We start from the raw sequence: 72,089 nt of genomic DNA, 5'->3' as shown, positions 1-72,089 counted from the left end.
TTTTATGAACGATGTCCTCAGAGAGCTCATAGATGTGTGTGTTGTTGTTTACATTGACGACATCCTCGTTTATTCTTCATCGGAAACTGAACATTGGAAACACGTGAAAATGGTCCTCGAGAGATTGCGTCAACACAAACTTTTCGCTAAGTTGGAAAAATGTGTTTTCAACGTGACTGAAGTTGAATTCTTGGGATTCATATTATCACCTAGCGGAGTGCATATGGATTCAAAGAAGGTCGATGCAATTCTCAAATGGCCATCGCCATCCTCCGTAAAAGGTGTTCAAAGCATGTTAAGCTTCGCTAACTTTTACCGCAGGTTTATCCCCGAATTCTCTCGAATAGTCCAGCCCATCACCGCCTTGTTAAAGAAAAACAAACGTTTTGAATGGTCTACCGAGGCGGAACAAGCTTTCCAGAATTTGAAGACTAGATTTATCTCTGCACCGATCTTAAAACATCCTCGCCCAGAACTCCCCTACATCGTTGAAACTGATGCTTCGAGCCTTGCCATGGGGGCAGTTCTATCACAAAAGGATCCAGTAACCAATCAGTTGCATCCCGTGGCATTTTGGTCCCGCAAATTCTCGCCTCCTGAAATCAATTACACTATTAGTGATAAGGAACTTCTAGCTATCAAGTCCGCCTTTAAGGCTTGGCGGCATTATCTTCTGGGGGCCCGACACACCGTTACTGTGATTACAGATCACCGAAACCTGCAATATTTGAAAACCGCAAAAGCTCAATCCTCTAGCCAACTCCGTTGGGCACTATTCTTTGCCGAGTTTGACTTCATAATTACCTATCGACCTGGTACAAAAAACGGTAAAGCTGATGCCCTTTCTCGGATGGGAGTGGAAGAACATTTGATCAATCCTAAACCTGTACCTATCATTCCCGAACAAAGAATACTAGGTGTAATCGCCACACAATCCATAGAGGAAGTTAAGGATAAAGCCAGGCTACTGGTAACTCCAGCAGACATACATAATTGGCATCTGCAGGGAAAGGACTTTACGGTGAAGGACAACCTATTATATTTCCAAGAACGGTTATACCTGCCCAGCACAGATTTACAGAAAAAGGTAATCTCTTGTTATCACGATTCTTTAATGGAAGAACATCCCGGTATGACCAAGACCTCGGAAAAGATCAAGCGCTACTTCTGGTGGCCGTCTTGGAAAAAAGATATCAGAGACTTTATAATGTCCTGTGGAGTATGCGCCCAAAACAAGAGTCAAAAGGAAAAACCAGCCGGCCTCTTACGCCCTATTGACATCCCGCCTTGCCCTTGGCATACGCTTTCTATGGACTTCATCACCGATCTACCTCCATGCTCCGGATACAATACGATCCTAGTAATCGTGGACCTATTCTCCAAGATGGCGCATTTCATTCCACTCAAAGGCTTACCAACAGCAGCAACTCTGGCCCGAGAATTTCTCGAAAACATCATCCGACTGCACGGTTTTCCTTCAGTTCTAATTTCGGATCGAGGTAGTCAATTTATTTCTCATTTTTGGCGAAGTTGCTGTCGGTCGGCTCAAATTGATGTGAGACTTTCGACCAGCCACCACCCTCAAACCGACGGACAAACCGAGAGGACCAATCAAACTCTGGAACAGTATTTGCGCTGCATGCTACAACACACTGAAAAAACTTGGAAAGATATCCTTTGGATAGCCGAATATGCCTACAATAACTCTGTCCACTCGGGAACTGGGAAGACCCCGTTTTTTCTTTTATACGGTAGTCACCCTCGAACCTCGGAGTTGGATCCACTCCAAGATCTTGGAACACCAGCAGTAGACCACCTGCATTCTACAATCACCCAAGCCTTTAAGGAAGCCGTTTCTCACCTTCAAAGGGCTAAAGAACAATACAAGAAAGGAGCAGACCAACATCGGAAGGAAGCCCCCCAATATCAAGTAGGAGATCAAGTCTGGTTATCCACCAAATATCTACCTCTAAAAGGACCACGCACATTCAACCCAAGATACCTTGGTCCCTATTCCATCACTACCATAGTAAATCCAGTAGCGGTCAAGTTGGACTTGCCCCCTCACATGAAGATACATCCGGTCTTCCACGTCTCTCTATTAAAACCCGTGCAACCTCAAACCCGACTAACTACATCTCCAAAACCTATTCTAGTTGATGGAGAACTCGAGTTTGAAGTCAAAAGCATCCTGGATTCCAAGATCTCCAAATCTAAACTATTTTACCTGATTGACTGGAAAGGCTACGGTCCCCAAGAAAGATCCTGGGAACCTGCAGAATATGTCCACGCGCCTCGTCTAATCAAAAGATTTCATTGAACATTTCCTAACAAGCCCAAACCCCCGGAGAAGCCCGGTTTGGGAGGGGCCTTGAGGGGGGGGTGCTGTCATGATCTCTGCTTCCAAAAGATCAGGACTTGCCCGACTCCCTTGGAAGCAGACCCATAACCCCGGTTCCGAGTGCCAGCCAGTCCCAATTGGGACCTTTTGGACCCTGTCCTGGCGCCAGTGGCACCAGGCTCATAAAGATGCCCAGTCCCAGCGCTGGAAGCGCCGGGCTCATAATGCTTGGGTGGACTTACCTGCAGCAGACCATGCTGCTTACTTACCTGCCAGTTGAACCCCTAATCCTCTTCTGTTTGGGACTACTTTTCCTGTTGGGTGGGGCAGGAGCCACTCCCTAGGTTCAGAACACTGGAACTCTTCTGGAAAGCAGGAACTCTTTTCTTACCTAGGCGTGGCTGTGGAAGGAGACACCTAAGCACTACAGGAGGCTATTTAAACCACACCCGATGGATGAATCTTGCTTTGCGTTATTCTGCATTCTCTGCAGCAGAACGCTCATCGTGTCTTCTGCTTCTGATCCTGGGCCTAAGGGAACAAAGGCTTACCATCCTGGAATCCAGTCTTCAGCAGCACCTGTAAAGACAAAGAAAGAACAGGTTAGCACTACGGTCTTCAGTGGCAGCGCATCTCTTACCTGGTCCATCGGCTGTCACCAACGCCTCGCGCTGCATTCCGGCATCTGAAAGACAAAGGCTTACCTACTCTTCGCATGCTCCGGAGGTCTTCGCACTGCATTCCGGCATCTGAAAGACAAAAGCTTACCAGCTCTTCGCACGCTCCGGAGGCCTTCGGCGCTGCATCCCGCATCTGAAAGACAAAAGAAGGTGCGTTTAAAGACATTGGGCAACTTTATTACTCACGTGCCATTACTCCTTCCCACGCCGAATCCAGTGGGTATTCCAGCACCCTTCAGCTTCTCTAAAGCTCCGAACTTGCAAGATAAAAGGGACAGTTAGTGCGCATCGTGAAGCAGGCTACAAGCGCTTACTTACGTGCTTCCAGGCGCTTCTATTCCTCACGCGGGTTCGATCCTCAACTCTCATCAGCCCGCCATCCGCCATCGCCGGAACCCTGCAAAACAAGAGATATCATTACAAAAGACTTTTAAGACATTTGAAGTGCCCAGAACTTACCGTTCATGCAGTTAACGACGGACAGCAGTCCTCTGAGGTCAAGAGGCCTGCACCCTTATCCAGTGAAGAAACTGGTTACGGCACCCTGCCCCGAGGCAGATGGAGAGCTCGGCATTCACTTACCTAAGGTGAGGGTGTTAACCTTTGGGGTTCTACAGGAGAAGAGAAAGGGAAGAGGAGAGAGACACCCAATAACCCCAGTTCATTAATCCCATATTTTCTATCTGCAGACATCTTACTCTTCGAGTCAGACATACAGTGCACAGAGGTCCAGCCCAAAGAGCCAACCGTGTGTTACACATCACCTTTGAAGATACAGCATTCACCCAGTCAAGACCGGCGCCTCTGCGGGAATCAGGTGAGCGTTACATGATTGCCATTTTGCATGTTTTGAAAGCCTCCCTGATTACTCTTCCATCCTTTTCCCCTAAATCCTCTCCCTCTGGGGTAGAACCTATTATTGCCCCGATTAGCCTGCTGTGGATTATTGACCTGCTGCATGGTCGATCCGTCTGTGCTAGTTATCATTGCCCCTTCAATGGCATACTTTGACAACTTTTTCTGCACTAATTTTGCTTCTTCGCTTTTCCGTGCAGCCTCCTTTTTGCAATTCTTTTCCTGCAGAAGGCTGCAATAGTGTGCTATGCTCAACTGCATTTCAGACCATGGTTTGGCTTCGATTCCTACCAATTTCTTGAACTGCTTCTGCACTTGATCTGGCAGCCCTTGGCATAATATATGGTAAAAGACAGGTATAGATTTCCCCCAAGATTCCTGTGTTTCCAGTGCCCACGCATTCTGGATGTAAAGCAAAGGGTCCTCTGACTCCTTCATCTTACGTGTCATTATAGCTCCCATGTCGAAAGTATACGGATATAGCAATCGTAATGCTTTCCATACCGTGGCTCTGCAATTGTTAAATGGTGCTGTGTTGTGCGCAGTATTAACTGTGGTTACACCAGGGTAACCTGCACGTGTCCACAAATCGTCAGCTCTGTCACCAAGTATGGCGATTAAAAGACCCTTGATATCCCCTATAGCTAATGTGTTTCCTCCCGTCATTTTCTCTAGCTCATATATCCATTTTCCGGTTCCCGATGTTAACATTCGAAGCTTATTTTTCAGGTTTTCCTGATCCATGTGTGACCATGGAATATACTGTGGTCTTGTTCCTCCTTTTTCGAGCAATGGAACTTGTGATGCATAGCCCACCCCCTCTCTTCTCTCATCATTTTTCTTTCTATTGCAGGAGTAATATTCCTGCATCGCCGCCTACCTGGTTATGTCCTTAGTCGGCTCACATAGGGTGGTGGAGACACCCCCCTCTGACCGTCAGATACTTCTTTGTGTCGGTCTGACCGTGTGGTTGACTCTGATGCCCTAGGTGCAGACCCACTAGAACCTGACCATCTTATCCCTTTTCCCCCTGAGAAGTGTTTATCGCGTCTCCTCTCTTCCTCCTTTTCCTCGTGTTCCTCTCTTTCGGCATCTGATATCGTCTGTGTCCAACTCGTGCAACTTCTCTCGTCCTCCTTGTTCTTACTGATTTCCAACATGTCTAGGGACAGCTCTCTATTTCTACTACTTCGGGAGACGTCCTCCGCATCATACAGCTGAGTGCTCTCCAGGCGCTCGTCCTCCCCTTCCTCTTGCGGTACTTGTTCTAGCCCCCATCTCATCATATATTCTATCGATTGTCTCTCCGATGCTTTGGGTGTTGAAGTCATCCTCGATATTTGCCCTAGATGTACCTGGTACTGAATCATACTCAGGAAAGAATTTTTTGATGTCTTCCCAATCTACTACTGGATCAGGTTTTTTAACCTCTCTTTCCAGATATTCAAGATCATGTGCTCTCTGTCTTCGTTTACGTTCTACATCATCATCAAATTCTCTGCACTTCCTCGCTTCCTCTCTGACCCTATCTTCTTCCATTTTCTTTGCATCTCTACGTTCATTTGCCCTTTGTATTTCCTCATCCCTTCATCTCTTTATTATCTTCTCCTGTATCTTTTGCTCTTCCTCTTCTATTCACCTTTGTTCCTGTCTGTCCTGATCATTAGCTGTTCTTTGTTTATGATCGCGTTTCCTTTCTTGCTACTCGTGGTACAACTTCTCTCGTCTCTGCCTATCTTTTTTCCTGACCCTTTCGTCTCTCAATTCTTTTTCCTTTTCCTTCTCTTTTCTCTGTAAATCGTCTAGCTTCCCTTTTTGTCTTACGTCATCAATGCCTTTACCATCGAGTTTCAATAAAATCTGACCTCCCATCCCTTCGTTCTGTGTGAATGCTATCTCATCAGTTCTATCCTCATTTCCTTTCTATCTTTTGCCCTCTCTCTCTGTATCGAGAGATGTACTTGCTTGTGCCTGGTCTTTTCTCTCGTTCTCGCATCTCTCCTTGTCCCTCGGGACCTTGGAGGCAATATCCCTATCTCTGTCTTTGTCTGGATTTTCGTCACTACTTTGTGTAGGTGACTCATATGCCGGGTTGCTATATCCCGTGGCTGCTTTAAGTTCCCTCAGCGGGCATAATCCTTTGTCTTTACTGGCTTCGATTATTGTTTCAGACGGGGCGGGTGGCGCAGAAGGTGTCTCACCCCCCTCTGTACATACGTTAAGTATCCAGTCTACTGGCGGCTCCTCCTCCTTATCCTCTTGGTACATCTTCCAAAGCTCTAAACTAGCTAGGCGTTTGTCCAACTTGTTCCCAATGTACGTAGCGTGCAACTATGTCGTCATGTGCTGTAGGACCGTTTTAGACAGCGATCCACCATGGGGCCATGGCATAAACATTTTGTTTGCGGTTCCTTTAACCCATTCTGCATTGTACTTTTTCAGCTTAGGTGCATGTTTTGGCAACTGCTTGCACAAGTGTATTAATGGAGTCATGTCTTCCATGTTTAACTCTGTTCACCTTCTCATTATATAACACCTGTTGTGCTTTCCCATTCCTTTAAACAACTTCAACAATATGAGCGAGCACCAATCGTTGCAAGCTCCAATCCCGTTTTATTTTATTTTCCAAAAATGATACTTTCTTTTTCAACCAACAAACATCAATTCGTATCCTACAATATTTCAGCTAAACAATCACGTAATTTTTATGCTAGTTCCTCGAAGGAAAAATGTCATCCTATGACATCACAACAAACAACACATAAGACAGACGTTAACAGACTAGAAAAACTCCAGCTGGCTACACAGATCTCTGCCCCTAAATTTTACCCCAACATGGGGTGTAAGCCCATCCCTTCCAAAGAAAGCGTCTTTAACCACTTTGGTCTCTAGTTATTCCTATTTTATTCAGGGCTTTGGATGCAGGTTTCTTCTAACTGCTATATTAAGCGTAGGAATTTGGGCGTATCCTCTTTTCTCGGGTGTCCCCCCCCTGCTATCTCGCTCATCTCAGGTATCCTCCTGGTATCCTCCTCTATGCTCGGTCACCCTCGAGTCACTATTTCCTTCCCATATATATATATATATATATATATATATATATATATATATATATATATATATATATATATATATATATATATATTCTACTCTACTTCTAACTGTATTTTTGTTTCCCGCCTCCCTCCGTTACCTTCCTTACTTGTTCTAAGGCATGCACTTCTTGCCAAAGCATTCAGTCTTTTTCACTCACCGTTCACATGTTTCCTCTCTGGATGCTCAGGATCACCGCCTTCGTCACCGCCTCTCCTGCCGTTCACCCGATCAGCTGTTTGTAGAAGTGGGAAGAGGTTTGTGGGGGAAAGCACAGGTCCCTTCAGACCTTGACCTGCAGGTTTTGCACTTTATTCTAGCCACTATCTACGGGGAGCTTCAGGGTCTACTTAGCCAGATGGCAAAAGATTTGTGATATTGCCGAGGACCTAGAGTTACTTTATGTCGACAGTCAATGGGTGTCTTATCTAATCGATAAACCATCCTATCTCTGCTACCAAGTGTGCACCAGGACCCCAACCGGCTCATAAAGCTGGGGTTGCCCAATAGCACTGTAAGATGGAATCGCAGCACCCGTGAGATGGATGGGGATGCAGATTTATACTCTAGCATCAAATCAATAATGACAACTCAATAGTTTGGCAAAGGAAGTCAGTTTAATGACAAGTACAAAAAACAGGGAGTTTCATGAATATCAGCGGTTGTGTGATCTTCCTTCTCGCTTCACAACTCCAACGAACTTCATAAAAAACACATCATTTATACTAAAAACTCATCATAACTGACGCGTAATGCTTAAAAATGCTACATGCAATTCTATTGGTTCTAGGAAGGTAACTTTAATATAGGTGTTATATCTGTATATGGTAACGGAATAAGGGGATTGGGTAAACACTGTCAGGTGGGGCGTCTAAGCCCTACCTTAAAAATGGCTACTGTAGACGTCATTAAAAGTACGACGTCCCATTGGCTCTACTAACTATAGGACCCTAGATTACTTGGTCCACTATGATTGGGTTGGTACCAACCCCACTCATACTTTTCCACTTTGTCTAGCAGCATGCAGAACGGTCGGCCAGGTGCAGGGTGCTCGGCAGAACACCCGGCCTTCCTCCAATTGTTGCTACAATTAATCATCACTTCAGTGGTCATGTGCCAATTATTTCACTGTGGTTTGCCTCGAGACTGCATCTCTGTCTGGAAAAGTTCTGATATCTTTGCATAGCCCACCGCCATGCGTAGGTGTGAAAGTCTCACTTCTTCTCATTCGACTGGTCACGTGATTCAGACACCGTAAAGTCACCTCATTCTTCATGTAATTCGTGTATTTGATTTCGTTTTGTCCACCACCTGCCTTCTGCTCCTTATCTTGACCTTTCTGAGCAGGACATTCTGTTCCTTGCTTCATTAATTGTAACTACTGTTCGGCTATTTTAGCTGATATGACCTTGGCCTTTTTGGCACGATTTGTCTCTGTCTGAGTTTCGCTTCTGTCTTTTATTCTTGATTTGTTAACTATGAAACTCTCTGCATGCGACCTCTAGTAATCTTTGGTTGATTCTGCCTTTGTGCATAGTGGAAGTATACTGATATAAAGTGCTTCTATTGAGGTAGATATGTATAGGTGGCGCTTGCCGCAATCTATCTTGCTACTAAGCATATCAAGCTGCATGCTTTTCTTAGCTTTCTTGCGGTTCCAAGCATAAGTACATGAGTAAACTAACTTAATATCTTCATCGTGCTTATGGCATAAGCTTCTTACATTTGACATCGTCCTTTCACTTTAGGTTCATGATGTCCTTTATTCATGGCGTTTTGTCTCTTTTTCGTCATTCGCAGGTCGTCATATCTTCTATATGTGAGTCAGTCCAGATTCTTGTGACGTCACCATTCGTCTTCCATTAAGACCTTTTTGGCTTCTTCAGGTACTGTACTTAGACGATCTTCATTTCGTTTCATTTGTTGATATGGCTTTCTCAATGGGTACCTTACTGTCCACGTTTTCTTAGGTGTCGGTACCTCGATGGGTGCGGTTCTTCTGATAGGTACTGGACAGAGCCCCACTGTGGCTCTCTGCTGGTTTATTTGCTCATCGTACGTCACATACTTCGGTGTGAACGTTCCTGGTACTTAAAAATGGACGGCTGGAGTGTGGGCCGTACTTGGGACCTCCGCTACAGCGTGTACTTACCCAATAACATTCCGTAGATTGTAGAACACTGTACTTTTCTGCTGTCAGAGGGTGCGGATCATGTCCACGAAATAAGGGCCTACGCGCAGCTTGGGTGCAGTGGCATGGTGACGTTGTGAATGTTCTCTATTGGTAGGGCTGTTTGTTGGATGCATTTTGGGCAGAATAGTTTGTGCACATGTGCATAGGTGTCGTATGCACACCGTTGGGTTCTCTGGCCTGATTAAAATTGCAACACACATGCGCCAACCATTTTGGGACAAGCTGGGGGTTTATAGGGTAGAGCAGGTGGCATGTTTATGTGTGCAGCTACCTTTAGGACGTGGTTTGGCAGCTCAAACTAATTAAAGGTTGTTACAACTTTGTTCGCATATGGTGGACAGGGGCAGTGTCACCAGGAGACAGAGGAAGAGATACGCATGCGTGTATTTGTGCAACTGACAAACATCCACTGCCACAACTAATTGTAGGTGGTTCACAAGATGCGGCCATGCGGATCGTACTGGCATCCCACGGATGCCTCCGTTGTCATTGCGGATAGACTGGCCAGGTGCGGTGTCAGTAGGACACCTCCCTTTTCCTTAATTGTGGCCATTCCCAACAGTACTGTGCTCTGCTGAGTCATAACAGCATTTTAAAAACAAAGGAAAAGCCACATGCATACTGAACAACAATTTAAATATGAACTTTCACAACTGCACATTCATGCATACTGTTCGGAAAGAGAAAGGGTAGCAGAAGTGGATACTTCTTGTGGGGAAGTGGGGATTTGTGCAAGTTGGTCGAGAGGGAAGGAAGGGATTGAGTTCTCATTGTACCATCTCTGATAACACGGATTTTGAGGTGATGTCGTCTTTGAAACGGGGAAGGGGTACATGTGCAGATCGGGCGGAGGTGTTTTATTTTGTCCATAATATGCCCTTGTACGTAATCTTTTAAGGCGGCAAAATTATTCACCAATTCTTCCAATTCACCTTCCAGGCTCTCCCGATTGCTATTTATAGAGTTTCTTTCCTTTCCTCTGCCCGTATGCTTTTGTGGAAGGGGTGCCGCTTGTGCTGCCTTGCTTTCCTTTCCAATAGGCTCCTTCCCCTCCTCTCTGAAACACTCCCTTGTGCATCCTCTGCTCAAGAAACTCACAGCGGATCCCTCCTGTCCTGCTAACTATCGCCCAATCTCCATTACTCCCTTTCTGGGCAAACTCCTGGAAAAGCTGGCCATCTCTCAGCTTAACCTTCATTCTGATTCTGTTGGCTGTCTCCATGACCAACAGTCTGGTTTCAGAGCAGCCAGAAGCATGGAAACTGCTCTCCTGAACATCCGCGAACAGGCTTGGACTGGCCGCATCGGCCGATCGGCCACTGGCCGATGAACTTTGAGGACCTGGGGGGCCGGTTTTTCATGAAGCCACCCTGGGCCGGTTTTTTGTGTTTAAGAAATAATTTATATAACTCACACAGCTTGCAGGCAGCCACTGTGGCAGTGCCGTGGCACTGCGCTGCATGTGTGAGTGTGCCAGCAGTGCCACACACGTGGGCACGGGTGGCCCCAGCTGGCCCGTGTTTTTTCTTTTTTTTTTTTTAAATTCAAAATTTATTGATTTTATGCAAAGTCAACAATCATCTTCATACAGAGTTTATCAATAAGATATTAGAAATGGCTTGTAAGGTGAATACCGTCTCTGTATGGAATGCACATTAGTTCCTGAGAATTAATCATTGTTGCAAGTAAAAATCTGTAATACCCAATCTCGCTCCCTCCCTCCCCCCTCCCCTCCCTTCTCTAACATTTCTAAATATGGGATTGAAAAACAACATTAAACAGTGAGACCACATCAAAAAGCTTTGAGTACAAATATAGTATCCGACCAGGACACATGACACGGCCCGTGGAGCCGCCACAACGAGAGTCATCGTTCATTGGTAGTATTGGCACAGATCGCAGCAGTAGTCTGCACACATTATGTTTACAAGGCATGTTTGGCTCTGAACTCAGACCAGGCACTTTCGACATCCGTAAGGTCTCCGCGTAGGACAGCAGTCAGGCGTTCCATTCTATAGAGATTTTGGGCAACCCCAAGCCACTCGGTTTTACTAGGGAGCTTTGGCCTCTTCCATACCATAGTGAGACAGGCTCGTGCAGCCATCAGAAGACCACATACCATCGTAGGTGCCTTTATAACTTTGTCTCCTGTTTCGATCAGACCAAACAGGATGAGCATTGGGTGCTGTACCCTTCCTTCATTGTCCAGGTCCCTAATCCAGCTAAGAACCTCCGACCAGTAAGTCTGAACCATTGTGCACCCCCACCACATGTGCCAGTAATCAGCCCGCATCCCACAGCCCCTCCAACAGTATGGGCTGACCCCTTGATACATCTTGGCGAGCCTAATCGGGTCATACTGCCACCTATACAATAACTTTATAGCATGCAGTTTATACTGGCAGGATATAGAGGATTTCGCAGTACGTCTGCAGATTTGTAGCCACAATTTTTGCGAGATTGGTCTACCCATATCTGTTTCCCATCTGCTCTTAAGCACCAGGGAGGAGGAAATATCGGCCTCGATCAAAGCCGAGTACATAGCACTTATCAGGCCACTGGAGCCCGTACATCGATCAAGAATCATTTCAAACGGGGTAAGATCCCTCTGCAGTTGGTCCTTCCAGATTGACCTTGTCATTACCCCTTTGAGTCTCAAATATAGGAAGACCGAGAGCGGGCCTATGTCAAGCGCCTCCTGGAGCTCTTGAATGGTTATAAAGGTTCCATTGCGCCATAATTGACCCGCCCTTTCCAGCCCCGCTTGATACCATGTTTCATAGCCTCCCGGTTCCGAGATTGCATCTCGGATTCCTGGTGACCAAAGGTGTCCTAAGGGAGATGGCCATGTCGTGACGCCCTTCATTTTCCCGCCGGGTTTCCATACTGCCCACAATGTGCCCAAGATAGGGTGGGATCTGATTCCCTCCCGCAATTGAGATCTGGGGACCCATAACCATTCGGACACAATAAAGGGACGGAGGTGATAATTATCCAGCGCTATCCACTGGGGTTCTGAACGTTGCCTAAAGTGCGGGACAAGAACCCTAAGTTGTGTCGCCCTGTAATATGTCTCCATATCCGGGAGGCCTACCCCTGCGTTGTCTTTGCGGAGTTGGAGTAAAGATCTCGGAATCCTTGGCCTCTGGCCCTGCCATAGGAAGGTCAGAAACAGTTTTCTCACTGCCGTGAAATATTCTGGGGGGATCCTAATGGGGAGCATCTGAAATAAATATAATATTTTAGGGAGAAAGACCATCTTTATGGCATTTAAACGGCCCATCCAGGAGATCGTGAGCTTAGACCATCGTTGGCTATCTTTCTGTAGGGCGAGTGATAGTGGTGGAAAGTTAGCTCCATATAAGGAGTCAAGATCACGGGTGACATTGATGCCCAAGTAACGGAGGGTAGTAAGGCTGACTTGAACTCCTAGCGGGGCAAAGCGCACGATCTCAGAATCCCTGTCTTTGTCAATCGGGAGGAGGACTGACTTCCCTGTGTTGATTCTTAAGCCGGCCAGTGCACCGTATTCCTCAATTATGTTGAGCGCAGCTGGGATCGAGTCTAAGGGGTCCGTCAGATGAAGCAGGATATCATCCGCGTATAGTCCCAGTTTGTACTCCCTATCTCCTACTGTGATGCCCTTAACTCTACTGTCACTCCTTAATTTCTGCGCCAATGGTTCGAGGGACATCACAAACAATATTGCTGACAGTGGGCAACCCTGTCTCGTTCCTCTTTCAAGGGGAAACCAGCGAGAGTATCCTCCATTCACCGCCACAGTCGTCGTGGGGGAGGTGTACAATGCTTTAATGGCGCAGCAGAGTTTCGGTCCCAACCCATTAGACACTAACACTTTTCTAAAAAGTCCCATGACACCCTATCAAAAGCCTTCTCAGCATCCAACGACAAAAGAGATGGGTCCCCCTTCATTCCCTGTGCCTCGTGAAGTAAGTGTAGTGTTTTCCTCATGGTATCTGCGCCTTGCCTGCCCAGGACAAAGCCAACTTGGTCAGAGTGTATCAGTCTAGGGAGATATGTTTCAAGCCGAGCCGCAATGACTCTGGCATACACCTTAGCGTCGATGTTAAGGAGCGAGATGGGCCGATAAGAACTACAGTATTTGGGGTCTCGACCTTCCTTAGGAATTACAGCCAGGAGGGCCTGAGAGAAGGATGGGGGGGCCTGACCCGTATTGAAGATATGGTTAAATAAGGATGCTAGGAAAGGGGCAAGAAGGGTAGAGAATGCTTTATAGAAACCTGGTGTGAATCCGTCATCCCCTGGGGCTTTCCCTATTTTCAGCCTCTTAATGGCATTCTCAACTTCATCCTCAGTGATTGGTGTATCTAGGGATTCGGCCTCCGTACCCGTGAGAGTAGGAAGACGTGCATCCTCAAGATATGCGTCTATGCTTCCTACAGGGGGAGGGGGATCACACATATATAGGTCTTCATAGAAGTAGGCAAATGCCTCTTGTATGTCCTCCGGGGACGTGACAGTCGTATCTATAAGAGTGCCGTCAGTCCTCTCAATTATATCGACCCATCTTTCCGCTTTCTGTGCACGAAGGCGAGCTGCTAACAGAGCGTCTGCTTTATCCCCCTTCTCGTAATACTTTTGCTTAAGGCACTGTAGGGTCTGGGCTGTTTTGCCAGCAATAAGTATCCTTAATTCTTCTCTGAGTTGTTTGGCTTCAGTTAAGTACCTAGGCCTATCGGACGGGGAAGATTGCGCCAAGTTCTGAGCCACACTAAGCCTCTCCCTGATGCCCCTCTCCATTAAAGCGCGTTCCCTTTTCTTTCGGGCCCCTTCCCTTATAAGGACTCCCCTCCAAGTTGCCTTGGCTGCCTCCCACACAGACACCTTCCCCACTTCTCCTGTATCATTAGTGGAAAAGAATTGCACGATTTCGGTTTCAAAGGTCTCCTTAAAGACCGGGTCAGCCCAGAGGGATTCATTACACCTCCATTTGGTATTCCGGGGTGCGAGCTCAGTCCAAGATATGTCAATCGCAACCATGTCGTGGTCGGACCATGCGGAGGGATATATAGTGGCAGCTTGCAGCACGCGTAGAAGATCGTTGGATAGGAAAATATAGTCGATGCGTGTGAGTGTGTCGTGGGGGAGGGAGTGAAAGGTAAAGCCTCTTTCTAACGGGTGCAGATATCGCCAGCTATCAACAAGGCCATACAGATCAAGGGTAAACTTAATGTCAGCCTCAGTTCGGATTACGGGCGGGTCTAATGCGTCGGCTCTGGTCTGTCTGTCAATGGAGCTGTCCATCCATGTATTAAAGTCCCCACCCAGGACAGTGTGCCCCTTAGCCATATTAAAGACCTTCTCGGAGATCTTATGAAGGAATCGATTTTGTCCCTGATTGGGTGCGTAAAGTGTGGCCAGAGTAATCATTATGCCCCCTATGTTGCCCACAACCGTGATCGCCCTACCTTCATTATCTGTCCATATGTCAAGAACTGTCATCCGCAGGCATTTGCGAATCAGAATCCCCACCCCAGCCTTCTTCAATATACCCGAGCTCCAGTAAGCGAGCCCAATCTCCCTTGACGGTATGGTCCTCTCCTCACCCCTCTGGTATCTCGTTTCTTGAAGGAACAGGATGTCTATGTTCGACTGCCTGAATTCCCTGGCCACCATTGATCGTTTCGTGGGGGAGTTCAAGCCTTTGACGTTAAGTGTGCAAATGCGTAATGTGTCACTACGGGGCGTAGGTGCCATCATGGATATATTCAGAGATCGTGGGCGGCCATTTCGTCTGAGCCGTGGCACATATCCCGTCGGCTATTGCAATGTGTGGGTCAGTGTCATAAGAGTGGATCCCAAAGAATTTTCTAGAGGCCAACGACCAGATCGTTTGGCGCGTACAGTGGACCCCAGTGTTTCGGAGGTGCATCTGTACTTCTATTGGATCAAGATTAATGCAAACTGTGCGTTCTCCAAACACCCCCTCCCCCACCCCCCTCCCCAACCCCAACGTAATCGGCGCCCGATTCGCCCAGGTTAACATCACCCAGCCGAGCTCGGACCACCAGTGAAGACCGCAAAACAGGCGGTCCTACCATAATACAATCACATATATCAGTGAGCCCCCAACTTTTGTGCGCCTCTAACGCTAACAATAATCTAATAACAGAGTCATCAACCTCCCCCCAGGAGCCAATGCGATGTGAATATTACTCCATATCACAGTCCGAGCTTCTGAGGCTCACAGAGCTATGGATACCCAGCACGTGGGGAAAGTGACCACTCAGAATTTGGCCTGCAGGCCATCTATGGAGGTCGCGGAGCAGGAGGATGACTCCTGTACCCGAGTCCATAACCTCCTCAGCAGAATAACTTGATCAGTTCTCACACTTTCAGTGTTCCATGTCCTGGGAAGCGTTCATCTTTCTATATTTCCTAGAACCTGGAATCCTTCTCCGCCGTGGAGCCTTGGTTTTCCATTCGCCGCCAGATTTCCCCTGATCCTCATGAGAAGAGGCATCTTCCGGCGGGTCTATCAGATCCGATATGCAGTCGGCAATATCTTTTTCCGAGACAAGTCTCAGTGTCGAGCCTTCCCACTCGAAGGTGAGGGAGAATGGGTATCCCCATCGGTACCTGGCACCCTTGTCCTTTAACATTTTCGTGATCGGAGAGCACTTTTTTCTCATTGCTAGTGTAAGGGAGGACAGGTCCTGATAGAGAGAAATGACGGAGTTCTCCAAGGACAATTGTGGGGCGTTTCTGGCCCTGTCCAAAACTCGTGCTCTGTCCGCATAATTATGAAATCGGGCCAGGACCGATCTTGGGCCCCCCGGTCTACCTCCAGCCCTATGGATTCGGTCAATTTTAGGTGCATCAATCGAGTCGTCATTATAGAGGAGCTTCAGGATAGCATGTAATGAGCGTGTCAGATCCAATTCGGTTTCACCCTCTTTCTCAGGAACACCAAAAACTCGGATATTGTTGCGACGCTCTCTGTTTTCAAGGTCGTCGACCTTAAGACGTAATTCGTTTTCTCTGTTTGCTATGTCTGCAATGCGGTGATCCATCTGCGCTTCTAATACACTCAGAGATGTTTGATTGTGCTCAACCTGCTCGAGCCTGTCGTCCATTTTGTCTATCCTTTGTGTGATCTTATCTATCCTACTGCCAATGTCTGCTCGCATGCCCTTCATTTCGGCAAGCAAATCAGCTACGTCTGCCTTGGTCGCAGCAGCCTCGGGTCCTGCTGATGACATCATAGAAGTCGAGAAGGGGGATCTGGCAATTGGTGAGAACGTATACTTCGCCAACTTGGTCCTAGGGTCCATGGGGGATGAGACCCCGAATCACCCAGCAGGGTAAAAAAGGTCCTATCGATCTTCTATGGGTATAGCGTTAGGACCCGTTCAATCGTGGGGCCTCTGACGCACAATATGGACACGGGCGACCAGAATCTCACAAATCTTGTACCAATACTCGACTGTAGAGATGTTCATGTAAGATTGCGCAGCAGGGGAAGTTGGGTATGAACTGACCATTTGCTTTCAGGCAGATCGTTCCAGGGAGAAAAACAAGCATGTGTCAGCGCGTCCAGCAGGTACGATGAGGCATGTGTAGAGGGTTTGGAGAGGGCCTAGCTCGCAGTCCCATGTCAGCCAGAGGAGATCCGCGAAGACCCAAGAGTGTGCTGCCAGTGCGCGGTGTAGGTTTTTTTGTCCTCACAGCGGTAGCTGCCTGGTATGCGGGAGTACTCGAGGAGGCACACGCCCCAACCTTTTGGGGGCCCAACCCTCAGTTCTGGTGATTCTGTGGGGTAGAAGTGGGTGCGGTATTATTCCACGTGTAGGGTATCTAAATAGAGCCACGTCCGCTGGGGGGGGGACAACATAAGGCACTCTGGAGCTCCATATCTTCGCAGACCGTTTCTTCCTCTACGGTCAAAAAGTGCGGCTCCTCCTCCAACCCTCCTCTCCGGTCATACAACGAGTGCCGGGCTCCTTTGGAGGGCGGTTGCGGGAGAGGGTTATGCTCCGCCGCGCCACCAGGCCGAGGGCCGAGGACAGGCCGGCAGTGGAGGGGACAGCCGTCTCGTGACACAGGGGGGGAGGGGAGATCCACTCACCGTGCGGCGGTGGGGGGTGTCGGCGAGCTCCGAGATGGGGCTCCCAGCCAGACAGAGCAGCAGTGCACAGCTCCAGGAACCGCGTCGGGGCAATCTCAGGAAGCAGCTCTCCTCGCGTGTGTTCAGGCCTGCACTGGAGGATCTGCAGCTCGTACGCCGCGCCGGAGGCTTCAGCGCGTCAAAGTTAATATCGTTATGATGCCGACTCCGATTTTCACCAGGTTTTCTCCCGGATGGGGAGGACACCTTCCCACACCTCTCGCTCGAAAACCAGCACCGGGGGGGGTCTCAAAGTGGGGGCTCACTGCCACTTTCCGGACCCTGAGTACGGAGCTCACACGGAGAGGCGACTCATCCGTGCGCCCCCTGGTGGCCGTCCTCGTGTTTTTTCTTTTAATGGAATGTTTGTTCGCAAATCGCATCACGTGCGCGACTCAGGGCCTGGGCCAGGCTGGCTGCTGCTGCCTCACCAGGCTCACCTTAGCCTCGCTAGTAGCAGCGTGGAAAGGAAACTGACACTGACTGCAGCAGGGGGTGGGGGGGTCAGGAGGGCTGTCACGCATCATCAAAGCAAGGTAACAACACACACCTTGTTACCTTGCTTTGATGATTTGATAAATGATTCATGCATTGCAAATTTGCATGAATGCATGATGCATTATGCATCATGCAGATGCACCGTGCCAGCCATGGGCGTATAGTGGTGCTAACTCGCCTTGGGCCCAGGCCGCCCCTGGCTCGCTCTGAAATGCTAATAATATTAGCAGGCCTGCAGCCTCCTCCTGCTGCCAGGGCTGGGCCGGGGGCTGGGCCTGGGCCCCGGAGGCACAGCACACAGTCTGGCGGTCTCCCCGCCTGGCACCTTATCAACAAGTTGCTTTCAACTTTTCAGGAAGTAACAACAAGGAAGTTGTTGCTTGTGCAAAGTTGAAAGCAACTGTTGTGCCTGGGGGGCTGGGAAGGGGCCTGGGAATATGTGGATGTGGCTCAGGCCGCGGCGCTGACCCAGACTCTGTGTCGCCGCAATTGGACTACATACCACGTGACTAGAGAGAGCCTAGAGGATAAGTTTGGTCTCTCCTATCCCAGTCCCGAGACACTCCAAGCCAGCCTGCCCTGAGAAGAAGTCGAAGAGAGAGAAGATGAGGAGTCCCCACTCACGAGAGACAGAGACCGCGAAGTTCATCAGCACACACTGTGTTAGGAGCCTGTGCTCAGGTAAGATGCACCACAAACAACCCATTTGCTTCTACAATGTTTACCCAGTCACGTAACATTGCCCCTTTATGCCCGAACCAAAATGCACAAAATGCTAGTGTGGAACAGTTTGCTAAGTTACTTCACCATGCGGCTAGTAGTTTTGACCAGTTTTACTGTACACAGTACGAATATTATTCAAAATGCACAATGTGCATCACATGTTATCAAAAAACTCCCCCTTGGGTACTACGCAAACAGTCTGTCACAAAAGGAATGTATTGCCATTTGCAACTGTGGGACACTTTCTCAATGGTGCCCGAGAGTCGAAAGAGTTTTATGCCCCAGTCTGACCCTGCAGTGGTGTAGGGATTCGTGTCTATTATGATAGTTGGTATTTATGAGAAGAGGAGTCATCTGTGTGCAGCTAAGCTTAGCTTCTTGATGGATGGCAACATCTAGACCACGCAAAGCAAGGGACTAGATGATGCTGGTGATTGGTTGCCTCACTTGAGATGTGCTTAAGCGGGCCCGGGTATTGTGAAGGTTTTTACCAATTCGTTTTGTAAGAAACCCAAACCCCCGTATCAGAGGAGAGAACTGGGTTTGCCAAGGCAGCTGACTGAAGTGTTGATGCTAAGAGTGGACGTGTAAAAACTTCAGTCCAGTGCTATTCGGTTCTCTAGACAATGCATTGGATATGAAATGCCATTGAATATTCGAGACACTATGAGGTAGGGAATTGTTTGGCTCTTCAGCCGGTAGACCTCAGAAATCTAGTTGTGGAGACCTAAGTATGTTAAATGTATCGGGTAATAATTTTAATAAAGCCTACAGAGACGGTATTTTTGGTGCTGTCTGTCTACCTGGTGAGAGGTTGTGAATGTGAGCTTGAGTCAAGCGTTTGCTGGATGGAGTGAGTGATGACCTCCTCCACCGTCCTCAGTCACTTACTCACAATGATAATAATCAAATTTCATGAGTTCCTGGGACAGCGCGCCAGGCAGCCCAGGGCCTTCTACGGGCCGAACCCGGCTCCTTTGACTAAGCCTTTCAGCCGCAGCATTTTCAGGCCCGGGTCACGGGTGCACGAGAAATGAACGCATTACTCATCGGGGCGGGTGAGTGCTACTTTGTCAATAATGCCCCAGGGGTAATTAAAGTCAGATCAAAAATGGATGGTTAATGAAGGCTGCCGGCACTGTTACTAGAAACCCCTGATCACGGCTCTGGTTTCAGGTTCATTGTGCAATGTGCGTGTGCCCCCACCCTGGGAGAGGGAGGGGAAGTTAGGGTGTTCTCCCACCCTTCATGCGACATTCTGCAGTCCCACCTTTCTCTACCTGAGGGGAGATAGTGCTTGATTTTCTGGCTGGCGTAGACACCCTGCTTTCTTTTCCTGTTGACTCGGTGGGCCAGTCTGTGCGCAGCCTGCTGCCCGGGGCTGTGTGGAAGCAGGGGGCTTGGGGGGGTGCAAAGTCTGGAATTGCAAGAGCACACCCTTATCCTAAAATATTTCCATAATCGGTAAAAAGAAACAGGCAGCTTTCATAGGAGGCAAGTAGTGCAATGAATGCCCGCTGTCGCCCAATCTGTGACTCAGCAGCAGGCAAGGTATCTCAGTGGGCCTTGCGCCCGCTGCTCAAATCGGTGTACAGTCCCAGCCTCAAGGGGGCGAGCTCCGGCAGACCCGAGAGTCAGACCCCCCAGACTTTCCCCCTTTGGAAGTCAATAATACCATGAACCCCTCCGGAGGAGAGCCAGTTATGTTGGTAGTTTCAAGGACAGATAATAGAACCCCGGTGAGTTTGCCATAACACACAGAAATTCAGAAAACTAAGTGCTTTAAGATAGCGCGGCGGGGTAGCGTCTTGCTGCAGAGATGACTGTAGGCCATGGACTAAAATCTGAGCGAATGCAGCATTTGTAACACGCCTATACACAATTGTTGCATGAATGGATACCATGGTGCCATGTCGGGAATGGGGGAGTGAGGTGGGCTGGGTAGAGAGGGCGCAACATGGTGGTGTGTTGTGATGGTTATGATGTGTTGTGGCATTTGGGGAGCGCCACAAAAACGGCTCAAGGTTGGCTGGTCTCAGTCTATGCACTATATTTAATGACTATTGGCGCATGCATTATTATCATTTATCCAAGCACAGCCAGCATTTTCCATTTCTCACCTTGTGTTTCGCCTTTGCACACTGAGTGCAATTTTTCTCCGAACTGCTGTCAACCTTGTATAGCTAGAGGCGAACGCACATTTCACTAGCCACACTGTGTTGTGGTTTCAATATGATTCCCACGTCCTTTGATACCTTTTATTTGCATGAGGTAGTTGTGGGCAACGTTATGCCTGCATACGAGCCTCCATTTTATGTCACCAACTTAAATATGGAAATGCAACTAATAGTGAACAATGCTCCAATTAGTCTTTTAATTTGGTCATATCAACGATATCTGGAACATGTACGCGTACATGGCGTTTAAAGAGGGCCTACTCGCTAAAACAAATCTCAGAGGGGTGTGATGTCCTTTCCATCCCACAAAGCAGTCATCCTTCCTTCATCAAAGCTAATTTACTTTTCTCTTTTGACATTTTGTTGTTAGAATCTTACTTTTGCTGTGTCCGTGCAGAATCTATCCTGCTTAACAGGGATCTTTGCATTACAATTTCGACCTCCTTTGGTCTGTCGATTTCCCAGAATCCCTGTGGGTGTGTGGCCAGGAAGCGCCTTGAGGCAATTCAGTTAACAGTTCTGCGCTATGCATGTCCCTTCTTTCATTCACATGCTTCTCGGGCCCCCCACTTCCTAATAAGGAGAGGAAACGGCCGGGACTGCCTGAAGCACCATGCCTTGGTGGTGGTGTTCCAGAAACAGGACCTTTACTGACAGTAATTTACTGACGTAACGTTGTTGTTTTCAGGCTGGCTTTGACATCCAGCTGACATCAGCCTACCATCAGGTGCTCGAGGCCCTGGCGGATTGGCTGGCAGCTTGTCATGGACGTGATTTACTAGAGACTGCACGTTGGGATCTTAGAAACTACCCTAAATGGTCAGGCGCCATTGCCTTGTGTCATGCACTTGTATTTGCTGAGGCCCTCATCAGACAAGCACTACCGTGGGCAGAGCCTGAAAAGTAGATGCATTGCAGACAGGCTTGAAATGTGGCCACATTTGCACCAGACCTGCAGATGCTCATTTTACTATAGCCGATATGATAGCTTAGTGGGTTGAGTGCTCACTGCTGTGATGTGTGTGTGATCTGCAGGTTCGAATCCCAGCAAGGCCATCTCAGCCTTTCACTCTTCTGAGGTCGATAAATGAGTACCAAGACAGGTTGGGTGATATTGTATGCATATTTGTTCTATAAAAAAGAGCTTAAGCGTAAGTGCTATACAATAACATATTATCATTTGGCCTTGGACGTCTGCTTGCATTCACAGTAATTTGACAATATGGATCTAAACACACAGATATTAATGATACATATGGTGATCCATTCTTGTATGAAATGCATATCACATTAGTGAAATCATAACCATATTAGTCTGCTTTTGATGCCACTTCCTGTTTTGTCAAGGGGTGAAAGGTCGTGTTTCATTAATGGCACTGATACTGTAGGAACATCTGTGTTTGAGCAGTGGGAAGCGTGGTAGGCGATTCACGGATGATGGTTTGAGGGCCACTTTTTTTGAGGTGCGGGGTGGGTCACTTTTTTGAAGCGAGGGGTGGGCCACTTTTTTTTGGGTGTCCGGGCCTATTTCTTGTCCCAGTCCGACCCTGTCCGCGAAGATCTGCTCTCCAACCTTGACTCTAACATTCCCTCTGTCCTCATCCTACTCAATCTCTCTTCTGCCTTTAACACAGTCAACCATACCATCCTGCTCAACCGTCTCCGTGAGAACCTGGGTATCACCGATCAGGCTCTGTCCTGGCTGACCTATTTCCTCTCTGATCGACCTTCCCAGGTCCACTGGGGTCCTTCCTATCATCTATCTTCCTCTCTACCTGTGGTGTTTCCCCAGGGGTCTAACCTCTCGCCCTGGCTTTTCAACCAATACCTGGCAACTCTCACCTACTGCATTGCCACTCTATGCTCATATTTCCAGTGCTACGCTGACAACACTCAACTCATTTTCAGGCTGCCCTCGGCCACCTTCTCTCCCTCTCTCATCTCGGATTGCCTAACTGCCATTCAAGATTGGTGTGTGACCAATGATCTTTGCCTGAATGCCAGACAAGACTGAGATCCTCCTCATCGGCACACCTTCTCCAACCTTTCCCCTCTCTCTCTGGCCAGCCTCGCTTGGCCCTCCTCCCATCCCATCCTGCGAGGCTAAGAACCTCGGGGTCATCTTTGACTCCACACTTTCCTTCTCCTCCCACATCTCGGAGGTCTCTAAAAAGTCAAACTTCCTACTGCACCTCTTCGGAGGTACTCTTCCTTTCCTCTCCTTCCCCCAGAAGCTGTCTCCCAAGCTCTGGTTCTCTCGAGGTTGGACTATTGTAACAACCTCTTTCTGAATGTACCTGCCTCAAGCCCTCGGATGATATCTCTCCAGCTCTGAAATCTCTCCATTGGCTCCATGTGGATGCAAGGATTAAACTTAAAACCCTCTGCATTGTCCACAAGGCTTTCTGGGGCCTGGGCCCAAAATACCTTCAGCTATCCCCCCGCAAATACCTCCCCCCTCGAGCTCTTCACTCCTCTACCTCTAACTCCCCAAGGGTCAGTCGTTTTTCAAAGAAACGAGCTAGGGGGAGATCTCCGTCTTTGGCTGGGGCCTCCCTCTGGAATAGCCTCCCTGCCACTCGAAACCTTGAGGAGAACCATCTCCGGTTCCGGAAGCACCTCAAGACCTTCCTCTTTGCATCTGCCTTTGCTTCCCCTCTGCCCTGCTGATCTGCTCTCTTGGCATTGTTCACCTGGCCACCCTCTGTCCCCCGGGCCCAGGTACCTGCTCACCCTGCCACCCTTCTGCACTGCCTCCCAGCCACCCCTCGCCCTGGGGACTGTATCTGTAACCCCTACAGTCCCCCACACCCTATTTTCCTCTTTTTATGCACTTATCAGACGTACCCAGTTCTGCTGCCATAAACACAGCATTTGCCACTTGCTGACCGCATTACCCCTGTTTATTGCTTCATTATCTATTTATTTGTATTTATTATTATTTATCTGTTCTCCTCTGCTCTGCACTTTCCACTCTCCCCCTTCCATGCACTTTTCCCCTTTCCCTTTCCCATGCACTTGCACGTTAATGTCACTGGGCCTAGTAAGATCGTTGTTTTGTTCTCCCCTGTTTCCCCTCCCTTGTCTTGTCGTGCTCTGAAACACTTGTGTACGAGCGCGATACAAATAAAATATCATATCAATATGTTGTCTTACACACAAAGAAATGTGTTACCTGTAAAGAAGCAATACATATGAAATATTTTACATTTCAGACTGCTGTGCGTACGAATGGGGTAACTATGGTAAATTACAGTGTTATGAGGGAAATTCTCTTCCAGCCACTGTAAGGTGCTTGCCATTGCTGCGTAAAGAAAGCAACATTATGCTTATCTACTGTTGTGTACTGCACTGCCTGTGCAATTATTAGACAAACTTTAGTGTGCTTACTACGTTGTGCTGACGTTCTGCTCTTAGTACTTTCAAGTCCTTACTTTGCCTGTTCGTTCTTTCTTCCCATGTAAACAGGGTCGGACTGGGACAAGAAATAGGCCCGGACGCCCGAAAAAAAGTGGCCCACCCCTCGCCTCAAAAAAAGTGGCCCACAAACCATAGTCCGTGAATCGCATCAATTCACGACTTTACAGAAAATGCTATGCCAAAAACTCACACCTGGATAAAATGCCCTTTGCAATAGGGTGGCCAACTTTTCAAAATGGCTTTGCTGGACACTTGGTTTGTAGCGCACGAGATTTTATAAAGCGCCTGGGCAGGTGGGCAACTGTTGTCTTGTGGTAGTCAACCTCATTCGTCCTCTAGTTTGGAGGGAAGAGCAGCTGCCTTCGCAAAACACTTTGGACATGTCCCAGGGCACAATATTTCACATCAGAGTAATCACTGGTTTTAATATGGTATTAATATGCTACCGATGGATACGCTAATCATACGTGTGTAGATCTTGTGGACTACTGATGTTGAGTCTGGGTGTGAGGAAAGGGTGGAGGGGGTGGCAGATATTGGGTTGTTAGATTAGGGGTAGCGATTAGAGGAATCTGCTGTTACTCAGTCAAACTCTGTATTGCTTTGGAACATTGAATGTCAATTATCTGTCTGCCTTGTGGTAATAAATAAAGCTGTCGAGGAAAGAAAAATAAAGGTGTGGGTGTAGATCCCCGTAACATCAACTCAATTTCTTTGGGGAAAAAACTCCTGCTCCAGCCCGCCTGCTTCCCAACCACCTAAGATTACAAAGAGACCTAAACACCTGCCAGTGCACCTCGGTCTATTTAAATAAGGACATTGGAAATCTACAAGTGAAGCCTCCCTTCCTGAGGAGATTTTCTGCATTTAGTTTCTTGCACCCCTTTCCATTTTCCCTTTCGTGCTCTGAAGCGGGAAATGATGGCGTGATAAAAAAATGTTTTTAATAAAAACAAAATGCCTGCTATCCTCCTCTCTTCCACTGTGGATCCACTGACCTCGGTACTGGAATCACAGATCCCCTGGGCAAACATGGCAACTGCTTTTCAAAGCTGTTCCTCTTTGCGGATGGCCATCACAGACCACCTCTTTACTATTAAATCCCTTGCCACCCTGATGCCAGGTTTAGGCCCCGTGCAAGGTGGCTTGAGATCGTGGCATCTTTTGGTGGAAAAGAACCACCACACCTTTTAAAACCACATGCATGGAGTCTAGCACGTGCTGTAATGTTGTGTCATATTAGGTGAAATGCCATCTATTGGCCCAAACTGGCAGCCAATTGGCATGCATTTATTAACTTCCTGTTTCCTTTCAGCCTAAGCAAACCAATCTGAAATGCCTTTAAAATGTCCCAGAATGGTTTCTTGCCATACACTAATGACATTCTCTTCTCGTCTTCAATCATTTTTTTTTTGTTGCACTAAACTCGGAACCAACTATGTGTTTTACAAAGTGACTGACGTTTACACTGTCTGTCATCAAATCCCCTTAAGTAACGCATACACCCGGACCTCTCTTGCGGATTTAAAACCGGGAATCAATGGAGAACATTAAATTATTGGGTTTAATCTCACCCATATGGGGAGGGGATCCCTCTGTCTGATGAGATACTAATTCGGTCTGACCATAAAATACTGTCTCGGCTTTGCCATAAATCATCGCAACATCCCTCTGCAGACAGGCAGGATTTCTCCGGAACTCATTCAGGGCCATGATGTCATTCAAATCATGAATTACCGTGTGGTCACCGGTACCGTCCCTAGGGATACTGGCGTCTGACTTTTATGCCTCCTTGGAAACTATGCCAACGACTTTGGCTGCAAACCTAACCATGCTAGGAAAATGTGTGTCTCTGAAAATGTTCTAAGCGAAATGTTTTGCTGAAAGCACTGTAGAATTCTAGAAACTCTGTCGGGAAGATGTGAAATAGTGGGCAAGCCCGGGATCTAATCCCGGCGTCTGCACTAGTCTAGCACTAAACAATGTGTGATTCTGAGCATATCGATATACCTCAAATTATAAATATGAATACTGGAAAAAGAGGTCTGCATAGTTGGTCATCCAATGCTGTCCCTGCTGCATGCATTCCCCCACCCCTCGCAACACACACAAGCATTACACCTTTTCTAAAATCAAAAAAATCCACAGTGGTTTAAAGAAACGCCTGAAGTGCTTGAGGGTGGCAGGGACAGGCACCCCAGGCGTCCTGTCCAAGGAAGGGACTTAGGCAAGGAATCTATATTGCAAACATCCTCATTTTTGTTCCCCGCAAGCTGTATTACACCGCTATCATCTCCACGCCCATCCATGCATAACCCTGTATCATCCTGCTTCACACACAGCCTAGTGAAAAGGGTGATGCGTACATCTCTCAAGGAAGCAAGGAAACCTTTGGAAATGATGCTTATATTGGCCTGCCTGAAACAGAGTCACACAGCAGCGACACTAATGCAAGACGGTGACATTATTCAACAGTTCGGCATTTATCACAAGAATAATCTGTTCTTTTCATAGCACTCTCACCGAGGCACTTTAAATAGAACACTTTTATAAACAATCAATATTAGCCAACTGCAATTAATGTGCATTTGGCGACCTCAGAAGGATGAAAGGCTGAGTGAACCGTGGCAGGATTGGAACCGGCAGAGCACACCCATCTCAGCAGCGAGCACTGAAACCTGCTGTGCTGTCTTACCAGCCATTTATCGAGCCGGCTGTTAGTTAGTAATGCCTTGATTCTGAGGGTTAGATTTCATGATAATGTAACACCTATTATTACAGCGCTTAGGAGCAGGAAGGGTGTGCCAAGGCGCACTTCTGATAAACGTGATAATATTAATGTTGTATTTTGCATTTGAAAAGCAGTGTAGGGCACAGAGGACAGGAGAGGCGGAAAAGTTCACAATCATCGAAATGGTTACACACCCCAGTCATCTGTGCAGAGGGCTATCGAGGCACACAATCTCACAGACTGCGTGTGGACACTCACACAACTGAACACAAGGACACCTGGGGCAGCAACAGACCTCGCCCCCTGTCAGCGTACCTTCACTCCCCTAGCACCGAGTCAGGGCCTTCACGTTCCCTTGCAATCTATGCAAAGCTTCCTGCATAGCCAGCCCCGCATGCGCACATTAAGGGACTTCACTGTTGACACCCTGATTGGAGAGTGCAATGTTCACGCAACTCTTCATGCAGACCCTACTCCCTGAACTTGCATAGCTGCCAAGTTGCCCACATACATGCCCGACTCCTCGAGCCAGTCCTGTTTCTGTTCCCCACTGCATGCTGGGATTTGTAGGCTAATCCTTACAATGGGAAAAAAACAAACTACAAGTTCCAGCATTCAATTGGAAAAACAGATTAGGACTAGGGAGGGGTGCATCTAGACTAACATTTCGTCAGGGGAGCTGGGGCTAACCGTTCAAACGTTGGGAGGGGCGCTAAAATCACAGACTGTGGGGGGGACACTTCCTTGTGCGGGGGAATCTAACTTCTTTACACATTCAAAAGAGACTATTCTAGTGCACTCACAACATTACAAGCAATTAACTCTCCCCTTCATATCTGAAACCACACACACCTAATAACTGCCGTGAGAATGAGCGGTCTCCTGAACCCTCTAATCTTCCGATCCCTCCACTGACATGCAAGTACTAACTCCCCTCCCCATCCCCCCCGCTCCACCAATCCCGATTTCAATTGTCTACAAATATATGTATAAGAACGCAAGTACTAACAGTGAAGGGTGTTACATTAGTAATTGCCGGGCTTGTGTTAATTGTGCAGCTGAGGGCACTATTTATTTTCTGTGTCCTGTCCTGTACTGCCATTACTCTGTGGGTCAGCCAGGCCACGCCAACATAGGCCATAAGAAATAGTCGGTCACAGACTCACATTTCGGAAATCCTCATGACGATTCCCTCTGATCATGAATACGTAATGAAGGACTACTCTGTGCGCACCAGCGTTACTTATTAACACTGCATGATTGTCGCATTGGAAATCACACCAGCCAGTAAAAAAAAAATAATAATGTGTAACTTACGTCCGGCGACTGCGGGCCCAGGGCCCAGGCGTGGGCTTCAGCAACTGGCCCCAGTGTCACTGCCTCGCCCATGATTTCGGCCCGTGAGTTCAGGAACGCACACGACCGGCCCAGCCCCAACAACCTGCCATTGCAAATGCAATGAATCGCAACAAAAGGAGCGGCTCCTGGCCAGGAGCCGCTCCCCTTGCTGTGACCCACTGCATTTGCAACAACTGGCGCCACACTGTTGGCGGATTGGACCAGGGCACCACCAGGCCAGTGCATTCACCAAAGAAAGGCAACACTCGCGTGTTACCTCCCTTTGATGAATGTACACGCTGTGCACCGTGCAAGCCAGCCAGCAAAACATTGCAACCTGGGCCCGGCACACCGGCCCACACACACAGCAAACCGGCCCCCAGGGCCTCAGAACGTATCGGCCACGGGCCGATTGGCTGACGGGCCAGTCCAGCCCTGCATGTAAAGTAGCAGTGCAGTAAGATTGTTGAAGGTAGACATCCCCTCTCTTGTTGGTGCACTTCATTATGATGTACTCCCTATGCCTTTGTGCTGTTTGTTTCATACGTGCACAGTTTACAGACCTACTCTACTTTCAGTTGCAATTCATGGACATGGTGCTGTTTGTATATGTTCCTTGTGTTTGCTGAATGGTAGCACTATGTAGGAAAGCCCCTGCTTTTCTGAGCAGGTTGGATGCCACCCGATCTCCGGGACCAGACGCATAGTTGGTGACTGCTGCGCATATTAACATGCTGCCAGCGGGTTTAGTATGTTCTATAGTACATCTTTACAAAGTAAGAGTATCCTGGAAAAAAGCTGTGAAATTAACTGAAAAAACGTTGTTAAAGGGACGTTATGGTTAAGTTGCACTAGTACAAACCTATGAAATTCAATGGCAAAATGTTGTTACAGGGACGTTATGGTTACAGGTAAAACCGAAAACCCCCAGAAATGTGCCAGTTATGGTAAGCTACACAACCATAACTCGCGCTACCACTGTGCACTGCAAGGACTAACACCCATGACATCAAGGATGACATCACAAATGTTATTGATGACATCACTGATGACATCACATGTGTATTTACTTTTCATGACAAACCTCCACATGGGATTGTCATTGCAATGTTGGCAGAAAAGTATCAGAGATGATTGGAAGAACTATCGTTAGATACATTGTTCATTAAACAATGCATTGCTATAAACACCATTGTATTTCAGAGTTCTTTCCAGTACATGAACACACTCATGTAGAAACAAAGGCATTGTCTGCAGCATGCATCATAGAGGTGCAATATTCAAAATCTTCCCACGTTGGATAGTACAGTGATGAATGCTTTAGTTTCAGAGTTTTGTGTACTGTAAATCATGGAATAAGTAGCTAAGAATGCCTCACTTACTACATAATTGTACTGCTATATACAAAACATAAAGAGACCACAATGCATACACATATGAGCATATACAGAGAAACTAAAGTAAGCAAAACAATAGCAGTACTACCTGAAAGTGTTCATAACCACACTGATTATCTTCATGAACAGAAATGATTGCTGTGTTTCAGGCTTCCCTCTTCCCCTATCTACATGTATCATATGATGTGACTGAACCGTAAGGAAAGTAGTCTAAGAACATATCAGAAGGGTAAGGGCTACAAATATAGTACCTTTTCATTTTTTAGTTCCTCGTTGTCAGAGAAGAAAAGCGCCTGGTGTAGATAGGTCACTAAACCAAAAAAGAAGGAGCCAGACATGTGATGTCATCAATGACATTTGTGATGGTGTCTTTGATGTCATGGGTGTTAGTCCTTGCAGTGCACAGTGGTAACGCGAGTTATGGTTGCGTAGCTTACCATAACTGGCAAATGTCTGTTTTTTTTTTTTACCTGTAACCATACGTTTTTTCAGTGTGTGTGTATATATATATATATATATATATATATATATATATGTATATATATATATATATATATATATATATATATATATATACGGCCCCTACTTGAGGAAGGAATTTAAAAATAAAATAGAAGAACAAAAAAGAAAACTTGATGGTTTAGGAAAAAATTCCTGATTTGAAGATGTGGGCCAACGCTTAATGTAGAGCTAAAATAATAGCCCGTGAATTGCCACCGTAGTCATCAAACATTAGCCAGTGAAAAATAAGTCTCTATTGTGCAATAAAAACATACCTTGAGAATTCTCGGAGACGTTGCTGTTCTGGTACAAATCCCAGGTGGCCTTGTTCTTGTCAATATGTCGCCTTCCTGGAGTGGGGCTTTTGCTCGCATGTAATAAGGAGCCCATGCTATAATTATTATTTTAATTAATATTGGTTATTTATAACGCGCTTAATACCCAGAGGCATCGAAGCGCAGATCCGGGGATCGGACCTATGTTGTTTGGTGCTGTCTTGCTTCCAGGGGGAGCGCATTGCCCCCGAGCTATCCTCCCAGGCTCTGTGTCATCTCCATTCTTGACCTGCTGTATGTTCGTGCTCGTTGCCAAATAACTGTGTAATCTTAATACCCTTATATTGGCAGTAATACATGTACCCAGCTGGTGCCAGGCAAGGAGCCTGAGCAGTAAATGGGAACAACACAAGACGGGCCAAAATACATGAAGTATTTACTTACGGCTATATATAGATGTGCTATGACCCAGCGCTGGCGATGGTGGGTGCGGGTCACTGGGGGTGCGGGGTTGATGATATGACTCTGGGGCGCCCACCTGGCAGAGAAGAGGGTTCTGAAAGAGTAAAAGTGGGGTACAGCACACAGGGTGCACAGGAAACGGCTCAGACCAGGAAAGCTCTGGAGCAGAGAGTGCCAGAGAGAGACATTATATCTAGCTAGATTCTGCCAGGTTCAAATGGTGGTGGGGGGGGTGGCGGGGGCAAGGGGGGCTGGGGTGGCGTCGTGGGCAGGGGAGTTGGCGGGGTGGGCCTCGTCCACGGCTGGATTTAAACACCAGGAGGAGTTTACACAGTGAGCGGTTTTGCACGGATAGCCACCCTGCAGGAATCGGGTGTCATATGAGATTGCTGGTAGCAAAGGTCAATAGGTTGTTGAATTGAGCACATGGACGCTGGAGCAGTAATCCAGCCTGCTGAGAACCAGGCGGCGATGAGCATTCGGAACAGAGTGTCCCAGTAAAGGGAAAGGTGCCATCCATCAGGCGGGGGGTCCTCTCAAGTTAGAACGGAGCCCTGGCAGAGAGATCAAAGAGAGAAAGGCTAGAGGAAAGGTGGCAGTGGCGAGGGAGTTCACTGTGTGGGTGCTATCTCTGTGCAATCTCTCTGTGGAACCCCCCACCTAGTCCCTTCCGCCATGCGTGCATGGGCCAGCCAGTCCTTTTTTTCTTTGCATTCTGGGATTTAGACTTGAAAAGGAAAATACAGAACTCCAGTGCACAGAATGCAACAATGAACACCCGGACTGGATGGGGCAGCCAGGTTGAAGGGGATAACTGAATCCATAGGCTGTGTAGTGTGGGCTTCTCCTTGCTCTTGTTTCCTACCTCCTATACTATGGAATGACTTACAGACAGTTTTGTTGTGGAAAAATGATTGGCCGTAGGCATTTATTTTCTACAGAAAATAACACAAACAAGAATCATGATAACAACATGTGTCTGTGTTTTTGGGCACACCGTGTCCAGGGTTAGCGATGCCAGCCTTCTCCTTGGTCAGTCTCGGTTACCCTCGGGCATCCGTTCCTGGACACGTGCCACCTACGACTTTCTTCTACCGTGTACCGAAGAAAGTACTCGGCGTTCCTGCTCCTCTCTCCGCCCGTCTCCTTCTCCCTGAAGTTTTGCAGGGTGGGTTGGGTGGCAAAACGCTTCCTTCTCCTTTGCCCAGGTCCCAAGACGCCTACCCGAACGAGGTGAGTGTCTTGCCTGGTTTGTTTTTCTCCCTTGTCCTTTGGCCATACTTATACCCCCTCTGTCCTTTGTTATTCTCCTGGGGGCCGGGCCCCTTCCCAGGTCCCCTGCAGGTTTCCCCTCACACCTTGCCTGTTGTTGGGGGCTGTTGCCTGGCAACGCTGAGGCAGTGGCGCCAACTGGCTGCCCCTCCCCATGTTTCTTCGCGCCATCTCGCCCCCACCCCGCGCCTAACCTCCCAGGCCCTCTATCGGGCCGTACTTTGCACGGCCCGGGGCCTGGGGCATAGGCTGTGTAGTGTGGGCTTCTCCTTGCTCTTGTTTCCTACCTCCTATACTATGGAATGACTTACAGACAGATTTGTTGTGGAAAAATGATTGGCCGTAGGCATTTATTTTCTACAGAAAATAACACAAACAAGAATCATGATAACAACATGTGTCTGTGCTTTTGGGCACACCGTGTCCAGGGTTAGCGATGCCAGCCTTCTCCTTGGTCAGTCTCGGTTACCCTCGGGCATCCATTCCTGGACACGTGCCGCCACACCTGAGTGAGCGTTGCCTCGGCCGCTCAGGTTCCCCCCAAATGTACCCGTGTCTACATCCCCTCTCCTCTAATGCCCTGAAATTAGTGTCTGCAAAATGCCCCCTCCTGTGTTCTATGTGGTATTGTTATTGACATGAAAATCTCTGTTTCCCTCAGCCTGGGATCCCTTTAGATCCCCTGTTAACCTCCCCTCTTTCCAGGCCATCCCCTGTTACAGTATTCCGGTCTACTGGCTCCCTTATTCTACCGGCCCTTTAATATGCTATCGCATCTTTTTTATCTGCCCCTTCCACCTAGCCCCAACCTTTCAACTCATACTTTATTAGTGGGCTGACTGTTGGGTCTATTACCCCTGCTATTTCCGTGGTGTATGTAGCTGCGTCTAGGTGTGCTGCCTCCAATTTTTTCCCTTTGGCAAAAAAGCCCCTTCTAAGGATTCACATTTTTTGTTGTTGACCCTTCCCTTCATTTTTTTACACCCGTCTACAAAATTTACATTCTGCACATGCTTTCTGCGCTGCTTACCCGTTTCGTAACTTTTTTGGGCGTTCCTGCCCAGGTTTCCTTTGGCTTGCCCTGTTTCCTTTAGCTTTACTTATTTCTTGGATATCTTTTTGTTGCCAACCTTCCCTTCTCCTCCAGTGGAACCCATGCCTTTACCGGTGTGGGTGTTTATTTTCCTGTCATACCTGTGGCCATAAACTCCTTTTTCAGTCAACCTTATGGCTAAACTCTTCCTTAATTCCGGTGCTTATTCGTGGAACCCATGATTTTCCTGGTCTGGGCGTTTATTTTCCTGCCATACACGTGGCCATATTTTCTTTTCCAGTCCGCCTTTCTGGCTAACCTTTTCATTTTTTCCGGTGCTTCTCTTGGAACCCATGCCTTTCCCGGTATGGGCGTTCTTTCCCTCTGCCATACGCATGGCCATGTTTTCCTTTCCCAGCAGCCTTTATGGCTAACCTTTTCATTCTTTCGGTGCTTATTCATGGGACCCATGCCTTTTTTGGTATGGGTGTTATGTTCCTGCAATACACGTGGCCATCTTTACCTTTTCCAGCCATCCTTTATGGCTAACCTTTTCATTCTTTCCGGTGCTTATTCTTGGGACCCATGCCTTTTCCGGTATGGGCGTTATTTTCCTGCCATGCAGGTGGCCATATTTTCCTTTCCCAGTCAGCCTTATGGCTAACCTTTTCGTTCTTTCTGGTGCTTCTACGTGGAACCCATGCCTTTCCAGGTATGGGCGTTATTTTCCTCTGCCATATACGTGGCCATATTTTCCTTCCCCTAGTCAGCCTTAATGGCTAACCTTTTCATTATTTCCGGTGCTTACTCGTGGAACCCATGCCTTCCCTGGTGTGGGCGTTCTCTGCCGTACGGTTGCCTGCTGTTGCCCCAGCGCCATCCTTTCTTCCTGGTTGATAGGCGATTGCCATATGACTGTTCTTATTGAACACCTTGGAATTCCCCCTTTTCTGCCCTTCTGCTTATGCTCCATGCTCCCAGCTGTGTTTTTCCGATATTTCCCCTGCCACCCCCTTATCAATTTATCAACATAATATATCGACATAATATTCGCCCTCCCAGTGCATGCATAGCCACCTTTGTGATTCCCAGTTGACTGGCAGCAAGCGAAAAGCTGATTTTATATCTACCTTTGCCATCAATGCCCCTTTCCCTGCTTTCCTGACCACCTGTACTGCATCCTGAAAATCTGCATGGGTCACTGATACTGCCTCTTGTGATATGCCATCGTTTACCGATGCACCTGGGGGGTATGATAAGTGATGAATCAGCCTGAACTTGCCTGGTTCCTTCTTTGGGACCAGCCCCAGTGATGAGCATATATATTCGTCAAAAGGGGGAGACCTGGATGGTCGTCCTATCCTTCCCAGTTCTACTTCTTTCCTGATCTTCTGGCCCACTAACACTCTGTTTTCTAAGGCGGATTTCAGGTTTTTCAGGATATTCTGGGAAACTTGAAGCCCTCCTGGAAGCCTCATCTGATTGTCTTTGCGATTTCTTTGTCTGGGAACACCTGTAGCCACTTTTCCATTCTTTCAACCTTGACTGGCGTGGCCCCTTTCTCCATGTTTTTCTCAACTCCGTTCTTTCAGAACCCTGTGTGTGCTGGATGTTGTTCTGGTACATTTTGCTGTGCTATGTTCGCCCCTACAATTTTCGCATCTGTGGCTGAATTTGCATTTCTTGCCCCAGCTGCATGGTACCCCGTTTTCAAAGTTTCTACATTGTGCTGCCTCTGACCTACTTGGCCCATTGGTACTTCTCCCCCTCCCCCCCTTGTGCTGTTGGCAATATATTGTTCTGCCAACTTCTCTGTGTGTTGTATTGCCTGCTCCGAAAACTCTGCTCCTTTGCTCTGTCATAATTGCTCTCATATCTTCTGTTACCGTATCTATCATCGTTTCTATAATCGTTCTGCTAATATTGCCTCCTTTGATAACCCCCCCGAACTGCTCTGCTCCCTGGCGTCCCATTTTTCTTTTAGCACATTAAATATGTACAGATTGAAATTCTCTTCGTCCCAACCTATGTCTGGGAAGCAATCCATTTCCTTTCTAAATTCATGGTCGTATTCTTTCCATGCATCCCCCCCAATGCTTTGTAAACCTTTAACACCCTCTGTTGGTATGTTACCAGTGACAACCCGTCTTCTGGGTATTTCTGCAAGATAATGGTGGACATAATTTGGAAAGCTGCTGTCCAATTATCGAACTTCCTCACTACCGGTGCCCTCCTCAGTAAGCCTTTCTCCTCTTTTATATCCTCTAGTGCTACGTTCTGACCTCTCTTCTGTACATCTAGCAATGAATAAATATCTATAAATTCTTTCCTCCAAATCTTCACCTTCGCTTTCTCGTTAATGTACCACGCTTGGGCCTTCATCGAACGCCCCTGTGAGTCCTTCCCAACCTTGGCCCTGCCATATTTTGTCATTACTGTGGCAGGTTCTTGTACTGTTATGCTCGTGAACCCAGTCGGTGCCACCGGTATGCTGGTGTTCGCCCCCTGAGGGGTAGCTCCTGGTAGCACCCCTTGACCATCCCCCTGTGGGGTGGGTACCCCGCTGCCTGCCATGCCTGATCCCTCAGCTCCCTGACCGCCTCCAGCCCCTTCTGCCCTGGTCTTCTTCTGCCTATCTTTGCGTATTACCCCCTTCCATCTCACCCAAGCCTTCAAATGCTCTCTTTCCTCATCTTCGCTACTCTCCTCCTCGTCGGATGTTACTGCCGTTTGCTCGGCCCTGCGTTTTTTTATTTTTTTTTATTTTTTTTTTTGTCTTTTCTCTTTCCCCTCTTGAGCTCTGGGCGACTTACCCTGAACCGTGATGCATTCTTTTAACATTTTGACAATTTTTTCCCCAATGTTATTATCAATTTTTTCTTTACCTTTTTTGTTGGTTTTCTTTTGCTTCTTCTTGGGCTCCTCCGGCTGTTCCTGCGGCCCACCTGCCACTTCTCTCGCCCGCTTCTGGCCTTGTGGTATTGTTGCCTCATCTTCGCTGCTGCTGGACTCCTCCAGTAGCAAAGTCGACATTGCCCTTGCCTTCTCCTCCTTCTGCATCAGCTCCAGTACCCATTGTGCTCCATATTCCTTTTCTGCTTTCTTAGCCCATGCGCTAATTTCCTGCGCCCTTCTAACCCTTGCTTCAGCCATTGCTCCGCAGATTTTTTGATCTGAGATCTTCCTCTCTATGTTGCTCCTCTTTTTGTCCTGAGATCTTCCTCTCTATGTTGCTCTTCTGTGTGGAGCCTGTCCGGGCTGTTGGTCATTATGTTAATTGCCCCTTTTCACAATAAATCCTGCTCCCAGCGTGCTTAACAAAAACAAGCGGGGGTTATTAGTATCGCATGGGTGCTCCGGCGGGCCTTTCACAAATATGACCCCCAGCCGAAATCTGGGATCGAACCAGGGGCCTTTGGACCGCCCGTCACACGCTCTTCCAACCGAGCTATTTTGGAACCTTCCCTCATTGCTCGTGCCTCGTAACCAGCCAACCTTTGTTGCTAACTCTCAAGTTGTGAGTGTCAATTCTGCATCAATTTCATGCTTCTGCAGAAATATTTCCCAAAGTGAAAATGTGGCCAATACGTGGCTCGAACCTGTGACCTTGGCTTTACTATCACCCCGTTCGAGCCAACAGAGCTAATCAGTCAGCTCCTCTCCCAGCAATCCATATGGCCCTGACGTGCTTCGTGCACGCCGCCTTCCTTTCGCCACAGAGACGATGTAAATAATTTCGCATCCTCCGGTATCTGAGCGCTGCTTATTATTACCCACGGTGTGTGGTGCCAATTTATCGACCTTGGAAGGATGAGTTTGGCCCTGCCAGAATTCGAACCTGTGTCAGCAGGATCTGCACTGATGTCAAAGCGAACGCTCTACTCGCTGTGCCACTTGACCGGCATGAAATATGTCTGCCCTGGATCCAGGAAAACCACGTGAGCCCAGTCATGCGATCTCCTCTTACTACCGTGGCAGGGATTCGAACTCGGGTCACGTGGCCCAAAGGGGAGACCCTTAGCCGCTAGACTACTGGAACGTCTGAAATTTAGGGGCTTGGCACTTACTGACTGTGCCACGGGAACTGGCGCCTGTGTTCACGCCCTTCCGACGCGGCACGTCTTGTTGCCGAACTCCGCGGCCGCTGGCTGCTGCTTCCGCTGGCGGACCTTCGCTGTCTTCCCGACGCTGCTCCTGTTGGTCCGTCAGCGCTCTCCGCCTTCTGAGTCCTGCCCGCGGCTCCTGGAAAAACCTGCGGCTCTTGGTGAACTCCCCGCTGCTCCAACCCACTCACAGCTGTCCCCTCCAGGTAATCGTCTCCACGCGGCTCCGGCTCCCGACACCAGTCTTCTCCCCGCAGCTCTGGCTCCTGACAACAGTCTTCTCCCCGCGGCTCCGGCGGTGTTCTGCTGTCCGCTCGTGGCCCTCTTCTCCCCGCGGCTCCGGCTCCCGACACCAGTCTTCTCCCCGCGGCTCCGGCTCCCGACAACAGTCTTCTCCCCGCGGCTCCGGCTCCCGACAACAGTCTTCTCCCTGTGGCTCCGGCGGTGTTCTGCTGTCCGCTCGTGACCCTCTTCTCCACACAGCTCCGGCACCCGACACCAGTCTTCTCCACGCGGCTCCGGCTCCCGACAACAGTCTTCTCCACGCGGGTCCTGTGGTATTCTTCTGTCCGCTCGGGTCTGTTGTAGCGCCGCTGTAGAGGGGGAGAAAACGAAATCCTGAAAAGCCTGTAGAGGCAAAACGACCAAAACGCTTCCTTCTCCTTTGCCCAGGTCCCAAGACGCCTACCCGAAAGAGGTGAGCGTCTTGCCTGGTTTGTTTTTCTCCCTTGTCCTTTGGCCATACTTATACCCCCTCTGTCCTTTGTTATTCTCCTGGGGGCCGGGCCCTCCCCAGCTCCCCTGCAGGTTTCCCCTCACAACTTGCCTGTTGTTGGGGGCTGTTGCCTGGCAACGCTGAGGCAGTGACTGGCTGCCCCTCCCCATGTTTCTTCATGCCATCTCGCCCCCACCCCGCGCCTAACCTCCCAGGCCCTCTATCGGGCCGTACTTTGCACGGCCCAGGGCCTGGGGCATTAGCTCCAAGAAACCGCGAGCACACTTGGGAACTTTGCAATAGAGAGGAAAGACTGGGCTGTTCTGCTCAAAGATGGGTTTCTTCAAAGCGGGTCTAACGGTAGCCATTTGGAAACAGAGAAGATAACAGAGGAAAGTGAAAGGCTTTCAGGGTTGCAGTCTTGTAGTTTGACTTCGCTTGTTTTAAATTCAGGACTGCGTGTACCAGCATGCTCACTGAAATGAGCCTCTACGAACACGGCACGCTTAACATGGCAACATGTGAGATTTTTAAAATAAGGTATTTTCGCATAAACTGGAAGATTTGGCCAATACTCTGGTAAGGAAGTCCTAACTAACCACCAGCTGCCACTACTTCTGACTGATTCCCCCATCTCTGTAGCCAATCAGACAGCACGGGCCTCGCTCGTCATTCAGAGGGCTGGGGGCCCAATCGGACGCAGCGGTGCTGCTAGAAAGTCTCGCCGGGGCCGCGCGTCTCGTTAGTCTGTAGTGTTTCGGCTGAAGACTCGGGCCGGGCAGTGGAACTATTGGGCTAGCCATCATGTGGTCCTTCACGGTGTGTGCGCTGCTCCTGTGCTCCCCGGTGGCCCTGGGCCCCGCAGAGGTGAGCTGTGAGAACAGTGTGTCCGTCCCCAACCCCAGCTTTTAAAGGAATTAAAGAGTCGGTCCTAGGGTGGTGCACGGCTGGCTCCTTATAAAGGGCTATTTTGCGGCAACCCTTCTGATCTTGATTGGGGTACAGGTAATGTTTGCGCTTTGGGTGTTCCCCCTCCCCCCGTGAATTCTCAGCCATTAACACTCGAGTGCTGTCCCAGACCAAACGGGAGGTCTCTGAGTTCGAAAAAGGCAGAAGAAGTTAATTGTGTCATAACTATAGGGCCTACCTTAAAATGCTGCCCCCACCTCCTTATTCCTGAACTGCAATATGGGGAGGGGGCTACGGTCTGCACACAACCCGGGTCACTGATGTGGATAAACAGGGTGTCTTTCTCCGTGTGTCCTGCTGCTGGGCTGGGTTAGAGCGGCGTTCTTGAACGCTTACAGGCTGTGGCTCTTCTGTTAATGTTGAAGCGCCGGCGGGTTGTTTTTCTGCTGGGCTACGTGTTAACGAGGGTTATTGGTAAAGGTGCCCTTCATCTGGCATACCTCGTTGGTGCCAATGGACCATGGGTGTAATTTTAGGGGGGGCAGGGGTGTTTGGTCCCCCCCCCCCAACTTTCATGGCATACCATTTTGTCCCCATTCGTTTGGCTGGAGCACCTTTTCTTCAGATGTCATGTCTCCACCCCCGCAACATTTTCAGCAACGTTACTCCACTGCAATGGACCCGTTGGTGGTAAGGACGTTATGCAGTTTGGACACTGGCTGGGCAAGGACCCGGAGCAGAAGTCAGCAATGTACTTTCTTTTGGTGCGCGCTGCCGCCCTTGCTACTGGACTGTTTTCTGCCACCCTGGTAACGTTTCGTTCCATCTCCAAAGCTTGATTCTTCTGGCAGCGTATTGGGTTTTACCTATTCTGGTTATTTCCTTGTGCGTGTGTGTCTGCGCCTGGAATGTTGAGAATGTTATGCTTTGATTCCGGACAAGGTCAGTTGGGAACTTATGCTTGGCACAGGGGGACCGGTGGATGCTTGTCTACCCTGTTGTACTTACCTGTAACTTACGAACCCAGTAAAGATTGTCTACGTCACCATCTGTACAACCCTATACCTTCAATCTAACACTGGTGACGAGGATTTTGGTGACTGAGGGGAACCAGGAACTGAAAAGGACCAAGCAGTTACAGAAAAGACCTGAACCGCAAGCAGAAGACCAGGGTGGGAAGGAAGTTGCCCACCAGGAAGCAGTGAGGACTCAGAAGCATCCACCGCCCCCTACCCCCAAGGCCCCAAGGTGAGCGTGCCCTGTGCCCTGCATGTCTGGTGTTAGCAGAGACACCCAGAGTTAGTTTGGCAGCTAGCGCTGCTCATTCTTAACGGCTCTCCCACTGTGCCCTTAGTATTATCCCTTCCTCTTAGCGAGTCCCCCGATGAAGGAAATGGGAGCAGTGGCCCACCTGAGGTTGGCGAATCAGAAGGGAGTGGAGTAATGTAATGGCAGTGGTTAAGGGGCCGGGGGAACAGTTGTGTGAATGGTACCCAGCATTTGAGAACGGTAACCAAGAGAAGCGACCGGAGCTGCAGTAATAAAGTTATGGAAGCCTTTACCATGGTGTGCAGTGTCTGGGTCGGCCTTCTATTTAGGTGGTATCCTGCTGCCGTGGTGCGGGTGATGGTTGGTCCTGGGAGCTCTGTTCATGTCTGAGCTCAACTCGGCAATGGTGACGTCAGCAGGCTCCGTGTAGTATTGGTGATGGCAAGCTTTGGGTGAAAACTGGACCAAACATTCCTTCAACAGGAACAATATGTACTGCAGTGGCTTTGAGATGGAATTTAGAGTCAAGGACCCTCCGGTGTCGTTTCAACGTACTTGATAGTGTCTAACGGAACTAGCTGTAGCGCGCAGCTACGTATTATCAGGAATTCAAAGGGGGGGTGTCTAAAAGGGTTTTGTTGGAGTTTATGCTACATGCCCTGGATGGAGAATACGAATTGCAGACGATGAGCTTTGGATTTACTTGTGGGCAGTTTCACTATCCGATCAGGAACATGAGTTGGAACGATGGCGTGACCCGGAGGTCATAACTTTTTTTTTTTTTTTTTTTGCATGGGTTAACGTTTTCATTTTGAACGGATCATTGTTGCCTGGCAAAGGGAAACAAATGATCTTGCTGCAACAGTGCAGTGTGCCCACTATACGACCGTATCACTGCATTGTTCCTATGTTTGTTTTGAAATGAAAATGCAGTTGTGTTTGGGGATGTTAATTTAATGACCCAGTCATTGAGTGGTGGCAACTGTTCTCAATTGCACAAGGTGGAAAGTAATGTGGTGCATTAGTGTGGGGCCATCATTTTTAGTGTGCTGAGGGAAACCTATTGGGTTGCAAATTGACCTTCCAGTGAGGCTTGGTCTATATTAAGTTGTCCAAATGGCATTCAGTGGACATGTTTGGTGTGGGAAAGTTTCCCGCCTTGTGTGCCAAAAGAGTTGGCGTGAGTGTGCCTCTAGTGAGGGTTCGTGTTGAAGCCATATTGGTGGTGATGTATGATGCCAAGAGGGTTGGTGTTTTGTAGTGCCAAAATGTGCATTTTGTTGATGTTCTGATGATTTGGTTTGGATCTACTGGATTTAGAGGAATTTTCAGTCATGTTTACTGTGCATTAACCTAACATTTCTTCCAGAGGTACATTCCAAGATGGACTCTGAGTTGCACCACATGAGTCTCAAAATGTTATGCTTGCAAATTTTTACCATGTTTTCATGCTGAATTCGTCCATTTGGTTTGTTGGGGTGAAATATGTGGGGGTGATGGTGCAAAGGGTGTGTGGAACTGGAGCATGTGGTTGATCAGGTATGGTACCAATTGTGGTGTGGTTTGGATGCTTATTGGAGCATAGGGTTGCTCAGGCAGGGTACCACATTCTGGTGTGGGTTTTGGGATGCCCATTGGAGCATATGGTTGCTCAGGTATGGTGCCAAAGCTAGTGGTATGAGGATGCCAACATTATGGTTGGTGCCATGCAGTGGAGATGTATTTGTTGCTTTAGGCGGTCAGTGGGGTTAGAACTCTGTTGATGATTTGGCACAACTAGCAGTTGGCGGATGATGAAGTAGGGTATGTTTAACCGGTGTAAGTATTGCACTGGAAGGTGGCTGGTTCCCTTGAGTCAGTTCCGTATGGTACTGTTGGCTCAAGTGTTGGTATGGCCATTTGGTAGCTATTGTGAAGGATCTGGAGGGGAATAGCTTTTTGCTTGTGGCGGTTTGTTGGATGGGTATTTAGAAGGATAGTCTTGTGGTCTATAAATTGAGTAGCGACTGTTCCTTCTGTCACTTCCTTATACTGTATTGTTATGTAAGGGGGGAGATGTGTTGGGTTTTACCTATTCTGGTTATATCCTCGTGTGTGTCTGAGCCTGGAATGTTGAGAATGGAGTTTTGGCTGTGAGAATGTTACGCTTCGATTCCGGATAAGTAAGTTTGCAACTTATGCTTCACAGGGGGACTGGTGGATATTTCTTCCCGTCTTATGTATGACATACCTGTTCCTAATGTACTTAACTGTAACTTGCGAACACAGTAAAGATTGTCTACGTCACCTGAGGCGCCAGAGTAATCTGTACAACCCTATACCTTCAATGTAACACGGCGTTGTTTCCACCGCTGACGCAACAGAGCTGTTGCTGTAGGCCGCCGCCTCCTGGCGTAGTTTCGTCTCCCGCGCTGCACGGGGCAACGTGTTTTGTCTACTCTATACAACCCCGTTGAGGCGGTTTCAGCTGTAATTCGATACCAAATGGGGATGGCCCAGCCTCTCCTTTCTGTTGTGAGGATGGGCTGGTCTTGTGGTTTTGGCCCTTCTTTAATACCAAGTTGAGACGTAAGTGCAGTGTTTGGCATTAGACACACTCGGGAGTATGCTTCTGGATTTAGTGCACCTCAATATTTCAGTGAGTGCACACCGGGTCTGTTTAGTAGTGGCGACGCGTTTGGTTCTGTTTGGGCAGTGCGTGCTTGTAAAGAGCGTGTTCTCTGCTAAAACCGTACTCCATTGCAGCACGCTCTTTTTGGGCACGTGCGCAAACCTGTTTTTAACTGAGTTGGGCGCAGTGGCTACGGTGGCCATTCTCTTATAAACCAGCAATTGCTTGGACAATTATGTAAGTTTAAAAACAGAAAAGGGCATCGAAAACACAGATTTTGGAGTGCTCCAGCGTCATGTTATGTATTTGCAAATTTTTCATGGAGTTTGTGAATTTTCAGTCAAATTTAGGGTCCGCCTGCGGTGATACGGTGGGAAACACTAGATGGCACTGGTCGTACGTATTACTATCCCTCCCGTTGAACACCGCCTTTGTTTTTTATTTCCTCGTCATACCGCATCTTATTTTTGTCTCTTTACTTAGCTCCACCCTCATCTGTGTATTCATTTTCTGTCTGTGAACCTTCTTTCTGCCTGCGACAAAACCTGTTTGTTATCGTCTTTCCCACACACGCGGTGTTTCCAGCGTCTGGAAACTGAGCACAGGACACTAGACGCTAAAGTACTCTTTAGAACCCGGGCGTTTATTATGTGGCGTGGAATGTGCTTGTACAGAAGGATTTTCATACACCATATTAAAAAAAAAAAAAAGAAAACACTTCTATTTCAATCCATCTCTAGTCCAGATATTATGAAGTGCGCTATAAAGATTTGTTGGCAGTATTTATTATGCCCAGACCGTCTCGCTCTTAATGTTGTCATAATGGGGCGATGCCTCCTCTGGTGCTGAGCCAGTTTACTGTGGCATCCCACAAGGGGTGTTTGTCACCCACACGGTTATCTTTTTCATGAAACCCCTCTGTCCTCTTTTCTTGAAACCCCGCTGACCTCCAATAACTACTGGGTCCTAGTTACGAGCTATGCTGAGACACTCGGCTCCTGATGGCGCCGAGTGGAGAGGACTCGATGACGCGCTCGACTACATTAGGTCACATGTAGAGCATAATCCAGCTCTTGATCTGACCGAATAGTGGCAAGACAGTCTTGGGATCTATACAGGGGAGGGCCACATTGGGTCCTGAATACTCCCACAAGTTGAGGGAAATCGCATTTCGCATCTCGTGAAGGGTTAAGATGCTGGGTGTATTTGCTGAAGCCTCTCTCGGCTCTGACACACGTGTCAACGGAGTGGTTCGAAGAACGGGCACACGCAACCCCTCCTGTCTCTACCCAATCAACATACTCTGGTTTTAGCCATTGTCGTGCCATGCTTGGTGGTGTAATGCCCTTCTGTTGGGGGCTAACAACTTTCCAAATAGACTACAAATCCTTCAAAATGAAGCCGCCTGCATTATCTGTGACGCCTCAAGGAGGGAGCACGATCTCCCATGCCAGAAAGAACCTCCACTGGCAGAATGTGCCGTTGCTTCAAGGCCCTCGCGCGGACCCACAATGCCCCAGGCCCTCTACCTTACAAAGTACGGCACGATGGAGGGCCTGGGGGGTTAGGCGCAGGGTGGGGGACGAAACGGCGTGAAAAGCAAGGGGAGGGGCAGCCAGGCGGCGCCCCCACCCATGGTGCTGCCAGGAAACAAGCAACACAACAAGGAAAGGTGCGAAGGAAAAGCAACAGGGGGGCCAAGGGAAGCCCAGCCCCCCAAAGGGACAACAAAGGAGCAGGGGAGTGTAACCCCACAGAAACCAAGAGAAGGACAAACCAGGAAGGAGCTCACCTCATTTGGGTAAGCTCCAGGGCCTGGAAAAGGGGGATAAGGAAACATTTTGCCACCCAACCCACCCTGCAAAAAGGAAGGAAAGGAGAAAGGAGGAGGAACCGGAACGCTGAGTACTTTCTTCGGTACACGGTAGAAGAAAGTCGTAGGCAGCGGCACGTGTCCGGGGTCGGATGCCCAAGGGTAACAAAGACTTGCTGAGGAGAAGGCTGGGCATCGCCTCCAACCCTGGACACCATGTGCCCAAAAGCATCTGGTGTGATGTATTCTGTTATGTTATGGTGTTATTTTCGGTAGAAAAAAGCCTACGGCCTATAAGTTTTCCACACCCAAGTCTGCTTGTCATATTATTCCATAGTCTGGGTACAAGGAACAAGAGTGAAGGGGGGGGGGGCATACTACTCAGCCTAAAGCATCACCAGTGATGCTCCTGCATATCTCGAATGGCGCGGCTGCAGCTGTATACCCCCTCAAGATCACTTCGGTTGCGTAGCCGCCAATACCTGATGCTCCCTAGAAACAAAAGAGGTTTCCGCCGTGCCTTTTCCACACTTGCAGCTCAAGCATGGACTGTTACCAATGGACTTGTGCTTGGAACTGCAGGATCTGGCGTTTCGGAAGCGTCTAAAAGCTTTATTTGGATAACTCTCTCATTAACTGCGCCCTCCTGTCCTGTTGGCCGATAACATGCCTCCAGTGTCTTTTTGTCCTGTTTCCTAAGTCCTTTTGTGTTAGCGCCTGATGCTTGCGAGCTTTCAGCACTTCATAAATGAATGCATAAAATCACATATTTACCTGGCATGTTCATAATTGGCCCATTTAATTGGCATTCATTCAGTTCACAAGTGTTTTGCCATTTCTTGTATGCGTTTGAAGTCACCCATGCGGCAAGAGCAGTCCTGAACAGGCATTCCTAGTTCAGGATTGATGCATGCCAGGACGGGCGACTTATTTATTCTGACAAGAATCTTGGCAAATCGGGCAATGCACATAACCTTGGGTAGCCCTGAGGGGCCGGCACACGTGGGTTCGCTTTTGAAATTCGCCACTTTGTTTCCTAGGTGGATATGATTTGACAACCACTCCAACTTTCCAATTTGTTAAACGATTTTTGAAGGCAATAATCTTTTTCCCCAATCCGGGACCTGTATCCACCAGCTTTGTAAAACTGTTGTGTTCCTCAATATAATGGTTTCACCCAATAACTTGGACTGGACATACTGGTATAGTTATGTAATAAACACCTTCTTTTAATCACTTAACAGTTAGACCAAGTAAGTATAGCGCTCCAAAACTTACCTTCCAAAACTTTCAACAAGGGCAAAGCACGTGTGTAAATCATCCAAACCATTTAGCATTGTGGAGCAAAAGCACTGCTATAGAAGTGGAACCCCTAGTAACTAAACCAGAGCGCTCTGACAATCTCTGAGGTCATGGCAGGTAATATCACTGCCTCCCTGCTCTTCTCCTGGTTGAGCTCAGCGTAGTCTCCTTTAGTGTCGGGTTTACTCTCAAATATTGGTTAACTGCTAACCTGGGCTCAAATATTGGTAACTGCTAACCTGGGCTATCAGCTGTTCTTTTACTCTTTGGCACTTTTCTTATTTATATACAAAATGCAGTACTTTGGTTTTTCGTAAACAAATGAAATTGTCTCATGGTGGTGATTTCAGTTGGTTGCCTTATGACTCTACTCAGCCTCTTCCTCTTTTGATGATGGTTGCTGGTCTATGGATTCCAGCCCCCTCCAAAGCCTGCCTCTCCAGGCACCCCAGCTAAAGAGTGGATCCTTGGCAGGGCCAGGTGGGCTTTACTACCCTAGTGGGAGCTTGGAAAGTCCTGATGGTCCACTTATTTGTGTGTTGAATTGTGATCCCTGTTGGTGCTGCAGGACCCACTATAGAGGTACTTATTAGCATTAACCGTGGAGAGGCCTAATGGAAGGGCTGTGTTTTGGGCCCCTTAACTTGAACACTGGGATGACTCCAGGTCTACACTGAGCAGAATGGGAAGGGCTGTTTGTGCAGCATATGCTGCACCAGTAGCAGAGACAGGGAGGGGCACCGTCACCTCTCGCGCAGAGTGCATCCCCAGCCTCCCCCGGCAACGCAACTGTTGGCTGCGCGTCAGGGTTGCAGAGTTTTGGCACTGGTACCCAGTAGTGAATAGTGATGTTTTGTTGTACTTGTCCCCCTCCAGGCTAAAGGGACATGTAATGTGACCGGCTCCTGGCAGAACGGCCTAGGCTCGGTCCTCCAGCTCTCCGAGGATGGGCGCTCCATCCACGGGTGCCTCACGACGGCTGTGGAGGTCTCAAAGGGTGCTGCAGGCCGGGACATGGAGGGCAAAGTGACCGGCATCCGGAGCAGCGGCGCAGAGCCCACCCTGGCTTTCTCTGTCCTCTGGAGTGGGGGTGAGTATTTGGTATGGGGGGGGGAATAAGGAAGTGTACTAGGTGGGGCTGATCCATCCGTCTCAGTGCCATTAGGAGCTGTCTTCCATGCAGTGCTGATGTGGAAAACCTTGTGGCAGTGGAATGGATTAATCATGTACTTGTTTATAGTGGCACTACTTTGTATGTCGATTTTCACATGTCTGGCATATTTCAGTAGTAGTTGAAGCATATTTAATCGCTTCACTTGGCCTCCTGCTAAGTGGAAATGTCACCGTGTCAAGTCCTTGTATGTGGGCACTGGGGGGCGGTGGGGGCTGGGAAGCTCTGCAGGGAGAGGTGGCTTTCCTTCAAACTTGTTCATACCGAGCCCCCATTCAGTGAAAATATTATTTCTGGGCTCTTCACCTAGGGGTTGGACCTCCCTGGGGCATTTTTTTTAACTCTTCTATATAAAGCAGTCACCTTAATCACTTTTTGGATAGTCTGCCCATCCCCCGGACATCCTTCCGCCCCCTAGTTTGATGACCACTGGCTTAGAGGAACACTCGTGTTTACCATCTGAGGAGCACATATAGAAGCTCTGGCAGAAACCTGATGGTAAAAAGATCCAAAAAAGAAAGAGCGGCAGTTTTGCCGGTCTTGCTATTAATATCCACCTTATTTTTGAGTACCTCCATAAAACTACAAAGTCACAATTGGAATATCCCAATGTGCTACAGAGCCCGATGGGCGGGTCAGGCAAGGTTGCGTTGCATGATATGACATTTATAACACGCCTATACAGTGTTTCAAGGCGCGACGAGGCAAGGGACGGGGAACCAAGGGAAGACAGACAACGATCTTACTAGGCCAGGTGTCATTCAGATCGTGCAAGGGAAGGGGGAAAAGAAAAGTGCGGGGGGGGGTGATAGTGCAGTACATGGTATAATAACATAAAAGAACGGCCAGCTGGTAAGTGCTGGTTAGGGGACTGTAGGGTACAGAACAGCCCCCAGGTGCAGGGGTTGCCAGGAAGGCAGCACAGGCGTGCAACTGGCAGGGCTTGGGCCCGAGATCAGATGGTTGGCCAACGTGCAGTCTCAGTATCAGCCAGCACTTCAGCAAGGCAGAGAAAGCAGAAGCAAAGGTTTTTAGGTGCTTCTGGTACCGAAGATGGTTCTCATCAAGTTTCTAGGAGGCGGGGAGGCTGTTCCAAAGGGAGGCCCCAGCCGAAGAGAGATTGGAGGCGGATGAGCGAAGATATTTAGGAAGAGTTGAAGGTATTGAGGCTCCAGAAGGTCTTGTGGACGATGCAGAGGGGTTTTTTTTTTTTTTTACTTGATCCTCGCAGCCACTGGGAGCCAGGGCAAAAACTTCAGTCCTGAAGAGATACAATCCATGGGCATGAGGCCAAGGACAAGTCTTGCAGTCCTGTTCTGGATGATATGTCAGATGCTGGGGGAGAAAGTGTGGAGTCCCCCCCCCCCCCCCTGGTTCTTAGCCTTGCAGGTGGGAGCAGGAAGAGGCCAAGAGGCTGGCCAGAGAGCTACAGGAAAGGAGGGAGTGGGAGTGCCGATGAGGAGAATCTCAGTCTTACTGGCCTTACTGGCATTAAGGCAGAGGTCATTGGCAGCACACCACTCCTGTAGCAGACAGTCAGAGATGCGAGACGGTGGAAGAGGTGACCGAAGGTAGCCTGAAAATGAGCTGAGTCATCCGTGTAGCACTGAAAGTTCAGGCATACTGCGGCAATGCAGTGGGCAAGGAGTGGCAGGTATTGAAAAGCCAGGGAGAGAGGTTGGATCCCTGGGGGACACCACAGGTAGAGAAAAAGATAGCAGAGAGGAAGGACCAAGTTTGACCTGGGAGGGTCGGTCGGAGAGGTAGTCGGCCACGCCAGGGCCTGACCGGTCATACCTAGGTTATCACAGAGACACTTTAGCAGGGTGGAATGGTTGACTGTGTCAAAGGCAGAAGAGAGATCAGGTAAGATACAGACGCAAGGTTTGAGAGCAGGTCTTCATGTCATGGATGTTCAGGAGAGCGGTTTCTGTGCTTCTGGCAGCTCTGAGCCAGACTGATGGTCATGAAGACGACCAACAGATTCAGTTCGGAGAATAAACTGGGAAATGGCCAGTTTCTCCAGGAGCTTGCCCAGGAAGGGAGTGATGGAGATTGGGCGATAGTTGGCTGGGCAGGGGGGATCGGCAGAGTGTTTAAGAGGGTGCACAAGGGAGTGCTTCAGGGGATGGGAAGACTCCAGTGGCGAAGGAGTGGTTGCAGAAGTCGGCCAGGGCAGGAGCCAGGGTGTCCATGTGGTCCTTGATAGTTTTGGATGAACAGGGGTGAACCTGTTTTTGATTAGCTCAGTCTTGAAAACCTCATCTGTGGAGAACAGGAGAAAGGCAGAGAAGGAGGGAGGGGTAGCTGCAGAAGGGCCAGAGAAAGAGCAGGGAGTATAGGCAGGGAGTGGAGATGAGGAGAGTAGTGTTAGAGATACAATGAGAAGCCAACACCGTGCAGAGGGCCTGGGAAGGGACAGGAGAGGTAGACACTGTGGCAGGATTGGCCAGAGTTCAGCAAGTTATTAGATGCTGCCGAGACGCAGGCTTGGATATGAGCTCTTCTTGGTGAGGACAGAGCCGGTATTGCCTTTGGAGCAGTTTGTCAGAGGAAGTACAAGAAGCGCACCATTTCCTCTCGGCCACCCTGCACTTGCGTTTAAGGGTGACTAGGTCTGAGTCGTACCAGGAGTTGCACTTGGCTTTGGGCTTCAGGCAGATCCTCATGACGGGGACAAGAGTATCAGATAGAGCAGAGTGGAGAGGGCTGTGTCGGGGTGCGAATCAGCCAAAGGGGCGGGAGTGGGTGAGTGGCGGCGAAAGCCTCAACTGATACGTGCTTCATGGGTCGGATGACCGAGAAGGTGGGTGATGGTGATGGAAGTGGCTTGGCCTGTGGGGTAGAGGGGGTGAGGTGGGAGGAAAGGAGAAAGTGTCCACTCCAGGAGAGAGGAGTGGTGAGAGGCACAGAAAGGGAAGGTCTGAGGAGATCCGAACATAAAGAGTGTGCCCTGCAGAGTGAGTCGGGCCAGAGGGGAGAATGGTGAGAGTTGCAGAGGTCGGCAAAGAGTCCAGAGGGAGGACAGGAGGCATCCAGGTGGATATTGAAGTCTCCAAGGAGGAGTTGAGTGGTCGAGGCCAGGAGCGAGGAGAGGTTCGCCCACTCAGAGGGAGGAGGAAATCTGACCAGGTGGCCGATAGAAAGTAGCCACAGTAAAGGAATGGCTGGGGGGGGGGAGCCTGCAGACGAGGCATTCAATTGGAATAGGCCTGCATAGGGATGACAGAGGCAGGAATCCACTCAGGGAAGATCAGGGGTACACCCCCTCCGTAGCGGTTGGACCTGGGCACAGAGGATCTTGTAGCCGCCGGGGTGGAGCATGTCAAAGCTTGTGACAGAGCTGGCCATGAACCATGTCTCGGTGAGACCGAGGATATCGAGGTCAAGTTCTTCCAGAAGGTGGCAGATGTCGGAGGAGTGTTTGACAGCTGAGCGAGAGAGTGGCTATGTGGAGAAGGTTGCCATCCTTTAAGGACTTCTGGGGAGGTGTACAGATCAGAGGTACGCCCCGCGGAGGTGTGGAAGGAACCCGAAGGGGCGCAGAGAGAATGAGAGGGCAAGGTAGCCTAGTGGGAGGTAAGGAGGCTGTGGAGAGGGGACAGCAGGAGATTAAAACATTGAGGCACGGGAAGCATCTATCGAAGAGGTGAAGGTTGGCCTGAGGGCCTTGGACCAGGACGGTCCCATTAGAATGAACATATATGATGACCTTGGAGGAATGGAAGGAGGCCAGGAGGGCATCCCACCGGGTGCCGTCATTAATGGGCTAAGAGAAAGAGCACAAAGACCATGTGTAGGGTCCCTAGGTCTGGCGATACGACAGGATGTCAGTCAGTTTCCTTGGAGGAGGCAATGGTATAGGTGTCGGCGATAGGGAGGACTGGGTTGGAGACAAGGATATTCTTCCTACCAGATTCTGTGAGGAGGGCAGGATAGTCGATAGAGAAGCAGTTAGAAAAATAGAGACAGAGAGCACCATAGAGTAGGTAGGGAGAGGAGAGGGTGGAAGGGAGAGGGGAACACTAGGGAAGGACACCAGGCAGACATGGCATTTTCTTACTTTTTGTCCCATTGGGGCTGATAACGGGAGTGTCTCCTCCCCTTTCAACACCCCTAGTTGTCCATCCCAGCCCACCCATCACTGCACGCACTCCAAATCAAATTGACGCCCCAGACCCAATCGTAGAAAGAAATACTAGGCTATACTCTAGGACCACCTGAAGTTACACCCCCAACCACCAGCTGAAGGAGAAATCACTTGAGGGAAGGCCCATACTCAATCTGTCACCCCACTTCATCCTCAAACCCCAGAAAAAACTGCCCATTACCCTCTACAGCCATATGTCGCTACACTACCGGCAAGATGCTACCAGAGCTAGAACCGAGCACCACAACCAAAGCACCCTCCAACATCAAGCTCCTGAACACTATCAACACCTTCCCTGTAAAAAACGCCAACAATTTCCCCTGCTCTGTGGCCTATATGCCTAGAGGCCCTGGACATCAATGACGTGACCATCAATCAAGACCTACCTGCCATCACAGAACATGGCTCCACCAGGCCTCTGGCCCTGCTCTCTTGCACTTGCCAAGGGTTTCACCATCCTTGGGTGTGACAATCCAGAGGGTTCCATGTAGTAATGTCGCCATAAAAATATTGCCATACAAAAAATATCGCCGAATGGTCATTTTTTTTGTGGTGACATTATTGCATGGAACATGCGTGGGACACCCCCACAACCACCAAATATTTTTTTTTTTGTTTTTAAAAATAAATTGCCCCTGTCGCCATATATATGGTCACCCAAATATCGCCACAACATTTTCCCGGCGATATTTACGGCGACCATATATGTGGCGATTATTATTACCCGATACCCTCCCGAGGTGGAGGCGTTGCCCTCATCTATAGGGATTCCCTTCAAATCGGACCCTGCATTCACTCCACAGAAGGTGACTGAGCTCCTTGCCATCAAACTGGCCACTATTCTCCCCCCCCCCTCCTACCCCTCACAGACTCCATTACCCTACATATTCTCCACCGCCAGCCAGGACCCACTGCTGCTTTCGAGGAAGATCTTGGCCACAATATCAAGCCCACCTCTATACTAGTGGGTGATCTCAATCTAGGCCTTGATGACCCGACTGATGCAACCCTTCCAGACCTTGGATTCAAATACTGCTGATCTCCCACCCACAACCAGGGCAGAACCCTTCATTGTATAGCTTATCTGAACAGCCAGGTCACATCACCTCCACACCCTCTCCTTGGTCAGACCAGCTCATCTTTGGATTCTCATTCCCCTCACAGAAACAACCCCCTTCCTGCCCACCCTACCAACTACCTTAGCCTGGAGCTCCAGAAAAATCGCCAATCTATATACCTCTCCCTTGCACCTCTTGGCATAGAATCTCTAGATGTAACTATCCTATTAGACCTAAATGCCAGCACTCTTTAACATGGTCGCCCAAACCAACATGTCACCTCAATCCATGGTTCACCACAGACCTCAAAGCATTGCGCTCTAGGAAGATACAGGTGGAACCTTCTGGGGTGGGGGAAGGCCCCATGTATCGCCCCCAAACCGGTTAACAAGATGGCAAACAAATAAACAAGCCATTACGGCTGCCAAAGGTCAAATCTACAACTCTCAAATTAATCCAATTCCCAGGAATTGTTCAAAATCCTCAACTTGAGACGCCAGTCATGACCCCTAATTCCAAAGACGAAACATGGTGCACAAACATTCAGAATGCAAAATTTGCACACTACAGAAAAAAATGGTGGTTCAAAACCACCCCAACACTACTCGCCAAAGTACTCACCGCACCTGCCTTCCACTTTAGGGAAATTTCTGAACTAGAAACGGCCAACATCCTCAACCTTAAAACCTCAAATTGCAAGGGAGACATCTGGCCAGCATCCAGAATTGCTCTGAAGCCCTGGTCCCCTTCATCGCTAAATTAATCCACGCCTCCTTCTCCTCAAACAGATTCCCAGCTAGCCTTAAGAAATCCTGGGTCTGCCTCCTACTGAAAAAACCCTCACTGGACCCTGCAGCGTCAACTACCACCCCATCACAACTGTACCCTTCCTGTTAAATATCCTGGTTAGAGCTGCATACAACCAGATCCAGCACTACCTTGAATCTAGCCACATCCTAGGGGTGCGCCAATCGGGCTTCCGCCCAGGCCATCGCACTGAATTGGCTCTACTGGATTTAACAATCCAACTTGAGGTGGAGGGCAAACATCCATCCTACTAGATCTATTGGCCGCCTTCAACCTAGTAGACCACAAGACCTTTATGTCACCATTTCTTCTTCGCCTCCTTCCTAGAATGGAGAACCATGAGTCTTCTCAGACACTGCTTGAGCTACTCCTAGCCACATCCTGTGGCGTGCCCAAAGGCTCCCCCTCCACAACATATTCACCAAACCCCTATTTGACCTTCTGAATGACATTGGCACCTCTTATACAAACTATGCCGATGACGCCCGCATCTTCCTACCCCTCTCAGGCTCCTATGGATGGCTACCACCTACCTGTATCTGAACGTCGACAAGACTGAAATACTTCTGGCAGGCTTACCCACCATGCTGCAGAAACTCACCCCTCCATACACCTCCAGGATAGATGGCTTCAGCCACGGTAAAAACACTGGGCGTCCACCTGGATGCTGCCCTCTCCTTCACCAAACGAGTGCGTGCAGTGGCCTCATCTGCAGCTTGCACAGCCAAACTCGTCATTGCAGCGTGACAGTTCTTGACGCTAGAGAGCTGGCTGACCATTGCTATAGCTACCACCGGTGCGAAATTGGACATCCAAACAGAACACTAACAAAATAACGCCCTACGAGCTGCGATAAACATCCCCAGAAGAGACCAAATCTCAGCTGCCAGAAGAAAGGCGCACTGGCTCCCTATTTTCCAACGCACACAAAAAAAGCTTGAACACCGCCCCACAGTGCCTCCCCTAGTCAATTGAGAGCGAAATCAATCAGACTGGTTAGGTCTCTGTATGTTCATCGACTCACCCTACCAAAGTGAAAAGAGCCAAAAGAGGTGGGGTGAGCTTCTCGACTGTAGTTATCCATTGGAACTCCAACCGGTCCTTCCTCAGTGTTCTGGCATTTTTGCATAATGCACCCCTCCTTCACATGCCACTAAAAACCTGCCTTCTCCGTTACCTGCACTTCATGGCACGCTGCACAGGTTCATGTATCATGTAACTGGTTTCGCAATGGCGCCCTGGTGCCTCAGGGTTTGGGTGCTTTACAAATGAAAGAATAAAATAAACATCCCCTCTGCTGCCTGTCCTGGAGAACAGTTTGTCAACGGCACCCTCCAGCTAAAATGTGAAATATTTTGAATTTCTTTTTAAACCTGGTGTTACCACAAATTTTGGTGCAAAATATGGTGAAGTTTATTATATTTTTTTTTCTTCCTCAAATTAAATTCTACAATGATGGCTACATAGCTAAAATAATGTGTCGTGAACTTCCAGCACTGTTCAGAGTGTGGGTGTTTTTCGGTGTATAGTTTGGTCTTTTTTGGTATCTAGTTTGCGCTGCTCCTTCAATTTTTGGCAAGCGACTCCATGTTAAAACCATGAAAAGCGACCGCAATTTGTAACTCTAGCCTTAGTGAAAAGGGCAAGTTCCATCTGTTTAGAGAACAATGCCATGTAGCAATTACACCCCGAGCATGTGCTCGCCTACATATCTGAAACCCATCTGGCTTAAATATTTATTAAGCAAGCGAATAACTTACTCTGCAGCAATACTCGTAGCATGGAGATACTCCTAGCATGGAGCTGGCCCAAATCGTTTACCACAGCAAGCCTGGTGAGGAGAGTGGATAGGCGTTAGTGTTCCACTTGCCACCAATGCAGTGGCCCCACACAAACGCATCCCGATCCATGAGCTGCCGTGGCACAGTGACTTGCATACGAGAAGCGTTCATCTCGCCCTATCCAGGACAGATGGTCTTATTTAGCAGGTGTCAGCACTTGGAACATTCGAGAAATCCTGTTTTCTGCAATGCCCTGCAGCAGTTTGATCGTTCAGGCTCTAGGCCTCTGCCTCTTGTACAGGCACGGATGTGGGGTTCCTAGGCATGTGGCTGTTGTGGGGGGTGGAGGAGAGTTTAATCGCTTGGGTCACACTCGCATAGTTAACTCCTGCGCCTCTGTTGTGCCCACAGTACATTTGGCTCCTGCTTTGTGCTATCTTCCAAACATGGGCTTCTGGTAGAGCAGTGACTTAACTAATTCTGACACTGGATCCAAACACGTGTAAATGGTTTCAGCTCCTGGCAGCAGAAATCCCTACTCATCAATGTAGCCACTGATGGTGAGGGGGCGGGTGGGTTTGGGGGTTAGGGGGTGAATCGGAGCAGCACCTATGATTTATTCTACTGCTCGTTGCATCACTCTGTGGTGTAACCCTATTTGGATACCTGCAGATGAAGGGCCCAATTCCAGAACACTTTCCTATGGGATTGCACCATTATAAAACACTATTGTGAATTGGGCCCGAAGTATTTGAATTGTAGCCAGATAGGGTTTGCTTTTAAGCCTTTTGAGGTTGGCCAAAGATTGTGCACCTTGAGTCTGGTATTAACCTTTTGAGGCCCCCAGCGACTGTCGACATCCTCAGCCGTACATGTGAAAGTAATGTTCTCCATCTAATCATCACTGCACTGTCTTCCCTCCTCCTGCTTGACTGGTCTGACCACCTAGCTGTGCAGTTTGACATCTGTACAACACCACAGACAAACCTCCAGGTCCTTGAAGAACCTCCTGGTTGAAGACCTTGTTAAGTCCAGCTTACATTGACTGAACACCCCAAAACCAACTGCTACTCTACTGGAAGAACTCAACACCACTCTTTCAGCTCCATAGACCAACATGTGCATCTGAAACCATCAGCACCGTGGTACACACAAGAACTCGACCTCCGCAAAAGAGTCATCAGGAAACTGGGTAAAACCTGGCACAGCTCCAGGATCACATCTGACCTGGTGCTCCTCAAGCGACTCTGAGCAACCTGCCAACAATTCAACACAGCCAAGGCCTCCTAATTGGAACACCCTATAAGAAGCCAACAACCAAAGTAGAGCCCTCTTCAAAGTGGTCAAGCAATGCGTCAACCCGCTACCCACCCCTGCCATACCCCTCCATAGACAAATCCATTGCCAACACCTTCTTAATCAACACTCTGCAAGATTCGCCAGCTCTACATCCACAGAGCCATCTCGCATCCCTCCTAGTGTAATCTCCACACCCTGAACAGAGGACCTGGTAGAAACCGTGGCTGCCCTCAAAGCCACATCGTATACAGACATCCTCCTAGCATCCATCCTCTAGCCCCTCCATGCAGAGGCTCTCCTTCTCTACCTGGAGATCAACTGGGTAGATGAACCGCTCCCTAACTCAAGGCTCCTTCCTGTCGACCCTCGACAGGACAAATCCTCCCTCTACTGAAGAAACGCACCCTGGATCTCAACGACCGACGTAACTATCGCCCCATCACCCATTGTCCCTTCTAGGTACGATTTGAGAAAGTGGTAGCTGCTCAACTGCAGCAAAACATCGACACCAACAATCTCCACCAACCTGGGTTCAGGCCCAGATGCAGCACAGGGACAATTAACATACAGGTGGTTGAAGCTCTCAACATCCTTTATGATGTCCACCCCTGCCTCCTGGTTCTATTCGACCTCCGTGCCAGTGCTTTTGATACAGTGGACCACCAGCACTTAGACACCCTACCTCTGCGCATGGGTATCAGCAGTTTGTTCCCCAATGCTACCAGCTGTGAGTCCTGCAGGGTTCCATCCACTCCCCATCTTCAATCTATACATAGAGCTGCTGGGAGCCCCCCTAGCCACACACATCCACAAATATGCCAACAGCACATCTATACATCAGGGACATCCATAGGCGCAAAACCTACAATCTTGTATGTCCAGTGCATACTTGAAGCTCAAAACCGAATTCCTACTCACCAACACCGAGCACCCAGACATAGAACTGGCTATCAACCATGAACTCTTGAGGACTTCACAACCGAGCTTGCCTCCAGCGCCAAGTCCCTCAGGTTTCACATTGACAAATGCTTCTCCTTCAAGACGCACATGGCTAAGGAATCTCAGACAGCTTGGTATGAGTCCTTCCTCCCCATGACTGCTCTAGATCCACCAAGCACTGTCGTATCGCACCTGGATGGGGGCAATGCACTCGGGGACGTCATGTCACCAAAATGCCAGGGGTAGCGGAAGTGACATCACATGATCCTTGACCCCTGGTGACATCACAGGAAGTGATGTCATTTGACCCCACCCTGAAGTGATATTGCGAAGCGAAGGAACGTGACCTTTCACCCATTGACAAAACAGGAAGTGCTATCACATATTGTACACTACAAAAAATATGGTTATGATATCACTATAATGTGATGTACATTTTCATACAAGAATGGATCACCATATGTATCGTTAAGATCAGTGTGTATAGGCCCTTACCAAATTACTGTGAATGCAAGCAGACTTCATGACTAAATGATAATGATGTGTTATATAATAACACTTACGCTTAAGTGCTTTATATAGAAAAAATATACACCCAATATCACCCAACCTGTGTTGGTACTCATTTATCGACCTCCGAAGGATGAAAGGCTGAGTTGAGGCATTTAAGAACAGACTAAATCAGTGACTCACCCCCTGAAGTGTGCCTCAAATAAACCTTTAATGAGTAACAATTATCGTATAGAATTCCAGAAAGAAACATTATTTGGTATTCCTAATCTTTCTTATTTAGGGTCAGTGCTGAAAGTTGGACTTGTCGCACTCCTTTTCTTATTTTTCATCTTTTTTTTAAGGGGTCTTAACAAGAAAGCAAGTCACTCCAGAAGTAAATGGAGCCACATGGTGCTGACCACAGCCCATGAGCTTGCATTTAAAAATAAAAAAAAAAAACCCTGAATGCACTCTCAAAGGCCTCTTGTTGTCCTCCCATGTGCCCCTGAAGTGTCCCACACGGTTGCACGCTGATCACGGGTCTATGTAGATATGACATCACCCCAACCCTTGTTGACCTGCACAAATCACTTGCTGCATCATCTATAAGGCAGTCGCCGTCACCCAGCTACCTTGAGGAGAAATGCAGCATCTCTGGTGGAGAGTACACCACCAGAAGCCAGGACACATGCAGTCTTGAAATCTGTTGCTGCAAAAAGGAAAGGACCAGAAAACCAGCTTTCTCTGCCTACGCACAAAGACTGTGGAACCTCCCCCACGCTCCTAAAATTCAGAAACTGCTCCACCTCAACACCTGTGCCACTTGACTCGCTAGATGCCACCCGCACGCAGTACATCTGTGCCCCCTACTGCATACCCGTTTCCCACCCCGTTGTATATCTGTACTGTTGTATACAAAAAGTGCTCCGTTGCTTCTCAAAGCTAGGTCTGCGCTCAAATAGAATAACTGTTATTGTGTGGGGGATGGCAGACACATTTCTTCTTGTCTTAATACTTTTCAGTATCCTTTTCTCAAATGAGTTTATTGCTGCCATGAACCAAAAGTACAACTTCTGTTGTGTCACCCCTCGAGCTTCCTTACTCTTAGACTGGCATTCCTTGATATGGCAGCAATGATCATACTCCATGCTAACCATGGTGCTAGGGTGTTCCGAACCTTGGTAACTTGGGCTGCAATTGATTAAATGCCTGCAGTAAGTGGAGGTAATCTGGGTACTTCATAGAGACGGATTCATACCAGAGAACTTCTCTGGGTTGTGGGATTGGGGCTGCGAGTTCTTTCTGCTCAGGTAGCTCTATTGATTTCAAAGGAATTTCAAACAGGAGATCTTAAATGTTGCATATTGTTGGAGCCAATGTGTTCTCTTCTGTCATAGTCACTCCTTTTCCCTGGCTGACACTGTGTGCTGGTACATGGTGCTAATACTTGTCCTGGTCAAGGGTGATGCAATTGTATATTTCTGCCTCACTGCCAACGCATAAATGTGGGCGAAAAGTTGCTTGTTTACATGAAGTGGGGGGCAAAATAGCTGAGCTGAAGGTTGTACTGAGGTTTGCCGAATTTAACGCACTGGTGTGGCGAGTTAAAGGACTAGGAGTTTAAGTTTACTGTTTCTGGCTATCTGTATTCCAGTAATGGGCGTGCTATACAATCTATTGTGCTTGCTGTGTAATCGTTAGTACTACACACATCCCACAATGGACTGACAGGCTCCTGTGGTGACGATTGGGATGGAGGGGCAGTAGACTGTGGAAATGTGGCCAGCCTGGAGGCTTAGCAAGGACTGAATTTGCCATGCTCTCTACAGGATTGAGCAATCCAAATTCCAACCTCTTAGTGGTCAAATTCCCCCTCGGCAAGAGTCTGAAGGAGCCGAAGGAACCGCCGAAACGGTGGGTATAGGAGAGCATGATGGGGATGGGCTAGTATTTTGTAATGCGTCAATTCCCTCCCAAAAGTCGCAAAGCTAGGGAAACGCACGGACAGAAATTAGGAAGTGCCCTCATTTTTTCAATGTCCTCCTTTTTTCAGTGTGAGGACAATACTGTCTCTGGAGGAAGACCAATTGGTATACGGTGGAGGCATCGCTCCATAGTTGTGGAGCGGAGGTGGAAGCTGCAGTGAGCAACAGCTAGGCCTTCAAGGGCTGGGAGTGCATAACTCTCCCCCTAGAAAAACTTGCTGGGTATACGTCGGTGGTGCCAAGCGACCTGCTTGGTGTATTTCAGTCCGCTTTATGATTCCTTGGGTGGGAGGGGGTGTGCAGGGTAGAGTAGGTGGGCTTGAGGAGGCCCACAACATTGGGAGACAGATACCACCATGTGGAAGTATTCGCAAAACCTTGAACGGGATCCATGGTGGATTGGACCTTACTCCTCTAGTCTACATATTCAGCCATAATGCCTTCAATAGCCACTTGAGAGCAAGTCCATTTATGAGGTGGTCTCAGCCTTGTTCGTTCATTCCCGAATACCTCAGCAGGAGCTGTAATTTCCTTCAAGGGTTGGCTTTTGTCTCGCGCTACCAATTCCATGTGTTCTGCAGTCGCCCAGGACCCTGCAATGGACCTGGTAAGGCCCACAACCCCAGAATGTTAGCCTGGTTTGCTCCTGCCTCAGACCCTGCGGATTTCGTTTCTATTTTACATTCTTTTGTGATCCTCCCTGTATATCAAATATTCTCTAGGACAATAGCAATGTAAATTGATTCCACTGTAACTGATCTGTGCCCATTTGTGGGCTACTCGACATGTGTACTGATGACCCACACATGTTCACATATCATCCAGCAGTATGTGGGAAGGGGAGTTGCAGTTAACATCCACGGATGTCGTTTTGTTGCTGCAGATCCTGGGTATATGAGGGCTATACCTATACATTTGCCACAGCCTGCCTGCAGATGGGTGCATTAGCAACTGGCTAAGGTTGTCACTGGGCAGGTGAGACTGCATGTGCTATCTAGATTGTTGGTTTATGGTAATTAATCATAGGCTTATTGGGTGGGGGATGGGTCCAGTAGTAATTGGTGTTTGTGGAGGGCAGGGGGGGGGGGTGAGGACAGAATTGTCAGGGTGGGCGAACTCTCGAACCCACAATTTGCTATTGCTAGACTGCAGGTATAGAGGCTTATGATTGCTTGGCCATCCTTGGTGTAGAATTGTACCTCCACAGCATGAGCAGAGGTGTGGTGGGATATGGCTCTTTTGGTGTGTCGGGGAGGAGGTTGAGGTGGGGCTGGTTTGATTGTACCTTAACTTGCTTGGTTCTGTTGACCATGGGAGATTGGGGGCTGTCTGCTCAGATGGGTGGAAGTACTTCAGGGTTGATCGGGGCCTTGAGGAACAGATGTCATGTCTGCAGCCTTGACAGCACTCTACTTGTGCTTTTCAGGTGCGGTCACCGCTTGGGCTGGTCAGTGCTTTTGCAAGCTGGAAACTCCAGTCCTGAGGACAGTGTGGCTCCTGAGGTCCCCTGTGATTGCAGAAGGAAGCTGGAAAGCTACAAGGTAACGCCCAACCTCCCTCTGCCTCGCTTCCATATTCAACAAGTAACTTGGACAGTACAGTGTGTGCCTTAGCTTTCCTGTTGGGAGAATTAATTATAGGAAGGATTTATTTGTCCCTTTATGCTGCTCATATTCACATTGAACCGTTGTGTGTTCACTTTTAAATGTGTCTGGGGAGAGGGTGGTATCTTTTCAGGAAATGTGTTAAAACCTAATGTTCTCTGGATCATGTCCTAATCCTGACCCCTCCCCCCCCACCAATGCGGTCTTTACAGCCTTTTACCACTTTTCTTTAATAGAGGCCATTGGTACCAACTCGGAGGTAATGGGTAATGCTTTCAACACCTAATTGGGTGGCCTGGTTTGTATTACTGGCCCCTGTTAATACATGTTCGTCATAAATGTACCTAGTCTGCGTAGATTAAGGGGTGAAAGGTGGCTTTCCAAAGGAGGAACATCATTTTACATCTTTGGGGGGTGACATGAGGCTACTCTCCCAGCGATCCACATTAAGGACCACCTTGAAGTTGTTGTGTTCATTCTCTAGCTATTTCCTCAATACTTAACACTATACAAATACAGCTTAACTTTCTTTTTTTTCTTCTAGGATTGGTGAGGATGTCTTCCATCCAGTAACAAAGTCCTGGATTTGTGATTAAAACCAATAAAGATCTTTTGGCAACTTTATTCCCCTGGTATCTTTGTTGGATGACATGCACGTGTGTCGCTGTATCTAGTAAAGGGGCCAGAGCTTGCCCCAGGGTCTGTGCAGAAATGGAGCACTTTCAGTACCATTGTGAATGCCATTGGTGCACCAGTTACAAGTTACTGTGCAGTGGTCCCGTCTACTTGACGAGAGAGGTGGGAGTACAGGATTGGGGCAATCTATGCTACACTAAACAACTTTGAGTGAGTCTTCGTAAAATATCGAACAGTCATCACCAGTTTCCTTTTGGGGGAAACTTAAATGTGAAACTAATGCAGTTACTAAATCTACACTAACCTTGATTCTGGTGCTGGTATTGTTTGAAGTAGCGTTTGTCCTGGGTGTACTTAGCCGCTTTGATTTATTACTAGTGTATTTGCTTGGAACTTGCTGGGCTGGTTCTCATGTATTTATATACAGGGAGGAAAATCGGATTTGATGGGGAAACGGTGAGCTTGCAATGGTGAGTTCAAGTGACATTCAGAGCAGATTGTGGAGAAAATGGACCGGGGGTTGGGGGGCCGGGCGGCAATACATGTGTGGACTTGCATAGATTAGGGACAGACAATCCACAAGTGCAGTTGGATGGTATGGCCAGCTGCCTTGGGGATTTGACCCTGATGTAAGTGCTAGAGTGGATGCAGGGAAAGTGAGGGACAGGCAGATGAGGAGGTAGGCTTTTAGTTTCTTAAACTAATGTGTGGCTTGTTTCTTGGTGCATAGGGAAGGGAACTCTATGCAAGAAGAATTGGCAGAAGCGAAAGAAAGCATGGGGTGGGCGAGGTGCTGCAGGTCATCAAGGAGGCAGAGTGGAGATTACGAGAAGGCTTGTAGAGTTGGCTAGAGGAAATGTATATGGTTGACTTACTGTGGATAGATTTGTGAACCAGGAGAATCTCGCCTTGGTTTGCTTTGTCCGCCATCTAGCCTGGAGATGATGCAAAGCGGGGCAAGGAGGCAGGCGTGAAGTGGGGGAGTTAGTCTTGGTGTGAAGTTAATGATGTTTCAGAGGGCAAGGCTTAGTTTGGGAGACCAAAGAGTATGCTGACAGAGCAGTTTAGAGAATGCTTGGTGTTGAAAGGAGGGGGTTCTTTTTTACCTAATATTTGGGTTGAGGTGAGCTCCTGTTGCAGTTTCAGAGATCAAGATGGGTCTTCTTTCAGTGGAATCCACTTTTGATTATATTTATGTACGCCCATTAGGGAAGTGGCGCAACCCTTTACTATTCGGTGACTGTAGCAGATACAATTCCAAGTAGCATAAGAAAAGCGATGAAAACGTTGTTCTTCCTCCTGTTATGTCTTGTATTGTCCTGTCTCTTTTGTTCTTTGTGTTCCTGTAATACTTAGGTTTATTTCTCACATATCACTTCAATTAATTCTGGTAGTTTTGCACTAAACTTTTAGTGATTGTCTACATGTATTGTTACCCTGATACACTACGGTGTGCCTTTTCATTGTTAACTCGGCTTACTTTTTATCTTGGATGATTGGTTAGTAAGTCTTAATTGTTGATATTCTGTATTCATACATTACAAAGCTTAATAAAAATTGCTAACAAAGTAGAGAAGGGTCCTAGATGATGCAGAGATTTCTAGCTGAAGAATACGGGAAAGTCGGGAGGGACCTGGCAAGTCGGGGGGATAAGGAGAGGAGTGCTTGGCAAGGTAGAAGAGCACCCATATTTTCAGAGTTTAACATCTGTGCAAAGCCCTCCAATGTTTAATGGCTGGGAGACAGTTGGACATTTGGCAAGAGAGTAGAGTAGAGTTCAGGATAAGGGATTTGGCTGACACATTCGACACGCAACGCTCTTCAAGCCTAGTTGGATTCATGGTGTGAGGCATCCAATGAGGTTTGGTTTTACACATGGACAAAGGGTAATGGGTTTCTTAGACCTTCGCCGACAAGCGGTGTAAACTGGCATATAGCGACATAAGCAGTTCAGCCACTACTTCTTTCAGAAGCGTTTTTAGTCAATAATGAACAGTCTCTTGGTGGTGGTAGCACTTGTGTGGGGAGAGGTTCAGAGCAATTGCCCACTAACTCCCTCTCCAGTTCATTTATGCCCCTTTTTGAGCAGTAAGTCTTTGAGACGGTTCACCTCTCCCCCCTTCCTACCCCCCCCTCCCTCCAAGCGCACTTTCACCCTAATACTTTTCTGTACGTTCAGAGGAATTCCTATCCTTTGACTTCATGTGGAAAGGTGGCTGAATCCTGGTTTTGCCACCGGTTCAGACTCTTGATCAACCTGTTATTTGTTTTTTAATATAGTTTCAGTTCTCTGCATTCAGGGAGCATGTCTTTCTGCAACTGTGATCCATAAGTGAACCCCGACTGTTGGGAAAGGAGGGTATACGCCAGTGGTAGAAGTAGTGTAACTGGTCTCGGCAGGGGAAAGGTTAGGCGGAAGCATAGTGCAACCTGTGACAAGGTGTTGCGGCCGGGGCATTGCAATAGGCCAAGTGACTAGTATGGCTCCTATAACTTTACACTTTCACAGGGTCATGAATGGGCAAATCCTCTGTATAGAATAGTGAATATGGCCTTAAAGAGGAGGAATGGTAAGTAGAGATATAAAAGTAGCAGTAGACGACTCCTGATCGTTCCCGCTCACTTCGATCACTGGTATTCAGGCCTGTAGTGTCATGCAGTCTGTGTGCACCCACCCCGTACAGGCAGAGGACCGCAGTAGGGACTACGTCTAGGGTTCTGATGGCTGTTAATTGCAGCAGCCATTGGTCTTTAGGGTCTTGCCGTTCAATCTCTAGCTTATGGTTTCCAGCAAGTTCATAACGTCTGAACTCTTCACTGGCAGATGTCATCTAAACCGTGTCACTGACCCATAACCAGAGCCTGCATTACCTGTAATGGAGCCGCTGAGGCTGGTTTCCTGTCGGCACACTCATGACTGTCAATGTATACCGCAGGCCTCGGTGAGGGTGACGAAAGTACCACATTTCCCTTGTGGTAAAGTCACCTCTTGGCTGCCCTGTGTACCACTCTGTTCTATGTGGTCTAGATCACAGGGTTCGGAATCTTCAGTATCTGTTTGGCCTGCAAATGTCCCTCTTCCAGTTGCCTCTAGGTTGCGTCCTCTGGTATGGATCACGTGTGTACCGGTGTGTTGGTTTTCACTTGTGCTACAAGTAGATTTGCACGTCAGTGTGTATAATTTTGCATTTGTGTAGCGATACGAGCACCAGGCATCTGAGCGCTGCTTTTCATTACCCACGGGGGTGTGGTGCTCATTTGTCGACCTCGGAAGGATGACGGGCTCAGTTTGGCCCTGCTGGGATTCATCAGCAGGCTCTGCACGGATGGCAAAGCAAGCGCTTTACTCGCTGTGCTATCTGACCGGCTATATGCTTGCAGTTCTTTCTACGAGTCTGTCCATGAAATGCTTTTCCCCACAGCAAAAGTGATGTATAGAAATGCTTGAGTCACCACCACTCGTCTGCTACTAACTTGTCTGGAGTGCACCACTCTTACTGTGCTGCTTTTTGCAATTACACTAGGGATTTAATGACTTTTGTATTTATTTTTAATGCACCTTGTGGTTTTTTTTTTTTAAAGCATCTTCAAATGACCACAGCAAAGCCTGCCTGTCTCCCCAGTCATGTAGGGTCGAGTAGTCTGTCCATGGCTGGTCCGTTTTGATCAAGGGGCTTGCTCTTTATCTTTGGTGACTACCCTCTAGAACACGGCCTGCTCAGCTCTGGGCATGGAATGCCCCAGCCTTGGATTTGTGCCCCCTTTGATGGATTGCGTGGTCTGGCTGGATCAACCCTTGGCGCTTCAGATGTGCACTACAACACCCATGACCTCTAGCCCAAATGTCTGGCGAGCCGCAGCTTGCAGACCCCTCGGCTGGGGTAGTAGCGGCTCGCATTCCTAGTCCACCTGTACAACGCAGGAGGTCATCCTCCCAAGGATATATGTCACGAAGTTTAATGTTGGTGTGTTGCAAGTTGTGCATGATCTGGCTGCTTGGTTTAGATTCTTGCCCCTGGGGTAGCCCCTGTGTTGGGAGTCTGTGTAGAATCTCATTCTCGTTCTTGCACAGCCCATGAATGGGGCTGGTAATTGCCAGTGGCTTTTGTTTAGTGACCACCTTGCTGATCTGTGGGGGCTGTGGTGGTGGTCTGCATCAAGGCACCATGTCATTCCCAGGGTTGATTGGACAGATGTGGGTATGCCCCCCCCACATCTACAATATTAGCCATACCTTTACATCACCCATATGCCCTGTAGTGTGATGCTTAGGCGTTTTTTTTTTTGTCCCTCTTCCAGGCGCATCGGCCTAGTCTTAAAATTGTGTTTGTATGTCAATCACTGCAGCTTGGTGTCTTTCGTAATTAAATGTGGCAATAGAATTGCACATGCCGATTTCTTGGTGATCTGAGGTGGTGGTGGGGGCCATACAATCCGTTGGTATGGGTTGCTGTGTATCCAGTCCAGGGTCTGATGTGATTGTTAGCAGCATATGAAATGGTAGATTAATCGAGGGCTGGATGGATCCTCTGGGGTCCACGACGAGCACTGCTGGAGTATGGCTCGAATATGTAGGCCTGAGTCCCCTGTGGCAAATTCGCCTTTCACTAAGCAGTCGTGGCAAGTCTTGGCACCAACTTGCTCAGGAAGGGAACAGTCCAGTCAAATTGACATGCTACATTAAAGGATAGTTCCGGGACTTTTTTTTTATTATCCCTACGGGTCGGCCATGTGTTTGTAAGCATAAATCGGTAGATCGTAGGAAACTTTCCTATGGACCTTACCCGACTTTTCGCCCATTATCGCACTCGAAATCAGCCTCCATTTTGTGATAATCCTATCATTCCGCCGCATCGACCTGGCTCACCTGCCTTTGCGGCACTAAATCAAATCCCCCGCCCCTGAGCCTGACATCAGCAGACGCGTACTGCCCATTTCAAGCACGTCTCGTGTCAACAATCGCTGCGCCTCAGCTATTGACGTGTTGCCATGGAAATGGCAGGACGCCTCTTTCCCCAATAAGTATAAACAGACCGTTTCACAACACACAGCAGCAGATTTTCGATTCCATTCCTCTCTCTGTGTTACTTTGAGTATTCTGTGACTCGTTTCAGTGCTCTGGTCAGCTACCTTCGCCGCTTGTAGCCCGTGTGAACACCTGTACCATCTCTGTAAATTATTTTACTATCTTTACCGCACAATGGCCACAATAATGCCGTATATGTACGAGCCCGAGTACACCGAGGAAGAACTACTGGAAAGTCAAGCACGCGAAAACGATGGGGATTCGGACGGCAGTTGGGAGGACCAGTCAACGGATGAAGAGCCTGGACCATGTCGCATGGACGGCGTCTCCACCTGGTGCACGTGCAATCGGTGCGAGCTAATGCCAACTGAGGAGGAGAACTGCTGCTGCCGTGAAAATTCCGGGTGCTTGGCCTACATTTCGGAAAGCGAGCAAAGTCTGCAGGAAGGCGAGCAAAGTCCGCAATGCATCACCGAGCTGCCAGAGTTCAGGGAAGCCTGCCTCTCACGGACCGTGTTGAGGATGATGATGGTGCTTATGCACGAACTTCGCGGCACTGTTCGTCCGCGTAATCCGAGTAACGAGTAAGTATACTCTGTTTGTGATGTCAGTGATGCCACCACTATTTCATGGTCGTCTCCCACATATAAAATTACATTTACATATCATTCGAACGCATGTAAATTTGTTCCATATAGTGCATTTTCTAGATATAATTTTTTTCTAAGAAAAATGACATGTGTTACCTGAATCGACATTGATAAGAAAGTTTGGTCAGTTTAATACAGTTTGCATCTTTTTTTTTCACAGGTGGTACAGGCTGGTGGCCTATCGTTGCTTCACTTGGTGGCTTCACGGGAGGCTCGGACACCGCGTTCGGAGAGTAATACCTGCCTGTGCGGTACTTGCCATTAGACAACATTTCCCCAGTGACAGTGGACAATACCGCGGATTTTCCCTCGATGTGCTGCAACCTCAACTTTACAATGTGTAATGTTTATTATTTATGTTTAATTAAAATCTAAAATAAAGCCCAACATATATTTTAACAATGGTTGTTTTGATTTTTTAAATGAATCTAGTGTATATTCTCCTGGGAGGGTGAGGTATTTATAAACTCACCCCCCTGCATTCCATGTAGTAGATCCTGCAGCCATCCTCTTACATTCAGTTAGATGGCCTCTCCTTGGTGAGGCCCTGCGGCAAACTGGTCTTGTCTGCACGACCACCGCCCCGATCCACCCCCCCGCCCTATCAAAGGCAGTTCGCACCGGGGTACTTGTGCTGGCAAGTGGAGCTGTCAGGGAGCGATAAAGGCCAAGAGGTGCCAAAGACCATGTACACTTCAAAGTGGTCTATAGAGCATGGGTTGTTGTTCCCATGTCTACCTACAGACCCCGTGTCTCCTGCCAAGCATCCCCCCTCACGCTGGACGGCCCCCTGCAATCCACATAAGTGTGTCTCCATTCACGAGTCTTCCTGTGTCTTGTCTGCACGACCACCGCCCCGATCCACCCCCCCGCCCTATCAAAGGCAGTTCGCACCGGGGTACTTGTGCTGGCAAGTGGAGCTGTCAGGGAGCGATAAAGGCCAAGAGGTGCCAAAGACCATGTACACTTCAAAGTGGTCTATAGAGCATGGGTTGTTGTTCCCATGTCTACCTACAGACCCCGTGTCTCCTGCCAAGCATCCCCCCTCACGCTGGACGGCCCCCTGCAATCCACATAAGTGTGTCTCCATTCACGAGTCTTCCTGTGTCTTGTCTGCACGACCACCGCCCCGATCCACCCCCCGCCCTATCAAAGGCAGTTCGCACCGGGGTACTTGTGCTGGCAAGTGGAGCTGTCAGGGAGCGATAAAGGCCAAGAGGTGCCAAAGACCATGTACACTTCAAAGTGGTCTATAGAGCATGGGTTGTTGTTCCCATGTCTACCTACAGACCCCGTGTCTCCTGCCAAGCATCCCCCCTCACGCTGGACGGCCCCCTGCAATCCACATAAGTGTGTCTCCATTCACGAGTCTTCCTGTGTCTTGTCTGCACGACCACCGCCCCGATCCACCCCCCCGCCCTATCAAAGGCAGTTCGCACCGGGGTACTTGTGCTGGCAAGTGGAGCTGTCAGGGAGCGATAAAGGCCAAGAGGTGCCAAAGACCATGTACACTTCAAAGTGGTCTATAGAGCATGGGTTGTTGTTCCCATGTCTACCTACAGACCCCGTGTCTCCTGCCAAGCATCCCCCCTCACGCTGGACGGCCCCCTGCAATCCACATAAGTGTGTCTCCATTCACGAGTCTTCCTGTGTCTTGTCTGCACGACCACCGCCCCGATCCACCCCCCGCCCTATCAAAGGCAGTTCGCACCGGGGTACTTGTGCTGGCAAGTGGAGCTGTCAGGGAGCGATAAAGGCCAAGAGGTGCCAAAGACCATGTACACTTCAAAGTGGTCTATAGAGCATGGGTTGTTGTTCCCATGTCTACCTACAGACCCCGTGTCTCCTGCCAAGCATCCCCCCTCACGCTGGACGGCCCCCTGCAGACCGCATAATGCCACGACATATACACGTCATTCATTCACAAACACACCCCTGTTTCGAATTCTTTATAACCCACTTCATATTTCTAATGAGAACTTCTTTGCGCTTTGCTAGTCAACCCGTGAAGGTGCTGGTTATCTGCTCTTCGTCTCTGTGAACTTCCGTGACCACTTTGAGCAAACTCGTCAGTTTGCAACCTGTGAACTGCTCCCTGTTCTACGACAAGAAACTACTCTGATCCCTGCATCTAACTGTTTGTTCGTCAAGGTAAGTCCATGTACCATAATCATTTTGCGTCCAATTTTTTAATTTATATCTATTTGCTAGTAGTCATCAAATTGCATCCATGTTTTCTTTTCGTTCACGACAGTACATGCAAGGAACTAGTCACATGTTCTGAGTTTAGTCAAATTACTTTTTCTATTTTTTGAAAGTTATTGAAATACTTATCCGCATGTGAATAACGTGTATAGTTCCAAGAACCAAAACGGACCTTGCATTGAACCTTTTATGTGTCATTTAATGTTTTAACACATTGGTATTCATAGAGAATTGTTGATCTTTACTTTTCAGAACTTTCCATAATGCCTGCCTGTTCCATTGGCGGTTGCCCTTCGAAGACCCATAACAAATCTGAAGGTACTATAATGCATGTTTTCCCTAAGACAATAGATCAGATAAGAGAATGGGTCCGATATTGCGGATATCCAGCCTCTGAGATAGAAAGTAGAGTCCTAGAAGTCTTTGCGGACAAGAGGGGTGATCGATACCGCATCTGCAGCAGGCACTTTAGCCCAGACATGTACTCCACATCATTGCTAATAAGGACGAAAACACCGCGAGCGAGGCGAAAATTGCTCTCAACCGCTATTCCCACTCTATTCGTCCACATCCCTCCACTGGTGAGTCAAGTTTACGTATTTATCTCTCGGCATTGCGGTAGTGTGTAGCATTAGCTAACAATAATTTCCCCATTTATGTATCCACTCAATATGAAGGCTGAAGATTCTCCATCCGTGTCGTTATTGCAGTCATCAGCCACTTCAAGCGCCTATCGGGTAATCTTACTTAGCTATTCTGACACTGACTTGTTTTAGGCATGTAAATCAATAGTTTTAATTGATCGTGTAATTATTTTACCTAATGGTACACCACAGTACTCGTCCTCTAGTCTTTGTTTTCAGTTATAATTATTGTTATCCAAAATAATGCAAGTACTGTCTTTCAGGGAGATGCTGAGGAGTCCAACGCATTGACGACAACCGTAGATGTCACTCAGATGCTCGAGGTACGTTTCCGGACAGTTCCATCGATGGAGATCATCAGATCTTGCATTCTTGTAGCGTGATTGTTACACACAATGTTTCTTTCGTTTTTAGCCATTGGTATGTCCTTCTGTCGTCGCCCTCCTATGTGTCTTCTTTTTTCAATATTGTGTTCATTACTAATGAAAGTCCTATGTTTCAGGGAGTCGATGGAGCATTAGTCCAAGAGGAAGGGGGAGCATGCAGTTACGGGTCGGCGCAACAGCTTGCAGAAGTGTGCACCGCAGTTACAGCGTGCCTTGATGTTCTTATGCATTTCGAGGTATGGATACTGACAGATCAATCATGCGAGATCAAATGACGTGATTACATCCGCTATACTTCCTTCTTTATTAACGCAAGTACTATGTTTCAGGGAGCTGACGGAGCTTCTTCAACAAGAACATCACCCCTAGTAGTTGATGCAGATCTCTGGGTGGTGACACTTCCAACGATGGAGCAAATCGAATCATATTTAGATATCCATTATTTATTTTAGACAACTGATCATTTGTGCAGGTCTATTTAGATGAGCCGTTGACGCCTGCAGAAAGTTTATGTTCTTTTAAACAAAATACAAAACCATACTAATGCAATTACTGTGTTTCAGGGAGTTGCTGAAGCCTCATCTTCAATAATATCATCAATGGAAGTCTATGCGGAGCCCGAGGTATGGATCTTGACAGTTCAATCTAACTAGATCAACAATGCGTGAACTATTGTCGTTTGAATGTTCTACACAATGCGTTCATTCGTGTTTTGCTATTGAGATGTACGTATGGGTATTGGTCCCCAAGTACATTTTGTGTTTTCAATATTATTATACATACTAATAAGTTCTATGTTTCAGCGAGTCGATGGAGCCTCAGTGAGTGATGGATGTGCTTATCATGAAAGTATAGTCGTTGCAGCGCGAGAGGAAGTGGAGACATGCACACACGAGTCGGAGCAACAGCGTCCAGATGTTGAAGTTCGAGGAAAGAAAGTTTCAAAGAAAAGAAAGCAAAAGAAGGTTAGTGTCCTGTTCACTATATTATGTTGTCTTTCACTGTCAATAGTTCAATACTGTAAGTTGTGTTTAAACTGAACATCCCTTTTCTAATCTGTCCTCTAGTTGCGAGTGGGTGTAAGAACTAGATCTACACAGACAGTGAAGCGAACGAGAGATGTTGCTTGTCAAACCTTTTGGCAGGGACTTGAGACTGGAGATGCATCGTGCCAATGGGAAGAATATGAAGTGATTGACAACGGAGCTATACCACCACCAGCCATTGATAGTGAATGTCCTCCTGGTAGTTTGGATGCAGTCGTAGATCAATTCACAGAATCCACACCCGCAAAAAATAAGAGCACGCGAAAGTTGAAGACATTGTTTTTTTCTCCCATCTCCGGACAAGGAACAGATGTTGCAATGGAAGAGAATGAAGTGGACGACAATGAAA

The 72,089-nt window shown here is 48.3% G+C and overlaps 1 protein-coding gene across 2 annotated transcripts; it reads left to right on the top strand.

Annotated features, from left to right (window-relative positions):
* The first annotated feature begins 31,809 nt into the window (after positions 1-31,809).
* On the top strand, positions 31,810-61,771 carry LOC138581916 (avidin-related protein 1-like). Of its 2 annotated transcripts, none has more exons than XM_069652862.1 (4): positions 31,810-32,067; positions 46,738-46,951; positions 60,970-61,084; positions 61,692-61,771. In XM_069652862.1, the coding sequence occupies exons 1-4, from the start codon at positions 31,849-31,851 to the stop codon at positions 61,741-61,743; spliced, it is 600 nt and encodes a 199-aa protein (XP_069508963.1). In that variant the 5' UTR covers positions 31,810-31,848; the 3' UTR covers positions 61,744-61,771. The 2 variants fall into 2 exon arrangements, with proteins under 2 accessions (XP_069508963.1, XP_069508964.1); XM_069652863.1 differs by lacking the exon at positions 31,810-32,067 and adding an exon at positions 38,686-38,824.
* The last annotated feature ends 10,318 nt before the right edge of the window (positions 61,772-72,089 follow it).

Source organism: Ambystoma mexicanum, chromosome 3q (assembly GCF_040938575.1).
Source record: "Ambystoma mexicanum isolate Mex_15411 chromosome 3q, UKY_AmexF1_1, whole genome shotgun sequence".
Classification (NCBI taxonomy): Eukaryota; Metazoa; Chordata; class Amphibia; order Caudata; family Ambystomatidae; genus Ambystoma; species Ambystoma mexicanum.
The sequence above is the reverse complement of the archived record's forward strand: the minus strand, read 5'-3'. Positions and strand labels throughout refer to the sequence as shown.

Excerpts from the sequence above, each read along its gene's own strand:
- LOC138581916 (XM_069652862.1), top strand. The coding sequence starts at position 31,849 with ATGCCAGCCTTCTCCTTGGTCAGTCTCGGTTACCCTCGGGCATCCGTT. Across the intron at positions 32,068-46,737 it reads AAGACGCCTACCCGAACGAG|GCTAAAGGGACATGTAATGT; the intron begins GTGAGTGTCTTG and ends GTCCCCCTCCAG. Across the intron at positions 61,085-61,691 it reads GGAAGCTGGAAAGCTACAAG|GATTGGTGAGGATGTCTTCC; the intron begins GTAACGCCCAAC and ends TTTTTCTTCTAG.